The sequence below is a fragment of the Arachis ipaensis genome, chromosome B3 (genome assembly GCF_059453495.1).
Source record: "Arachis ipaensis isolate K30076 ecotype BB chromosome B3, ASM5945349v1, whole genome shotgun sequence".
Lineage (NCBI taxonomy): Eukaryota > Viridiplantae > Streptophyta > Magnoliopsida > Fabales > Fabaceae > Arachis > Arachis ipaensis.
In genome coordinates this window covers 31678243-31750092 of record NC_142438.1, presented here as the reverse complement: position 1 = coordinate 31750092, position 71850 = coordinate 31678243, and the positions used below count along the sequence as shown (strand labels likewise).

General features: G+C 32.0%; 6 protein-coding genes across 13 annotated transcripts; 4 read left to right on the top strand and 2 right to left on the bottom strand.

Annotated features, from left to right (window-relative positions):
* Positions 1-6168: 6168 nt before the first annotated feature.
* Positions 6169-9412, bottom strand: LOC107634366 (protein trichome birefringence-like 42). 2 transcript variants are annotated; one of them, XM_016337883.3, is made up of 5 exons: positions 9002-9412; positions 8630-8804; positions 8367-8545; positions 8114-8272; positions 6169-6564 (listed from the first exon to the last, which is right to left on the bottom strand). In XM_016337883.3, exons 1-5 carry the CDS (start codon positions 9340-9342, stop codon positions 6297-6299), a joined length of 1122 nt encoding a protein of 373 aa, XP_016193369.2. In that variant the 5' UTR covers positions 9343-9412; the 3' UTR covers positions 6169-6296. The 2 variants fall into 2 exon arrangements, with proteins under 2 accessions (XP_016193369.2, XP_016193370.1); XM_016337884.3 differs by having other exon boundaries at positions 8630-8817; positions 9002-9202.
* Positions 9413-28431: 19019 nt separating this feature from the next.
* On the bottom strand, positions 28432-35131 carry LOC107630252 (cytochrome C oxidase biogenesis Cmc1-like protein). 4 transcript variants are annotated; one of them, XM_021118625.2, is made up of 4 exons: positions 34379-35131; positions 31446-31491; positions 30154-30232; positions 28432-28770 (listed from the first exon to the last, which is right to left on the bottom strand). In XM_021118625.2, the coding sequence occupies exon 1, from the start codon at positions 35049-35051 to the stop codon at positions 34791-34793; it is 261 nt and encodes an 86-aa protein (XP_020974284.1). In that variant the 5' UTR covers positions 35052-35131; the 3' UTR covers positions 28432-28770; positions 30154-30232; positions 31446-31491; positions 34379-34790. The 4 variants fall into 4 exon arrangements, with proteins under 4 accessions (XP_020974284.1, XP_016188836.1, XP_088366304.1 ...); XM_016333350.3 differs by lacking the exon at positions 31446-31491; XM_088510178.1 differs by lacking the exon at positions 31446-31491 and having other exon boundaries at positions 30158-30232.
* Positions 35132-35575: 444 nt separating this feature from the next.
* Positions 35576-43105, top strand: LOC148570214 (putative uridine nucleosidase 2). The gene is made up of 7 exons (XM_088510177.1): positions 35576-35854; positions 35951-36059; positions 36149-36245; positions 37414-37500; positions 37600-37735; positions 38834-39201; positions 42059-43105. The coding sequence occupies exons 3-6, from the start codon at positions 36179-36181 to the stop codon at positions 38847-38849; spliced, it is 306 nt and encodes a 101-aa protein (XP_088366303.1). The 5' UTR covers positions 35576-35854; positions 35951-36059; positions 36149-36178; the 3' UTR covers positions 38850-39201; positions 42059-43105.
* Positions 42374-43207, top strand: LOC107632925 (protein FAR1-RELATED SEQUENCE 5-like). Its single transcript, XM_016336567.1, has one exon. It carries the CDS (start codon positions 42374-42376, stop codon positions 43205-43207), a length of 834 nt encoding a protein of 277 aa, XP_016192053.1.
* Positions 43208-43219: 12 nt separating this feature from the next.
* On the top strand, positions 43220-45469 carry LOC148570213 (uncharacterized). The gene is made up of 7 exons (XM_088506906.1): positions 43220-43524; positions 43629-43735; positions 43834-43921; positions 44019-44107; positions 44247-44313; positions 44421-44558; positions 45326-45469. Exons 1-7 carry the CDS (start codon positions 43273-43275, stop codon positions 45467-45469), a joined length of 885 nt encoding a protein of 294 aa, XP_088363032.1. The 5' UTR covers positions 43220-43272.
* A 1717-nt stretch (positions 45470-47186) lies between these two features.
* On the top strand, positions 47187-52700 carry LOC107630254 (cullin-like protein 3). 4 transcript variants are annotated; one of them, XM_088510206.1, is made up of 9 exons: positions 47187-47589; positions 49133-49193; positions 49272-49338; positions 49810-49935; positions 50096-50963; positions 51053-51201; positions 51296-51361; positions 52163-52366; positions 52446-52700. In XM_088510206.1, exons 6-9 carry the CDS (start codon positions 51118-51120, stop codon positions 52533-52535), a joined length of 444 nt encoding a protein of 147 aa, XP_088366332.1. In that variant the 5' UTR covers positions 47187-47589; positions 49133-49193; positions 49272-49338; positions 49810-49935; positions 50096-50963; positions 51053-51117; the 3' UTR covers positions 52536-52700. The 4 variants fall into 4 exon arrangements, with proteins under 4 accessions (XP_088366332.1, XP_088366333.1, XP_088366331.1 ...); XM_088510207.1 differs by having other exon boundaries at positions 49262-49338; XM_088510205.1 differs by having other exon boundaries at positions 49253-49338.
* Positions 52701-71850: the final 19150 nt, after the last annotated feature.

Genomic DNA, 71850 nt, shown 5'->3' with positions numbered 1-71850 from the left:
AATATTAGTTATTGTTATATATATATATGAAAAATGTGACTTATGTATGCATTGTTTGGATTAAAAGAATTTGTAGGAAAATAAAATGTTAGAGAAGAAAATAGATGAAAAAATTAATTTTTTATTATTTGGATCAAGAAAAAAATTGAATGAAAAACATAAAATCTATGTGGAGCTCATATAAATTTTTTCTCTTTAAAATTGCAAAAAAATTTATGCAGAAGTGCAAACATGGGTTAAAATACAAAGTTACCATTTGAATTATAATTTATATATAATATATAAAAACATTAATATAATTTTACTTTATTATAATTTTTTCTCTTCTTACTTTTTCCTTCCATCCAAGCAAAAGAAATTTTTTCTCTATTTTCTTTCCATTTATTTTTTCTTCATCTAAACACACACACAAAAATATACTTTTCTTTTCATTTTGCTTCCTCTCATTTTCTTTCTTTCTATTTTCTTTCCTCTTATTTTTTTATCTTATATTCAAACAATAATTTAGTATTTATCTATTTATCTTCTATTAATATTGTTATAACAAGGATACATGTGACTGTATAAAAATGATATAATCTAAACTTTGATTATCTGAGAATTTATTTAATGATATAATCTAAGAGGTAATTAAATAAGAACTTGCAATGACGGAGAAAGAACGGGAGCATTTTTTTTAAATAGGAGTGAGGGATGGGAAGGGGGCTTCACACGCTCCTCTGTGTACTCATTACCATATCTAACTAGCAACGGAGATTCAATTTGAGTCAATTTAAGAGGGGACGTGTGGACTTCATCTGCATTGAGCCTTTAAGGTAATGAACCTAAGTCGAATTTGGGGCCCTAACAATAGATTTTAGTTGATCTTACTTGCATTGAGGTCTTACTAGACCTAAATATATCTTGGATTAATATTTTGAGTCATTGTTATAGCAAATACTATACTATTTAATATTATAACACTTAGTATATGTAAAAGTTGAATATATTTACAAAATATTTTTTAATTCAAATTAAAAAATTAATTATCTCTTTTTTAGTTTTAAATATTATTTTTTAATGTAACAAAAAAGTAAAAATAACAATAATAACTCACATAATTTATTGAACAATTTTTTCATCTTAATATTTAATAAATTAACATACAAAATATTATTTAACATACAAAATAAGTAACTTAAGTCATCATCTAGGACAATAAATATAATAGTGTAAATATTTATTTATTTATTTATTAGTAGTAAAAAATATGTAAATAGTATAAAGTGATATTTTTTTAGTATAAAAGCAATAATAAAAGTTATTAATTAAGTTAATTATCTAATTAAAAAATTATAAAAAATTATTTAAATAATAATAACAAATAAGATCACTATTTTTACATATTACAAAGTTTATGAAAAAAATTTTGGATAATAAATCAATCCTCAATAGATTATACATTAATTCTGTCAAAAAATAAATAATTAATACATTGGATATTATTATTTATGTACTAATATAATATATTATCGATTATTAAGTTTATAATTAATTTTAATCTAATTTTTGGTAATTAAAATTTAAATGATTAAATTTATTAAATGCTAAATATTTTACATCTAACCAATTTATTTTTTTATTGAAATTAAAAAAAATGAGTCATTAATCAATTCTAAATTTAAATTTAAATTTGAGTAAGAAAATAAAAAATATTTTAAATTTTATCTCACTAACCAGAATTATTTCAAGATAAAAAATTATTTGGCACATCATATATATATATATATTGTGGGATAGTATGATCATTTGTTATTTTTTAATGGTAAATATTGTCAAATAAAATGGTGTAAGAAATTAGAAGAAAATGTATTTATAAATTTAGGAAATATTAATTTATTTTTCAATAGAATAAATTATATATTGAATAACAAAAGTTATTATTGGTTTCTCTTCACACTAACTAATACTTAACAATGGTGTTTCGATACACCATGTTATCAAGAAATATTAATCGATCTAATAACTTTTCTAATGACATAAGTTTATAAATTTGAAAATTTAAAAATCATTTCATAAAATGTGAAGTTTTAACAAGTAACAATGTTGATCATATTGTTTTGACTTCAAGAATGAATACGATACCAACAAATAAAATTGTTCTAAGTAAATTTTAACAAAGACAAAAGTCTATAAGTATTGCTATTAATGAAAAATTAATCTATTTTAAAGACAAATACAATTTTTTTTACGGATTTTTTAACTCGACAAGTCGAGGATTAATCCACCACATATTGATGCTCTATTTATTTAGGGTGAAATTCGAACTCCAAATACTTGCTTAAGCACACAAATGAGATAACCATTCAACTAATTCAAATTAATTAAAATAAATATTAATTATTTTTAATATTTTTAAATTATAAAATATTTATAATAATAATAATTACTATATATATTTTTTATTTAAATTTTAATAAAAAATTTTATATAATTTTATATATTATCCCGTGCAGGACACGAAACATACACTAATATATAACTAGTAATGAAAAATCTGATTCAATACAATAAATAATTGAGTACCTTTCAATAATTCATCTCCACAGTTCCTTAATTATTCTCATAGTAGCATTAGATGCATCCGGAAATAATTGAGTACCTTTTAATAATTAGATTCAATAATTAAGTACCTCTCAATAAATCAACATTACTGTTCTAATATTGTGTGCTAATAATTATATATTATTAAAAATTTACGAAGTAGAAACATTTTTTTGAGTTGTCGTATATTAGATATATCTTTTACACGATACTTATCTGACATTCATTCAATATACGTATTTAATTGGGTTAATAAAAAAAATATAAAATATTTTTCTAGACACGCTTAAACATATCTAAATATCATTAAGTATTAACTGTATCTAATCTTATTTTTAACTTATATTCTTGAAATGAATTTAGAAATAATGTATATTATAATTTATTAATGTAAAAAATTATTTTAAATACTTTATATAATTAAAAAAATATTAAAAATAGTTAAAACATATCATTTTTATTTTAATATGAATAAAATATTAAAATATTATTACAATTTATTTAAAAATATTTTATATTTTATATATATGTCATATCTTCGTGTCTTATAAAAAATTTAAATTTTAGTGTTCGCATGTTTCATGTCGTGTCGTATTCGTGTTTGCGTTAGTATCCATATTTTATCGTTAAAAACTTTAATTAAATTGTAATTCATAAAATTTAAGTGATAAAAAATATTGTTTATTTTTATCATATGACAATAATATTAGTTCCATTTTATAATTCAATTAATTATAAATAAATATTTCAATTAATTTTTTTATATCTTCTTATCACAAAATAGTAAGTGTTTTATTACTATAAGAAAAAAATTAAAACATGATTTTGTTAAACATTTCTAGATTTCTATTGTTATGTATGTATTTATTATTATATTTATTTAAACTTGTTCATCATAACTGTAAACAACTTTAAATTGTAAATTATCATTTGTATTTTCATTTTATTATTTGAATTTTAAGTTTATTATTATAATTTTATATATTTACTTGATTATTATCGGTTCAATCATGAATGAGTTCTACTAATAACTCACCATTGAATTATTATTCCAATGACCTTACAACTTAACATGATCAATCCAGTATTGATAATTATGCAACTTGCAACAGCATCCAAAAAACACTTAATTCTATGACTTCATTAAGGTATTAACCTATTAACTTTTTAATCACAAAAACAAAACAAAAAATGATTTTAATTATTAATAATGTCAAATATTTTATACGATTTTCTAATCATATTTGTTATGTTAGATAATCATTTATACTACTAATATAAAAAATAATTATTTTTATTAATTTGACCGTTAGAAATATAACTATTTTTATTTTATCTCTTTTTATTAATTTAATCTTTTTAGTCTCTCACAAACGCTATACAAAAAAGAAGTTACATCATTTTTTCTGTTTTTCTCTCTTTTTATCATCATCTTTCATGGGTTGTACAAAAAATTAAATAAATTTAAAAGAGATTCTTATTACACCCATGTACTACACATTAAGTCACTTACACATACTATATAGATACACATAATTAACATAGTTCTATATTTTTTTATGAGAATTTGAATGCGATGCAGCTCTATGTGAAGCAAACAAAGTTACCATTTGACCCAGACTTTGGCTGCATTCTTTGTATTTTTTTGTTTTGGACACGAACCTTTCTTTTTCTATCTTCTGAACCTTTTACTTTTTTATGTGTATTAAAACAGGACTTTTTTTTTGTTACTAAAAATAGGACTTTTCGTTAGTATTGAAGCGGGGTTATTTACCAAAAAGGAGAACCGTATGGATTTTCTTACCAAAAATTATAAACAGGCTACTAGTATTAGATTTCGGCCCAAAAATGATTATTTGAATATTTTTATTTTTCAATAAAAGCCAATGTTGTCAAAGAAAGTCGAAGAATAAAAGAGGGCTAATGCTGACCCGTATCTCCAGGCGCTAGTGTGTCTGATTTCTTTTGTTTTACTTTTTGTTTGGGCCTCTGGCCCCTCATATAATCCAAAAAAAAAAAAAAGGAAACCCTATTGACAGCTCTAGATGGAAATCCGAAGATCAATGAATAGGAAGACTAGCCAAAATAATCAAATTCTATAATTTGTCTAAACTCGTGCAGCTTAAATAAATTTAAATTGTAAACCTAATTTGTAAATCCATATGAGATTTCTTACAAGAACGGATCTAGGAATTTAGTGGAGGAGGGATCAAATTAAATATTATATAATTAAATATAATATTATATATTTAGAAATATATATAATCATGATTAATATTTTTTTAAATTAAAAAATACTAATAAGTGTTTATTATTGTGAGACAAAAAAATATTATTTTTATAAAATATTATGTAAAAAAAATAATTAGTTATATGTTGATAATTTCGTATATAATATTTATATTTATTTTAATTAAATTAGGTCATTTGACAGTTGAGTTATTTTTTGAATTTTTGAATTGACATCAAGTAAAGAGTGCGGAAATAATTAAATTAGTCGAAAAATAGGGTATTAAGTATAACTGTCATTTGACATAGAAAATTAGAAAGTCTATAAATAGGTCTTAGGTTAACATTGTAAGGGAGTTCAATTCTTTTGAAAAACATTTAGAAACCCAAAATACTCTCACCCCCTTGACATTACAGAGTAAAAATTGAGAATCTTTAAGTAATTTCTCTCAACTCAAATACTTGTAATTTGCTTTCTTCTAGCTTTTATTAATAAAATTTCTCTATTTGTATGTGTTCTTCTCTTTTTTATGTTTATATTTCTTTCTTCATCTTCTCTTTAATTTCTTATTTGTTTTAATTTCTTCAATTTATTTTGCCTCCGACACCTTTCATTTCTTTGTTTATTTGTTACTTTCATTCTTTATAATTTTTATTGACGTTACAATTGCGACATTGAGATACCCACATTTTTTTTAAACATTAACAAAATTTGAGTAAAACAAGTAGGTGGAACCTTGTCAATAGATTGTAGTTTGTCAAAAAAGAAAAATCAGGAATTTTGAACTTGCACGTCGTTACGTAGTGAAAAGATTGTATTTCCAGAGACTAAGAAATTAGCGTCAATTGACATGTCAAATACATTTACGACATCTTCTACTTCTAATGATGAGACTAGAGGAAATAAGTTCGAAAATTCTCCTGTGATTTCAAACCCAGAATCTATTTTGCCGTCAATGAGGCATAATGACGTTGATCATGTACATCCAAAATTAAATATAACTCACATAAATACTGTGGGTGGCCACCTTATGATTTGCCCCGAAGTATGTATTTTTACATAATAGATTAGTTTTTAGTGTCTATATAATATAGTTGTATATTAAACTCCCAAGAAAATAACATTAAAACTTGCACTATCATGTAATGAAAAGAATAAAGACAAACAGAGAGGCTTTTAAGTCCCTCCTAATGAATTCATATTTTTAAAATTTGATTCATATGATTTTCTAATTAAATAGCTTGGACAAAAAAAAAAAGCAATTATAATATGAACAACGAATTATCTTGTAAAAAATTTGTGAAGATAGGAGAATGTCCTAATGTATAGAATAATATAAAATTAGTCACCACATACATGAACAGAATAAATCCAATATTTAAATCATATTTAGTGTGACCTGTTTATGAATAAACTTTTTACAAGGAACATAATTCAAGGAGAAAGAAATGTAAAACTAAATGCAAAAGAAAATTGTATAATATTAATTTTGAATAAGAGTAGCATATAATAATTCGTTCCAAGTATCAGGAACACCAGCTAGACACCAGTGACTGCAATCCACGTAGGAAGTGCCTCTACCTGAGTATATAGAAGGATGACCATCTATTCTTAGTTGTGTGAGCAAAGTGATGTCAAGCAAATCAACAGGATTTGTCATGTTACTCAATATGCTCTTGGCTATGTCCAAACCAGGATGAGGTGCTTCAAGCTCTTCCTCTGGTTCAGTTTGTTCAACACAATTCACTCCCCTTCAAAATGTAATGGAAAAATAAATATTTGAATAATAAATTTTAAAATTAAAAATTGAGAATAAAATATCATGTGTTTTATGATTAATTATATACTTAATTTGAAGTTATAGCACTAGAATCTCCATTTCAACACAAATTTCATATTCATGCAAAGTGGGTCTACATTATATTGTTAGATAAAAAGTACGAGTAAATATATTTTTTTATTAAAATTTTTTCATTAGTTTTTTGTACAAATCACCTTAACTAGAAACATATGTATGTTACTCTTAAAAATAGAAATATTTAAGCAAATTAAAGTAGAATTAAATTAGGCATACTTTAATTTAGTTATTTGTGAATTCTATTTACCTCACTAATTCACTATTATTTTAGTCAACTAGTTTCTTTATCATATTCATAATAAGATACAACATATATATGTCTCTATATAGTTAATAGGTGTCTATATTTAAGGAATAATGGAACACATATAGAGACCTAACAGCTTAATTGGTTAACTTTACACAATGCTAGCTAGTAGGTGTGTGTATTTAGCGAATAATGGAACACACATAGAGACCTAACAACTTAATTGGTTAACTTTATACAATGCTGATATAATAATCAAGTGATTGATTTCTAAACAAAAGTGTATTGTAATTTTCCATATCTGATAATTAAAGTGACGAAACCTAGCTATTTTATATATAAATAGATAATAACTAATTTAATGATTAATTTTTTGTACACGTGTAATATTTTTATTACACATTCTATTATTATTCTTTGCTTAAATTTTTATACAATTGTAGTTGCTCCGCTGTTGAAGCAAAGATATCTGAAAAGAAGGCGCATTGATAGAACATAACAGTAAGGAATTACATGTATGACCGACTCATTTGTACAAAAAATATTAGTTGTTTATCAATGACGTGTATATATGCCATTGAAAGAACAAGATATTTACAGGCTCCTGCACATGTAATATTATACACGGATATATGTTAGTTGGGAAAGAAAAAAGTTATGTGGAAAACTAGTGTGACTTAAGCATGACAGACTTACCGGTGAGAGTATTACAAAAATTGTAGTACCAAAAAATAATCGACATAATACTCAAAAACATTTCTATTAGATAAACCTACATCTTACGCTATTTAAAAGTTATTCATACTCTCTATTTTTTCTTAGAGATCTCTCAATAGTTTAATTATTAACTACTTTCTGTTTCAAACTAACTAGTTTAATAAAAACTAACCAAAACTCCTCACTATTTATAGATGTGAGCTTTTAAATCATTCCAAATATATTACTGTGCATTTGGAATTAAGAATAATAAATATTTCTTCAAAACAAGTTACTGTTCAAATATTGCATAGTAATTTTTATATGTATCATTTAGCGTTTTCTTTTTCTTTACAATTTTCAACATGTACATAATAACCCAATAACCGTGTATAAATTAACATGTTTCACTTCCTCTCTTCCATATCAAACTTTTGTTTAACCACTATTTTCAGGATACCTCACAATTTTAACTTAAGTTATTAAGTTGTAAACTTACCCAGAATGGGAAGCAGCAATTCCTTGGAACAAAACTTTAATCTTTGATTGATCAATGTTAGAATCGATCCAGTTAGCCCATGTGGTTAATCCAATTTTGTAAGCCTCTATGTAATCCATGCCTTCGATTATCTTGTCACCAACTTGAACATAAGCCCATCTGTTAAACACATTGAACACTCACGTATCTTTTATAAGAAAATATCATGCAATGTATATCTGCATTAAAGAAAAAGAGGTTCAAAGTATAATACTTATTAGATTGTCCAATATGAGTCCACCAATGATAGGTATTGAAAATCAAGACATCTACGTCTTTCCAAAGGAACCCAGTTTCAATGGAATCTAGTTTTATAATCCTTCCTTTTTCTTTATCACGAACCACATCCACAAGAAAGCCATTTTTCAACCACATTATGGATGCTTCATATTCCTATGACCCAAAATAATAGAATAATGTTAATTTTGCTTAAAAAGTAGTAAATTTGAAACCAATAGAAGAATTGAAAAAGATTACCGGAAATAAGAAGGCAAAAAGATTCTTTCTTTGTGTAGTTATAGTGTAATTTGATTCTGGAACTGCAATGTGAAGCAAACAAGTCAGTGACTGCCACATGTTGTTGCTTATGGAGTCTCCGACAAACATTATCTTCTTTCCTCTATTTCTCTCCAAAAATTTCTGACCGTCAAACCTACCAACCGACACTGTTTGTGAAGATTGCAAAGTAGAAAATTAAGAAAAATAAAAAAACTTCTATAAAATTTGAGGGGCTAAATAATTTCAAGGCCACAAATGATTCGCAGAAAAATTAATATGATAATCAAAACAAAGTAAAATTTGTAAATCACAAACATATATAAATTGAAATATAAAGGCAAGAAACAATACCTTGGAAGGTTACAACCAAAGGGTTTCCATTTGTACTTGAGGTATCCATGATCAGGCCTGCCATTTCTTAGGCAATCAAAACCCTTTACTATAAATGGGCAATCGGTTGATGCATTATAGAGAGGATAATCGAAGTCATCAATAATCCAATTTCCAACTGAAGCATCACACCCTCCTTCTTGATTTGGTTTCTTCTCATCAAAAGCATTTCCACACGCTTGATACAATAAAGGTGTTATTACCCATAGAATTACAAAGGCCTCTACGAAAGGAGATAACAAAAAATTGTAAGTCATTTTGAAAATTTTCATAATGTTTTGTATACCATGAATATTTGACATTTGTATAGATGAGAGTAGCTTTAGAGAGCACAAAAGACTAGCTTGAAAAAATTAATTATGGAACATTAAAAACATAACCTTTTGTTGAAACAAAAATGTCATTTATTCTATTGATCTATTTAACGATCCTTTATATATAGATTTGGAAAGTATTTTCAAAAATGTTTTTTTTATATTCAAGATTATTTAATATGATTATATTAAAAAAGATAGTTAATGTTCAAGATTGCATCATCATACATTCTAATTCATATTATTTTTTTTATTTTTTTATTATCATGATCATCCTCGTTTAACCAAAAGTATATTGAAAATACACTTAACCCAATATAGATTTTAAAATTATATACTTAGTTTAAATAAACTTTCAATTTGATCCTTAAAAATTAGTATTTGCTTTTGTTTTGTTCCCAATCTAGTTTCTTTTCTTTTTATGGTTTTGGTCCAAAATTATATCAACACACATTATTCTAATCCTTATGGATAGCCAACTTTCATTTTCTAACATTAAAATTATCTATTTTTTTCTTTTAAACACAACTTCAATTTAGCCCCTGAATATTCATGACCATATTCCATCTATTTGTTCTCTATCCAACAAACACTACCATAATACTACCTGTTGGTAGGGCTGGAAGTGAGTTAAGCCAGCTCATGAGCCAGCTCGAGCTCGACTCGTTAACAGTTCAATAAGCTAAGCTCGTGAGCTGGTGAGCCAAGCTTGAGCCTGGAATTGAGCTCATAAATTAAATGAGACGAGCTTGAGCTTGGATAAGCTCAACTCATTAACTCGTGAGCTGGCTCGATTATATATATATATATTATAACAATCTTAATTATTTAATATTTATATTTATTTTTTACATATAATTTTAATATAGGACATAAATAAAAAATTTATAATTTATTGATAGATAAACAATATATAAAATTGATCTTTTCAAATATTTTTTAAAATATATAAGTTATAATTTATTGATATAGAATTATAGATTAGGTATTTATGTTTCTCTTATTTGAGCCAGCTCGTGAGCTCGAGCCAGCTCGTGAGTTTTTGGTGAGCCGAGCTTGAGCTTAAGAAATAAGCTCGATTGTTAATAAGTCGAGTCGTGAGCCAAGCTCAATTTTCGTGAGCCAAACTTGAACTTGGTCTAGCTCGACTCAGCTCGACTCACTTCCAGCCCTACCTGTTGGTAGATCCCCAATCTCAAGTGGGACCCACACATATTAAAACAAAAAAAAAAAGAAAATAAAAAAAAGTGGCGTATAAGCCACTGAGGGAGAGAGAAGAGAGGCTTTCTCTCTCATTTACAAAACAAAAGAAAAAAAAAGGGAACAATGCGGCGTCGAAGAGGAGAAGAATTTGGGGGAAAAGGGCATGCCAACCTTGATCATATTGACTTGGTAAATTTGCTCCATTTCTTATGAAATTTTAGTATGTTATTTCTGGTGTAGAGATGAACATTAAGTGATAACTTGCTAGTTGTATTGCCTTCTCTTTTACCTAATTTGAGATACCCACTTTGTGGAGGATTTATGTTGATTCCACCAGTTTTGGTGATGTATTTTGTTGATTGTTGAGATGCCCTAGTGCCACTAAAAAGACTGTTTGTGTACACATTATTCTGATAGTGGAAGATTTTACTAGACTAGGTCCCATGGGTTTTTTGTTCCTCTTTTGGGGATTTTCCCACGTTAAAATTCTGGTGTCTGATTATTTAATTTCTGCTATTATATTTGCTGCTTGGAGTATCTTTGGCATTGCCTATTTAATCACACAGGTTGTGGAAAAAATATTTTTGATGCTTCCGCTGTTAGACAGGTTCTTGTTTGAACCTGTGTTGAGTTTTTTCCAACAAAGTGGTATCAGAGCTTTGGTTTTGTTTCTGTGCTGATTAAATGGAGAAAAATACTCATAGACCGAATATCGTCAAATTGAATTCTCAAAATTACTCGATTTGGAAGATCCTCATGGAAGATATGTTGTATAGTAAAGACTTGTATGATCCTGTGGAGGGGGATAAATCCAAAGGTACTAAATCCGATGCTGAATGGAAGAAGCTGAATCGGAAGACAGTTGCTTTGATTAGGCAATGGCTTGATCTTAGCGTGTATCCACATGTTGACACCAAAACGAATGTCGAGAAGATGTAGAATAAATTGAAGGAGTTATATGAGAGGAAGAATGTGCAAAACAAAGCATTCTTGGTCAAGAAGCTTGTCAATATGAGTATGTTGAAGGTAAATCAATGATGGAGCACTTGAGCATTTTTTAAGAGACGGTGAACCAACTGACAAATAATGAGATCACTTTGAATGATGAGTTGCAAGCTTTGCTGTTGTTGAGCTCTTTGCCTGATAGTTGGGAAGTTCTGGTTGTGACCAGGGACGGATCCAAAAATATTATTTTGGAGGGGCCAATAACATATATAATATTAAAAAATTATACAAAAAATTATATAATGTAAAATGTATTACAAAAAATATCGATAGAGAATATATTTTAAAGTAAAAAAAATATGTATATACTTTTTATTAATGAAGTGGTCGATTTTTCGTATCATAAATTTATCGATAATAGAATGTGTCAAATTTTTCAATAATTTTCTTTTCAATATAATTAAAAGACAATTAGCAGGAATTAACCTTTCATTTTGTTTATGAGTTATTCTTCACAATATTCATCGCTGAAAAAGATCTCTCAGTTGTAATAGTTGAAACAGAGAGAATTAATACCAAATGAATCAAAAAAATCCACTTTATGGGATTTGAAAAATTTTATTTAATTAAAAAATATTAGTAATAATATCTTTTCATATTTTTTTAATATTGTTACTTACTTTTTTAGATATTAGAAATCATTAATATTTAGGTTAGGCTAGACTTTTATTTATATTAGACTAAATACTAAATAAATTTTTTAAAAAAATTAAATCATATTTAATAACTTATGACTATTAATCTTTTTGCACTCGCCCCCCCGCGCGCGCGCGCGCGCGCGCGCGCGCATATGTCCGTCCCTGGTTGTGACACTGACTAACTCAGCTCCAAAAGGAAAGTTGACGTTAGCAATGGTTAAAGAGAGCATGTTGAATGAAGAAGCCAGAAGAAAAGAGCGAGGTTTGACTAATGCCTCATCCCAATCAGAAGCACTTGTTTCAGAGTCATGGGGGAGAAGTCAAAGTAGAAAACCTCACAGTTCTGACAGGTTAGAGAGTCGAAGCAAGTCAAGAGGAAAGTACAAACCAAGAAAAGAGTTCATTTGTCACTATTGTGGGAAGCCGGGGCATATCAAGATGTATTGTAGGTTCTTGAAAAGGAAACAATCAAGGGGAAGAAACGAAGAAAAAGATAAAGATAGTGATAAAGAGACTGCTGCTATTGTTATGAAGATGTTCTTATCACATATGATGAAAATTATGTGAATCTTGTCTGCGATGATTTCACTTGGATTATGGACTCTGGTGCCTCATGTCATGTCACTCCGAGGCATGAATTTTTCACTTCTTATACTACTGGAAATTTTAGCAAGATCAAATTGGGAGATAAAGGAGTGTGTGATATCATTGGTATGGGTGATTTGTGGCTTGAAACCAACATGGGATGCAAGTTGCAGTTGAAGAATGTTAGGCATGCGCCAGATATGCGGTTCAATCTCATTTCAGTGAAGGCATTGGATCAAGATGGATATTGCACTTCCTTTGGTAGTGAAAAATGTAAGATTACCAAAGGGACTCTCATTGTTGCTAGAGAAGACAATAGTCTTACTACTCTCTACCGGTTGCAAGTAAAGTTGTGCAAAGAAGATGTGAATGTAGCTGATGATTCCTCTTCTGATTTATGGCATATACGTCTTGGTCACTTGAGCGAGAAAGGACTAAGCGTCTTAGCCAAGAAACACTCACTTCCCGTGAAAAGTACAACTTTAAATACTTGTACTCATTGTTTTGTTAAAAATCATGCTAGAGTATCATTTCATAATTCTGGACCTCATAGGAGATCACATGTTCTAGATTTAGTTCACACTGATGTTTGCACTATGGATGCTAAGACACTAGGTGGTGCATCATATTTTGTTACTTTTATTGATGATTATTCTTGAAAAGTGTGGGCTTTTGTTTTGAAATCTAAAGACCAGGTGCTCGGAATCTTCAAACACTTTCATGCAAGTGTTGAAAGAGAAACAGGAAGGAAATTGAAATGTGTTCGAGCATATAATGGTAGTGAATATAGGGTCCGTTTGAAGAATATTGTAAAGGACATGGGATCAAGTTTGAGAAGACGGTTCCTAAGACTCCTCAACATAATGGAGTTGCAGAGAGAATGAATCGCACTATCAATGATAGAGTCAGGTGTATGCTCTCTCATGCAAAGTTGCCTAAATCTTTTTGGGGTGAAGCTATGAGGATCGCAGTAGATTTGATCAACCTTTCTCCTTCAGTTCCACTAAATAGTGATGTTCCAGAAAAAGTTTGGAGAGGGAAAGATATCTCCTATAGTCACTTGAGAGTGTTCGGCTGCAGAGCTTTTGTTCACATTCCAAGAGATGAAAGGTCTAAACTTGATGGGAAGTCAAAGCAGTGTATTTTCATGGGTTATGGTCACGAAGACTTTGGTTACAGATTATGGGATTCGGTGAGCAAGAAGATAATTAGAAGCCGAGATGTGATTTTTCTTGAAGACCAAACTATTGAAGATCTTGAGAAGACAGATAAGCCAACAATAACTGTTAGACGTTCTGTTGATGATGAACCTGGTCCTTCCACTAGACCTCTTGTTGATGGGGAGATGTACAAGTTGATAATGATGGTGATGATTTGCATGATGAACCTACACCTCAACCTGAGGTGCCAGATATTGAAGTTCCACCTGAACCACTAGTTGAGCCTGAATTGAGAAGATCTACTAGGGAGCGCCATCCTTCTCAAAAATATTCTCCTCATGAGTATGTGATGAGCACTGAGACTGGGGAGCCAGAGAGCTACCAGGAAGCTATGTCTGATGAGCATAAGGAAGATTGGTTGAAGGCCATGCACAAAGAAATGAAATCCTTGCATGAGAATCATACTTTTGAATTGGTGAAGTTGTCGAAGGGTAAGAGAGCATTCAAGAATAAACGGGTGTTCAAATTGAAAGCGGATGAAAATGTCTCACGGCCAAGGTACAAAGCTCGATTGGTTGTGAAAGGCTTTGAGCAAAAGAAAGGTATTGATTTTGAGGAGATTTTCTCTCCAGTTGTGAAGATGTCCTCTATTCGAGTTGTGCTTGGGTTGGCGGCTAGCTTGAATTTAGAGGTTGAGCAGATTGATGTGAAGACTGCATTCCTTCACGGTGACATAGATAAAGAAATTTACATGGAGCAACCAGAGAGTTTCGAGGTTAAAGGAAAGGAGCACCTTGTATGCAAGTTGAAGAAGAGCTTATATGGGTTGAAGCAAACTCCAAGGCAGTGGTACACAAAGTTTGATTCCTTCATGGAAGGTCATGGGTATAGTAAGACTTCTTCTGATCATTGTGTGTATGTTAAGAAATTCTCTGATGGTGATTTTATAATTCTCTTGCTTTATGTTGATGACATGTTTATTGTTGGTCATGACACTAAGAAGATTGAAAGTCTTAAGAAAGACTTGAACAAATCCTTTGCTATGAAGGATTTGGGTCCTGCAAAGAAAATCCTTGGCATGAGTATCACTCGTGACAGGAAGAATAGGAAACTGTGGTTGTCACAGCAGAAGTATATTGAGAAGGTTTTAGAGAGGTTTAGCATGAGTAATTCCAAACCTGTTAGTACTCCACTTGCTAGTCATTTCAAGCTGAGTTCGCAGCAATGTCCTACAAGTGAGAAAGAGAAAGCAGAAATGAAGAAGATTCCATATGCATCTGCAGTTGGCAGTTTGATGTATGCTATGGTTTGCACCAGGCTGGATATTGCTCATGCCGTTGGAGTTGTTAGTCGATTTCTCTCTAATCCTGGCAAGGAACACTAGCAAGCAGTGAAGTGGATTCTCAGATACCTTAATGGTACTTCCAGAGTTTGTTTATGCTTTGGGAGTGGCCAACCTGTATTAGATGGTTACACAGATGCGGATATGGCTGGGGATCTTGATTCAAGAAAGTCTACTTCTGGTTATATGATGAATTTTGCAGGGGGAGCTGTGTCGTGGCAATCTCGACTTCAGAAATGTGTTGCTTTGTCTACTACAGAGGCAGAATACATTGCTGTTGTTGAAGCTTCTAAGGAACTCTTGTGGATGAAGAAATTTCTAAAAGAGTTAGGCATCAATCAAGAGAAGTTTGTGTTATTTTGTGACAGTCAGAGTGCTATCCATCTCAGTAAGAATCTGACGTTTCATTCCCGATCGAAGCACATAGAGGTGAGGTATCATTGGATACGTCAAGAGCTTGAGATGAAGTCATATGCACTTGAGAAGATCCATACTGATGATAATGGTTCAGATATGATGACTAAGAGTTTACCTGCAATGAAGTTTGATTCCTGCAAAGAAAAGGCGGGCTTGGTGAAGCAGCCTATCCCCACTTGAGTTGGTGAGGGGGAGATTTGTTGGTGGGTCTCCAACCTCAAGTAGGACCCACACATATTAAAACAAAAAATAAAAAAATAAAAAGAAAGTAGCGTATAAGCCACGGAGGGAGAGAGAACGAGAGGCTTGCTCTCTCATTTACAAAACAAAAGAAAAAAAAGGGAACAGTGCGGCGTCGAAGAGGAGAAGAATTTGGGGGAAAAGGGCATGCCAACCTTGATCACATTGACTTGGTAAATTTGCTCAATTTCTTATGAAATTTTAGTATGTTATTCTTGGTGTAGAGATGAACATTAGGATATAAATTGCTAGTTGTATTGTCTTCTCTTTTGCCTAATTTGAGATACCTACTTTGTGGAGGGTTTATGTTGATTCCACCAGTTTTGGTGATGTATTTTGTTGATTGTTGAGATGTCCTAGTGCCACTAAGAAGACTGTTTGTGTACCCATTATTCTGATGGTGGAAGATTTTACTGGATTAGGTCCCGTGGGTTTTTTGTTCCTCTTTTGAGAGTTTTTCCACGTTAAAATTTTGGTGTCTGATTATTTAATTTCTGTCATTATATTTGCTGCTTGGAGTATCTTTGGCATTGCCTATTTAATCGCACAGATTGTGAGAAAATTATTTTTAGTGCTTCCGCTGTTAGACAGGTTATTGTTTGAACCTGTGTTAGTTTTTCCCAACACTACCAACGATGATGCCACACCACCCCACCACTACTATAATAGGAACAACTTAGGCAGTCTAATAATGGTCATACGTGATTTGAGAAACTCACTCAAAGAGTTCACATATGAGCAAGTTAGTAGGTGTTCATAAAACAAATAATTAGAAGTCATTCTCTTTATTTCCAACTTTTTTCGCCTTTCTCTTATGTTTTCCTTCCTTTATCCTTCTTTCTTAGGTTTGGGAATGGGGTGTTTGTATGGCTTTGTGTTTGTTTGTGTATGTTTGTGAGTGAGAGAAAAAGTGAAATGTGATAAGGTAAAGCAGTGAGTATGGTGTATTTAGAGAGTGTAATATTGAGACGCCTCATTTAACTGTAAAAGTGGATACTATAAGAACCTGATTTTTCGTAATATAATTTTTTGGATTTTTTACGATTGGAATTCGTCATATCCGATAATTACGGTGGTTCGCCTTGATATGATGAGACGGGACCATATAAAATATATAAAAAAATTCTCTAATAAAATATTATTTTCCGTATAAAACGAAATAGTACTCTTGAATGATTACATTTGATTAACAGGTCCAAATTCATCATGTAAAAAATTTTTACTCGTATTTCTTTATTAGTTTAACTTTACCAAAATATTCTAGAGATGTTTTAGAGCTGAAATAATATATGATACTAATATTACTCATATTAGTATAATAATCTATTTTATCTAATACAGTAAAAACAAATAATTAAATAATTACTATTTTTAATAATTATCCTCCAAGAATTAATCTTAACCACATATTTTTTTATTCATATATTCATTTTTTTTTCATTTATTATTCACCACAAGTTAATTCACCATGTAATGAATTAACTTGGATGTAAGTAGGGCTGGCAATTCATACCCTATCCGCGGATATTCAACCCGATCCAACTCGTTAGGGTAGGGTAGACTACCCGACCCGTTGCGGGTAGGGTAGACTACCCGACCCGTTGCGGGTAGGATAGGGTACGGTCCGAGTATGTCTGCGGGTAAGGTCCGGGTATGTCTGCGGGTAAGGTAGGGTACGAATTTAGGGTGTATCCTACCTTATCCTACCCGCACCTCATATATATCATATATTTTATAAAAAAAAATTAGGTATATAATGAAGGAAATAAGAGTTAAACTCACAATCTCCCTTATGTAATGACTTATAATAAGTGAACAATCACTAAAATTAGTTAGTTAATTTAGTAATTTAGAGCATTAGCTTTTTATTTTTTATGTTATTAATATGTATAAAATTTGAAATGATTGAATTTTATATTTACTTTGAAAAAAATTGATATTTCTGCGGATAGGATAGAGTAGGGTATAGTTTAGAATTTTAAGGTGCGGATAAGGTTAGGGTTGAGAGATTCTCAACTCGCGGATAGGGTAGATAGAATTTTAATAAAATTTTTAACCCGCAAGTAAGGTTAGGGTAGGCTCCAAACCCTACCCTACCCTATTTATTACCAGTCCTAGATGTAAGCATGATTAAATCACCAAATTATATGATATAACACTCAAGCTCATCTATATCTTTCCAATTTCAGCCACCTCCTCATCTTTTTAATCTCACATATTGAATTAATAAGCTTGGTCATCAAGCAAGAAAAAGTGAGATAATGAGACGTGGTGAATTTACCTAAAGATAAGCATGATTAAGTCATTATATTACATCACATGAACACTAATCTCTCACTCTCCTTCTCCCAAACTTCAGCCACTCTATCATCATCTCATTCCATCATATGCTAAAATTACGAGTCTTAATTATCAAGAAAGAAAGTGAGATAAGATCAAAAAAAGAAAAAGGGGAGAGAAATTAAATTCATATCCTTATCACTCTAAGAAAACTAACATGCTATACCTCTCCCTCTTTACTCATTATGATTGTTTGGCATGAATTTTGGATGGTTAAGTATGTTGATGATGGTAGACGAATGTATGAGAAGTATTTGCGGATAGTTTATAATTTTATAAAAATTAAAAATCATGTAAATAACTCTTAAAGTGATGATTACTAAAGTTAGTTATGTACAAAAAAATAAAAGATTGTAAGAAAAGACCTTAAAGAGACTTGAAAGTATCATAAAATCATAAGTGATGAATATGGAATATTAAAAAATCATAAAGTGATGATTAATAAGGTTAATTAAGTAAAAAATTTAATGATTGGAAGAAAAGTAGTTAAAAAAGGTTAAAAGAAGCATAAACACAAGTTTTAAATCTGAAAGATGTATGATATACGAAATACGGTTAAGATGTAAGTTAGAAAAAAAAGTGAGCGAAAAGAGTAAATAACAAAAGATTAGGCTTAAAAATATGAATATAGAAGACTTAAGGCCAAAAATATAATTATATAAAAGATTTGGGTCAAGAGTATTATTAAAATAAAATTTCAGACATAAATAATAATTTTAGTAAAGTTTAGTAATAAAGGTATAAATATAATAAAATAATAAGATAAGGATCAAAGATTAGGAATAAAATGGTAATTTAGGCTAAAAGATTAAAATAGTCATTAAAAAAAGATTGAGGATAAAATAGTAATTTGGGAGTTATAAGAGACAAATTGGTCATTTTGGTAAAAAATAGGATTAAAATAAATAATTATGTAACTTAGGGATAAAATAGTCATTTTTGGTAAAAAGAAAATATCAAAATGAGTAATTATGAAATCTAAGAGTAAAGTGATATTTTGATAAAATATGAGGCTAAAATAGTAAAAGTAGAAACACTAATGAAAAAATAATTATTTTAAAAAAAAAAGTATGAGGTTAATAAAGTAAAATTAAAAAGTAAAGAATAAAATGATCATATTGTAGAATATTAAGGATAAAAAGATAATTATGAAAAAAAGAGAATATAAAAGCCTTTTAAAAAAAAGATTAAAAGACAAAATAGTAATTAAGATAAAAGACTAAGGGTAAAGATGTAAGAGAATAAAGACATAAATATCATTATGTGAAAAGAAAGATGCTAAAAAAGTAAATTAAAAGATACAAGGCTATAACGATAATTATATAAAAAAATGAGTAAATAAGTGATTTTGAAAGTTTAATAACTTAAAAGTCACAAAATAAGATATTATGGCTAAAAAGATAAGATAAAAGATTAAATGACATAATTATTATTTTAAATAAAATGGAGGTTAAAACAGAAATTTTAAAATAAACCATAGGATGAAAATTTTTTTGAGAGACCGAAAATAAAAGGACCCTTCACTAATAGAGAAAAATTGATAATTGCAAAATGTTTAAGAGCTTTAACAACACAAGGGGTCATTAACTAGATATTTGCCTAGTGTACTGACTATATACTGGTTTCTGTTTGATTCCACCCACGGAAGTTTGTTTGAAGGCGAGGATACCTATCGACTGCTATATATTGTTTCTCATTGTGCGTATATTACGGCGTCAAGCTCTACGATGATTGCCTGTTGTCTTGGACTGGTGGTATTTTAACCACACGATACATATGTACAAACTGACGCAATTGGAAAGCTATATTTGGGATTAGTTCCTAGGTAATATCAGGATACGGGTTGTAAACCGATACGTAAACTCATAGCCTGCTTAGGACAGACATATATCATACTGTTTGTGTAAGACTTTATATTTTTTAAAATTTAATTATAAGTTATTTGAGGTTTTGAACTTTGTTTTATAAATGATAAGAAAAATATTTTTGAATAAAAATCCGAACGCTTATCTTAAAGGTTTTGGTCCCGGGTGGGGCAAAATGGGTTAAAAATTGAACCAGGCCTTCAATTGGGCCCAAGGCCCAAGCCCATGACCATATAAACCTCATTCACTCCAAAACACTCTCATTTCACAAAGGGAGGGAGTGAGGCACGAAGAAAAGATGAGAGGAAAGGGAAATCCTTGTCACTATTCATACCAACCTTTAAATTCACTTTTCTCCCAAACTGTAGCTCCGATTGACGACCTGTTTGCAGCTATGCGTTCGTCTTGACTTCCTCTTTGTTGTTTAATTCCTGTTCTCAACCCATGACCAATATGAGCTCGAAGTTTCCTTCGTAACTCGTGGAACTTCTTCGCAATGGTTCCGTTCCATGCCTCATTTCAAAGGGAATCCTTTATCAAAGAATAACTCTGGTTATCAAATGATTGAACAACCGGGAGTAATTTACTTATGATACTTAGTTGACATTCATAAAAAGTATCTAATGAATTATGAGTTTAATACATCCTGTTTAGCATAAAGTCTATCTAATTATTGTAGGGAAGCTTAACCTTGAGTTCTAGCAGGATTTTGACCCATGAACACGTGGTACAAGATGATATGGAGTAGCTTGGGTACTTGGTTTGTTTCGGTGCGTATTAGACGCTTGGATTGATTGTGAAGTTCTTAGTGGAGGCGTGGTTTCGATCGAAAAGGAAATTCAAGGATTGGGAACCGTCGTCAACAAGGTAGGGTTTTTCTTAAAACTATTTTATTACTAAGGATTGTTATAAATCGATATCGATATGAAAATTACATTTTTGGTGATTATGTGAGTCTCATGAATTGGTATGTATGATTGTTGATGTGCTTGAATGATGAATTAGTGTGAATGTTGTGTTTGATGATGGTTGAGAATGTATGTTTGATTAGTAAATGAATGTTGTGATTTTGATTACCTCGTGATGAGCTACGAAATTGAGTTGAACAAGGTTTGATATGAGAGTTTGGGCCTAAGGCCGTATTCGTGTAAGTCTTGGTAACCTTGGCAAAAATCGATTGTGTTGTGATGTGTATATGAGTGAATTGTATCTCTTGGTATATTTATGATATTGGGTTGTGAGGAGTTTGGAAAACTTGAAATTATTATGATGATCAAGCATTATTAAAAATAGGGGTAAGTATTGTTTTGGTCCCTAACGTTGATGCTGAAAATCGAAACCGTCCCTCATCTAATTTTCGATATAAAATCGTCCTTAATGTTTTTTTCGTATTAAAATCGTCATTTTTAATAAAATTTTTTGTTTTATTCCTAACTACCCCTATTTCTATTTTAATAATAAAAATTAAAAAATTAAAAAAAAAAGAAAACGCGTAAAAATGCGTTGGGGGAGGGGTGGGGGAAGAAAAGGGTATACGAAGAGGGAGGGGAGGGAAGAGGGGGAGGGGGGAAGGGGGGAGGGGGACGTCGCCGGGGAGCCTCTGTCGTCGCCGCCGCCTCCTCCAGAACTCTGATGATGATGACGATGAAGGGGGAAGGGAAGCCGCCGTCCCGCCGCCGCCTTGCCGCCCTCCGGCACCGCACCACACCACCGCACCACTTCTTCTTCTTCTTCTTCTTCTTCTTCTTCTTCTTCTTCTTCTTCTTCTTTTCTTCTTCTTCTTCTTCTTCTTCTTCTTCTTCTTCTTCTTCTTCTTCTACTCTCCTCGCCGCCGCCACATGAGGAACCACCGTCCGCCGCTGTCTCTGCCTTCTGCATCTGCTTCTTTGTGCTTTGAATTTCTGAGGAACCACCATCTGCTTCTTTGTTGATTTGTTGTTTTATGTTTCTGCTTGTGTTAAATTTATGCTTGAATTTGTTGATTTTCTGTTTCTGTTTCTCTGTGTGGAGGTGGAGGTGGAAGTGGAGGGGGAAGGGAAGACGGGGGGAAGGGGGGGAGAGGACGCGGGGTCGGAGTGGGGGTGAGGGGAAGGGGAAGGGAAGACGCACGGGGTGGGGGTGGGGGGAAGGGGAAGGGAAGACGCACGGGGTGGGGGTGGGGGGAAGGGGAGACGGGGAGGGGGAGGGGACGCAGGGTGGGGGTGGGGTGAGGGGAAGGGAAGACGTGCGGGGTGGGGGTGGGGGGGAAGGGAGGCGGGGAGGGGAGGGGACGTCGGGTGGGGGTGGGGGTGGGGGTGGGGGAAGGGGAGGCGGGGAGGGGGAGGGGGAAGAGGAAAGGGGGGAGGGGGATGGCGGCGGAGTTGGTGGTGGTGTTGGTGGTGGTCGTGGTGTTGGTGGTGGTGTTGGTGGAGGTTGTGGCGGTGGTATTGGTGTTGGTGGTGGTGGTGGAGGAGGTAATTGTGTTGGTAGTGGTGAGGGCATTTTTGTCCAAAAAAAAGAAAAAGGACGATTTTAATACGAAAAAAAACGTTAAGGACGATTTTAAATCGAAAATTAGAGGAGGGACGAATTCGATTCTGGCGCTAAATTTTAGGGACCAAAACCATACTTACCCCTAAAAAAATATTAATTAGAAAAATTGTTAATTTAATATTTGCTTCAAATTTTTTGGTTAATTGGTTTGTTAGTGTGTAGGAAATTAAAACAAACTTCCTATTTGGGTTAGAAGGCAATATAAACCCAATATGATGAAAGTGTGATCAGCCTTTGTGCAAATTATTCCATGCAATATGGCTGAATTATTTTAATGTATAGCAAAAGTTAATTGGTTCAAGATACATGGGCACAACCCAAAACAACTTTCTTCTTGATCCACCAAAACCTTGGACCGAATTGAAAGGGAAGTGGTTTGGTTACTCACTTTCCTTTGATGGTGGAATTCAAATTTTAATTAAATTGAATCTAATTTGATTAAATGCTCACATAGGTACCGAAATTCACATTTCAATTTAATTAAATTATGCATTGAATGTTTTGTTTCTTTTCTCTCTCCTCTCTCTTTACATTCGGTCACATCCATCAGAAGAAGAAGAAAAGAATACAAGTTATTAGAGAAAAATTTAACAGTGACCTATGGAAGAAGAAAAGGCTAGGATGAAGAGAGCCAGTGAAGAAGGAAGATCTGAAGCATGGTGTGGCTAGATCTTTGCCATTGAAGGCAAGATTTTCAAGAGGAGCTTCAAGATCTTCCATACCAAAGATAGGAAAGATCCATCTCAGACAGAGAAGAAGATCTTAGTGGGTAAAGCTCATCTCCATTTTTGTTATTCCAAGATAGAAGGTAACTACTGGAGCTACGTAGAGGAAGAAGCAAATATGGAAAGGAAGGAGCTGTCAAGGATCAGAGATTCATCTAGGGTCAAAGTTCTTTCTTGGAGCTAAAGTCAAGATCAAGGGCTCAGATTGAAGAAGCTTGATGAGAAGGGATGAGAGAGGTACATGCATGTTGATTTGTGGTTTTCCCTCTCTCTTCTCTCTGTTCGAACCAAAACTGCTTGTGTGTTGGAGAAGATGTTGCTGGCTTGGTTGAACCGGTTTAAACCTTGGAAGCTTCCTCTTCTATAATAAGGGTGAACGGCCAAGGGTTGAGACAAGGAGAGAAAGCACAGAGTTCTCATAGCTACTATAAGCCAACAGAGTTCTTCTCCTTTAATGGGTTTTATTTTGTTTTCTTTTCTTTAGTTTTGTCTGTCTGAGTCTCACAGTAAAAGGCAAACAGAGTGAGGTTTGTAAAAAAAAGCCAGTGAGAGAAAAAAGGCTGTGAGCAAAATAAAAAAAAAAAACCATAGATGTCTAAGAGTTCATTTGTACATCTGTATGTTGTGTTTCATGATCCTGTGGGGATTCCCTTGCAAGTTGGGTTAGCACTTTGCGGTTAAAAGTTTGGTAGGTGTCCAAGTCAAGTTCAGATTTGGGGATAGAATCTGGATTTGTCCCAGATAGGAATGGGTAGTTCCTAGGGAAGAATTGGTGTATGTAATCTGATGATTATAGTGAAATTCCGTAACAGTTGTGATGGAGACTGGATGTAGGCTGCATTGCACTTAACAGCTGAACCAGGATACTTTTGGGTGTGATTCTCTCTTTCTCTTCTACTCTTATTCTGTTTCTGTTGCGAAGGAGACAAAAATGAAAAATATCTCCTAACCAGTTACGAGACAAAAAGAAAATGTCTCCTGACTTGTTATGAGACAAAAGCAGAAATATCTCCTAAAGTTTCTTAGAAAAAGCAGCAATTAATACTCAGCAAAGAGGGGCTAAGATTCAACACCCCCCTTCTCTTAGCCACTGATTACCATCAGGTTGCTTGTGAAACTTATTGAGAATAAACGTTAATGAATGAAATGGTGTTAGTGTTCTATATATGATTTGGGTGTTGGTATTGAAATGGAGAGAAGGGTTTTGGTTTTCAAAAAGGAAAGGAATTGAGAAGTGGTCAAAATGGCTTTATGCGGAATTTTTGGTAAAAAGTGATTTTTGACCAACTTCGACGGGACATAACTTGGTGCTTGTAGCTTTAATTTGATTGAACTTTATTTTAAATTAAAACTAGTGGAAATATCTTTAAAACCATCTAAGAATAGAAGAAAACAGAATTTTATTGAAGAAGTTATGAACGTTTGAGGATTTGGGTTTAAAATTGAATTCTGCAGAAGTTACAGAAAACTGGGGTCATGCGTACGCACGACCCATGCGTACGCATGAAGTGCATTCCAGAATTGAATTTTTTTGTATGCATCACCGCGTGTATGCACAAAAGTAAAATCGTGTGTACGTATGAGGCATGCGTACGCACGAGGCATGTGTACGCACGACTGTCCTGTTTTTCAGAAAATGCTAATTTTGGCTGTTTAGCCTTCCCAACAACATTGTAAACCCCTGTAATCACTAAATTAATTCTGATAACTCATTTTTAAGCTCTGGATATAGTGTGACAAAGTATAAATAAATAAAATTGAATTATTCCTGGATAAACGCTTGGTTAAATCGGATGACATTGTTGCAGGGATAGTGGTTCATCCCACCCGCGGTGAGGACGGTGGTATTATCCTGCTCACAAGAGAATGGAATTAATAAACTGACAGAGAATTGGAGTTAATGAGTCTAAGCTTGAGAAATTGAACAAAGGGTTATGATTAATGAATCTAATGGTTATGAAATTGATTTAAAGACATTAATGTTGACTGATTGTGGTCTAAATGACTGTGATTGATAAGGACAGAGGTTTATCCAGCTTGCGTATTGATGTGGCACTGCCTCCAGGGAAAGATGGTAGAACACTCCCTCAAAATTATTCCTCCTGGGATGTGGTTGCGGTATGGGAGTGGGGAAGGTGGTAGGGAACTCTCCCTCGAAATGTTTTTCCCACATCATCTTTTGATTGTTGGTTGGGAGTGAAAAAAGTGGTAGGGCACTCTCTCTCAGAATGTTTTCTCCTACATCCTCTTTTGATTGTTGGTTAGGAGTGAAGAAGGTAGTAGGGCACTCTCCCTCCGAATATTTTTCCCATATCCTCTTTTAATTGTGTATGCTAAAAGTGAAGAAGGTGATAGGGCACTCTCTCTCGAAATATTTCTCCCATGTCTCTCTCTGGTTGCAAGGTGGTAGGACACTATCCCATGAAATTTTACGAGATCCAGGGAAAGATGGTAAGGCACTCCCTCAAAATATTTTTTCCTGAGTATACCTCCAGGAGAAGGTGGTAGGACACTCTCCCACAGAATTATTCCTCCTGGGATGCGCGACAGAGAGACTGATCCGGGAGATGCCAACCAGATTTGTGTCGGGTTTGGCAGAATAACCGACACGTGAGCTCATGGCCAGTAGGACAGTCATGCATCATATTGCATTTGTTTGCATTTTCTTGGGTCTGCATAATTACTTGGCTTGCCTAATTGACATCCTGTTAATTGCTAATTGTACTACTTGTCATGTTTGCTCTCTATGTGTGATTGTTTGACTGTCTGTGTGATTGTGACTCATGGTTTGGATTATGGTGATTTGAGTGTGATCGATTATATGCTTGGGTTGGAGGCCATGATTCGATTATGTTTTGGGTTGGAGGCCGTGACTATTTAGGCCGGAGGCCGAAAGCCGAAATTGGGTAATCTATATGCTTGGTAAGTTGGTGGAAATTTTGATATGCGCTTTGACTTGTGATGATTTGGGTGTTGATTGATTTTGCTTGGGACGGAGGCCGTGATTGATTTATGTTTGAAGTTTAGTAGAGTATGAAAAATCAAACTAGTTCGGCATAAGACTTAATGAACATATGCTTGGTACAGGAGGTCATTCATACAGTTTAGGTAACATTTAAGATTTTATATGAAAAATATGAATTTGGATTTAGGGTGATTAACTATTGGCTTTCGAAAAAGGTTCATAAGACGAGTAATAATCACTGCAGTTAAAATCCATTCTTTTCCTTACACGTATCCTTTTATGACAATTCTAAACTTTCTGGTGAGACCGTGTGGTTAGGTTCTCACCCCCTATAGACTTCTCTTTTCAGGAAACAGACGTGGAAGTTTATGAAAAGATTTTCTACGCTTTTGGTTGCGCTTTATGTTTGTATTATCATAGATGTCTTTTCCCTCGCCTTGTTATTGAGATTTATATTTTTGTAAAGAGGGATAGGAGTTGTGATTGTAATGATGATTAATGTTTGTAAGTTACTTGTATTAAAGGATCTTTGTATGTATATATGTGTATAATTGAGAAGTGTTGTGATTGGTATTGTATGTTTTCATGTTTGTAGAACGAAGGGAAAAGTATTTTTCGATTTTCAAAAGAAAACAGCGATATGGTTTCGAGTTAAAGGCTCATACTTTATTATTATATATGTATATGGAAGTCGTTATAATATCCACGTTATCAGAGTAGCGCAGCCGGAAGCATAACATTTTGGTAGTGAGGATGTTACAGTTTATTACATTTTCTCTGTATTTGTATTTTCTGCATATTCTCTGTAATTGTGTTTTATGCTTTATCTCTATTTTCTGTACTCTGTGCTTGTTTACTATTCTGCTACTTGGTTACTGTGATAGATTGTAGCCTAGATACAAGAGACTGAATCTAGGATATGCTTTTATTATTATTAAACTATGTGTGTGATATTGAACTAAGAAAACATGATGATGCTGATGATGATGAAAAAAAAAAGAGAAGATATCAAACGCAGAAAAGAAGGAGGAGAAAAAAAAAAACAGAAAAAAGATTCGAATGAGAGAAGGAAAAAAGAAGAAACGCATGTACGATAAATGTAACTTGATTAGATTTGGTTTAAAAATTATTTGACTACCTAACATTTCTAAATTTTAATCACAATGATTTAGATTGTCATTTAACACGATAATTTGCAAATGTTGATGGATATAAATATCTGACAATTGCACTAAAATTTTAAGATCTTTTATCCGTCTGAAACAACAAAATTTTAATCTTAATACTTAGTTAAAGAATAATGACCTTCGTCCTTAATCCTAACCTTCGAACACATTTGTTGGGTTTAACATTTCATAATAATAAAAAAAAATGAAAAATACATGCTTTTGTAATTATCATTATAGATTTTTTATTTTATCAAAAGCAATAAAATTAGGAATTACTCATATAGGAGATTATAATGTAGAGATTATTTTTTAAAAAACTTTTTACCTTTTTCTACTAAAAGGATTAATCTTTTATCATTTCCTTTTTCTAAAAATAGTATTGCAAAGCAATTAAATTGTTTGAAATTTGAAAAGATAAGGAACTAATTTTTATCCTTTTATGTTATTAAAGACTAATTTGTCAACATTTCTTTATTAAGTATTAATTTATTTGAAAAATTGTTAGAAATCAGTTGAAGTATTACTAATCAATTATTATACTATATATTAATTTGCTGTCAATATAAAAGAAATTCAATTGATATCAAGGTAATATTATTTTCGGCAATTATTTCTAAAATTTTAAAACAAATTTAAATAATGCTTTAATTTTGTTTCTAAGTAAACTATACTATAAGATTATCAAGATGACAAGCTTATTGGGTTCCCGGAATGTTCTATTTTGGAGATGGGACATTATTTTCCTATAGTATTTAATCTTGCAGCGAGTGGATCCCTTCTCTCTTAAATATCTTATGCACCTTCGATCAATGTATTTTAAGTTTTACAGTGAATTTCTAAAATATCTTCTGTCGACCAAACATTCAAAAAAAGAAAAAACAAACAAGCATGGAAGACAAAATAGATGGATGACCCAATGAGCAAGCTACATCAGTTTGCCATGGTGGGGTACATTTTCACTTTGCTAACGGATCTAGCAGCTAGTTTCTATTGGTTTAATTTGATTCTTTTTTTGCAGTGAAGTAACGCTCAACTAAAATTCAGAGTTTTGATATTTATCCAGTTCACCATGAGATACAGTTAGTTAGCGCCACCAAGGCAGGGAAGAATGGTGAGGCTTATGGTCTGGCGCTAAACGCCGTGAGAGGGGCGTTTAGCGCCACAATACCAGAGACAATTTCCTTGCTTTCCTTCTTTATGAATTCTGCCCGATCTTCACCCAAATGCTACCTGAAATCAACAAAAAGCCACAATAATTAGCATCCACTAGGGTATAATTCACCTAAATCCTCTAGAAAATCAACAAATCACCATACAAATCATTTAGAAAAGACACTTATGATGCTTATGCATCACTTAGCTTTGGGAATGAATCCTCTCATTTTTTCTCCACTTGAGAGAATAAAGTGTGATATCTCTCACCATTAATTTTATAAATAGAACTAAGAAAAAACATGAAAAAGAAAATATTCAAGGATTAAAAATTACATTTTACTCCCTCAATTAAAAAAAATTGAGAAAATTCATTCCTTATTTATTTCCAACAATAAGAGGCCAGACGATCATTATTTTTAAAAATTTAAGAAATACAAAGATCTCGGGCAACACTTTTTTTTTGGACTCCTAGCCGAAGTACGAGGAATTTAACACTTTTGGGTTTTGTAATAAACAATCTAATCTAACTCTCGAAGTGTGTATCTTTTTTGGTTGTCCACGGTATTCCCCAACCTGACAGGTCAAAAATTAATTCGTTACGGATCTGCCACTGGCCAATGAATTGCTGCATGCACAAAGCAGGATTCAAATCCATAACACTTGTTTAAGCAAACAAATGAACTGACCACTCAACTAACTCAAATTGATTCTCGAAGTGTGTATTACATGTTTTGTTATCAAGAAATATGAACCGAATGCTTTTCAAGCTTGGTTTTATTAGTCAAGATGAAGTTCAAGATATTTATGCAGAAATAATTGAGTCTTTGTATTCATTAACACTAATTAATTCCATACCCTCAAGAATTTATGAATGTCTACCTGATAGGAACCATCTGCTTTTCTGCACCTACCCCTCCAATGATAAACTATTATAAAAAACTTATTATTATTATTATTATTTTTCATATAAAAACTTTAAGAAAAAAATTATAATGATAAAAAATATAATTACAAAATTAATAGAAATGATAAAAAAAAAAGACACAAAATACACTAATTCGGTATCGCTAGACATAATGTCTATGTCTATATCTCAACTACCAAACATGGTTTTGTTTCTGTGTCTCTGTATCTCTATCTCAGTATCCACTACTTGTAAACAAATGCAACCTATATATGTTTGGGTGCACAGTGCAATTTTGGGCTCAGTACATCAGAGATACAACACAAGATACAAAACCTGTAGTCATTCATATATTACACAAATTCATCGTGGACTAATACAGTAAGAAGAGGTAGTTTTATTCACCCCATGCCATATATATATATATCAAATAGAGTTCAGAAAAGGGAGAACAAAATTAAAAGGCCCTGTGATATATAGAAAGCAAACCTAAAAATCTCGTTATGCCCAAGTCTTAAAATTATTAGCTTCTTTGGATAGTAAGCATTCACTACCTACGTATTTCAGCTGAAAAATCGCACCATGAAAGTGACCCCAAAAATTCGAAATAATCATCTAGGCTTTGAGCGAGACCTAGAAAAACACACACAGTTAATAGGCAACATGTAGTTTATGATGATGCCAGATTACAATTATTAGCATGCAGCATAAAAATTAGATAATAATTATTAAGGTAAAGTATTATTTTGGTCCCCAACGTTTGAGTCAAATCCTAATTTAGTCTTCAACGTTTCAAACATCCTATTTCAGTCCGAAAAACTTTCAAACGTCCTATTTCAGTCCCAAAAAAATTTTAGGCGGGTTCAATGTTGTCCCACCATTAAATTTGACACAAACAATTCATATATTGAAGAGCCAATAACATTCAATTTCAATATGTAAGTAAAATCGATATACCAATGATCACTAATATAAAAGTTTTTCCTTTAATTTTGAAACGTTGATTATTGAGTGTTAGGATTTGGAGTTTTGTACCAAAAGAAAATTGAGAAGTGTAACAAAAATGTTTTAATTATGTTTTTCTAACACATGGAAGAATATATGACTTAACTAGTAACGTTATTAACGTCCACATCACTCACTCCGTTAACTATTAGTGTCAAATTTAACGGTAGGACGACTTAAACCTGTTTGAAACTTTTTTGAAACAAAAATAGGACGTTTGAAACTTTAAGGACCAAATTAGGATTAGACCCAAATATTGGAGACCAAAATAGTACTTTATCTTAATTATTATATATTCCTTCTTAACATTCCAAAAATATTCTCTACTTCCTAAGAGTTAAAACCTACTCCATGGCCTAATCCCTTTTTAGTTTATCCGGGAATATTTGCATATATAGGAAGAAGCAAAGATACATTTTCCTTTTTGGATTAAAGAGACATGAAAAACTATACTCATAATTACAAAACTATTCTACACAATAAGACTCGGGAAATTATTTAGACAATTCTATAATTAAAATTTGGATTTAACAGGGTTTAAACCACTGATTCGATTTAATGTGCTAAAAATTTAAACTTTTCAAATCGAAAATTCACTGATAATATTTGAACTTGAAAAATTATATGGAATGCGAAAATATAATTATTTTTTGGGAAAAAAGTTTATGTGGCACAAGTAATTGTACATATTTAGATCAGCTCCGTACCACAAACGGAAAAAGTAAAACGAAAAAAAGGACCAAAAAATTATTGAATAAAACCATAACACATGCCTTTAAAATTTGGCCCCTAAAATAGGGCGTGAAAGGAGAAAAACACCCCTCACCCACTTAAATGTTACCTGTGGCCGCTCACTCTTTCTTTCTTCATTTTTCTTATTCCCTTCCCTGGGAAACCAGAGTTACAAGAGTGAGAGAGAAAGAAGAGGAAATCCCAAAGCATTATCACTCCTTCAATTTCTGGTCATTTCAAAACTCCAATAAAAAATCTGTTTTGATCAAAGTGTTCTTCTCACTTCTCTCTATGCAAACATATGTTTTATCAGTAAGAACTCAAGAAAATTCCCCCTCTTCTTATTTTCACAGTATTTTCGTGTTAGGATTCTCCCAAAATTAAGATTTGTTATTTTGGTTCTTGCAACTTTGATTTGAATTTTAGGAGCCCTTTGCCTTAGGTTTTTGCAGTACAAAGGTGAAAAGAGTTTTCTCTCCCTATTCCCCTCCATTTTTTTCAAAACCCTATCTTAGGGTTTAGTAAATAGGTTTTATTTTGATTATTAGAGAGTGGATTAAGCTAGATAGTAACCCTACGAGGACAAGGAGAGCATTATTTAAGGTACGGGTTGGTTATTGGATAAATAATGTTAGGTTGAACTCTAAGTTAGGCTTTTTTTTCTCTTTAGTTTTACACCAAGGGTTTCAAATGCAATTTATCAAGAAACTGAGGAAAACAAATTGCTTTTGTTTTTGTGCTGACCATCTCCAGGTCATGTTAGCCACATGTCTTGCCATGTTCCACGTGTGTTTAGCTATGACCAACAAGTTCCTGTGCTGAAAAATCATATTTTGGTTCGGACACAAACAAATTCATGAACATAGTTTGTATCAATTTAACCATGCCTCAGTGTTGAACATCCAGACACAATTAAATTGGTATGTTTATGCTTCCTATATGTATAATGGTGAAATATGTACACATAAATGCATCCAAATGTTCATATTTTGAAGTTCTTCATAGTAACATTATAAGAGAATATACACCCAAAAGAGAAAAATGCTCAGTCTTTTTCTTTATTCTAAACTTTGAAAATATAATCATGGGAAGACAATGTTAGTAATGCCAAGCTGGAAATTCAACTGCAACACAGGTTTAGTTCGTCAGGGCACAACAGATTAGCATCATCAACTAACCAAGCACCACCACAAGAGTGTTACTAGGTTCCTCCCAACAAGTCATCACATAGTACCCTGGCAAAGGCCAAAGCTATTGATGACACTACCCTCTTACTAGGGCCAAATGTAAAATTATTTATCAACACCCTAACTATATTAGTATGCACTGCAGTCATTCAAGGCTTAAGATTAGATATACCACATATTGATCTTCAAACTAGAAGTTATCTTGAAAATATGAAAGATAGAGAGAAGATTAGAGTAGCTATCTTTATCATTTTCCAAAAATCAAAATGGTATCATCAACAAATTGCATGAGAAGTTGAGAACCACAATCCTTTCAAGTCCCACTATGACACCTTTAACAAGCCCCCTCCTCTCTCCGCTCTAGAAATAAATCAACTAAGAACATCCACCACTAAATTGATTAAAAAGGGGGAGAGGATCATCTTACCTCAAACCCCTCTCACCACAAAACCATATCTTTGGTTCACCATTAATTATAATGAGAAAGTACTTGTAAAAGGTAACCTAAAATCCAATTTTCCATTTAAAGCTAAACCCTTTTAACACTTCATCCAATAAACCCCAGTTGACCTTATCGTAGGCTCTCTCAAAGTCTAATTTGAAAACTAGACTTTCTTTCACTTGTTTTCTCATATCAGACACCACAATCAAAGTTACATCGAGGATTTGCCTAACAGCTACAAAAGCACTTTGATTTCCGAGATGGTGCCTCCTAAAACATCACTCAAGCTGATCAAAAGGACCTTTGTCTTTATCTTATACAGACTAGACACAAGGCTCAACGGTCGAAAATCTTGAACTCTAACAGGCCTATCTTTCATAGTAATCAATGTGACTAAAATAAGATTAATCTTAACAAACAATCTTTCCTTCCTATGAAATTCATCAAACACCTTCAAAAGATCATCTTTAATGATATCCCAACACCCTTGAATAAAGGTTGCAGTAAAACCGTCTAGAACAGGAGTTTTGTATTTGTCCATACTCCAAATAGCATGCCTAATTTCCTCTTCCTCAAAAGGTCATTGCACAAAAGTTTCCTTTACAAGATGGATGGGGGACAAATCTAAACCTTCAGAAAAAGGTCTAGAAAGATTATCTACTGAATATGGGTCCTCCAAAGAATCAGAAACAGAATTGCTATCTCTCACTATCCATGCCCAAAATCTAATTCCTATATTAGCTTCTCTTCTTTCCCCTGTTGCTATCTTGTAACAGAAGTGAATGCCTTTCACTACTTTGCCTCATAATATCCAAGATGTTGTCTAAAGCCATGATCAATATCTCACGTACTTTTGCATTGTTCTATTGCAATCTTTATTTGAAGAATACACAGTTTCTTGCCATTAAATTGAGTCAAAAGCAAGTTAAGTTTCTTTGAAAATATTCACCTCTTGTTGTTTCACTAGTGTCTTTGGCAAGAAAGGAATGAGATAATTTTCAAGGGGACTTCTGATTTTGTGTTGTTCTCTTTAGATGGTCTTTTGAGACGTGTTAGACGTACAAAGAAATTAGCAAGTCTTTCACATAACTCAATCTCATAAGTCATAACACCTAATTTTCTCATTCTTTTTTCTTGTGAGGATATTATATCTCTCCATGTACTCTTACCTTTCTCCTCAATAAATCCCTCTAACCAACTAAAAATTAAACAACACATGATAAACTATTAATAAAGACTAACATTTTTTTAGTTTTCTTAGAAGTTCCCACCTCTGGTTTGTTCGAATTTCAGTTGAAGATAAGAGACAACAACAGTGAAAAAATGGAAATAAGAACAAGGAAAAGCCAAGTATTCATGACAAAGAAACCAAGCACCCAAACATTGAAAGGAAAATTCAAAAGGACGAATTACCTTGGAATTCATTTGTACAACATGAGACTCACATTCTTGATCTTGCAGAAGGCAATATCCTGCAACAGAGAAGCAGCACCAAATTCGGCATTCTGCAGAGTTCGGGCAATGAATTTGGGCCATCATCATTCAGTACGCATTGTATTAGAGAAAGAGAGAAATATTAGGGTTTCAAAAAGCAGGAGGATAAAATTGGGAATGAGTTAAAGGGAACTGGGGAAGAACATTTTCCTGACAAAAAAATTGGCAGCAGAGGGTTAGTTACATGGAATCAGCAGACTTTCATAGAATTTGGATTCATGATATTTCAAAGGGGAAACAACGGTAAGGTATGTATATAATTCAGAATAAGAAACATTCAACAGAGTGTTAGGGATGTTTGGCAGTTTGGGGGCGGAAGAGTTACAACAAACTATTGCTGATGAGAAGAGAGGCAAAGCGAGAGAGAAAGCTGAGCCTGTTGGCACTGGGAGCGCTTGAGAGCGGTGCCAGCGCTGGAGCAGAGGGTGCGCACCGCCTCGGATTCATGAGGGCATGAGAGAAAAACAAGGCAGTTGGCCAAGGCGTGGTTAAGGTGACGGCAAGCTGAGTCGCGGCTAGGACCTGCCGGGATTCGACGGTGGCATTCCAATAGCGCCCGCTGCAGCCGCTCGCATGAGCCTTCGCTTGTCATGTTTATGCTTCTTGTTACTTGTTAGAGATCACAATTCACAACCAAGCTATAAGATTAGCACTGATTTGATCATCAGGTTCCCCAACATCATAAATCATAATGAATTCTGTTTCTGTATATATATATATAATTGTCAAATTTTTTTTCCAAGATATCTTTTTTTATTTATAATTCATAAAAAATAGTTTTTCTATTTTTAATTTTTAAAAATAAGAAAATAAGCAATATGTCATCTCAATTAACTCGTATTTTATTATTTTTATACCTATTTATTAAGGTGAGTTCTATCCAACTCTCTCTAAATCAACATGTAAATTACTCCTTGTGACGTGGCATGTTTTAATTGGATGTTTAGTTTTAGTTTGAGTTAATTTAACTCAATAAGAGTTAATATCTTAACTAAAGTAGAGTAATTTTGTAATTAAATATTTTTATAAGAGGGATGAATATATAATTTCTATAAATATTAAAAAGTAAAGTTATATTTTTATCATTGTTCATAAACTCAATTCACCTCAGCCCCATTCCTCTCTGAAATTGAAAGAAAAAATCAACTCAACTCTACCCACTCATTGACCCAGCCTCGCCGCCGACAGCCACGCCAACCATCGCAGCCACCTCAATCCCACAGTCCCGTTGCATGTACAAGCATCGCGTGTGGAAGCTTTGCGCCGTCGCAGGAGCTTGAAGTCGTCTCCTCTGTTCGAGAGCGCTCTGTCTATGTTTACCGTGCCTCCGTCACCGTCACCGTAACTGTCACTGTCAAGAACTTCTTCGTGCTTCGCTCGCCGCCTGACATCTCTGTTCGTTCTGTCTTCATCCATTGGCTGAAACCTTCCCTCGCCGTACATATCATGCCGTACAATACCTCATTTGTTGACTAGAGTCTTCTTTTGTAGGCCATACAGCTTGATCCAGAATTTGCCAAGAACATTGGGCAGATTGTTATACTTGGTGGTGCATGCTTTCGCAATAAATAGCAATGTGAATCCAGCCGCCAAAGCCAATGTGGGTTGTGATGAAATAAATAAATAACTACATCTGTGTATGGGTCATTTCTCTCTTTGTCTCACTCCTTTAGTTGGGTTTGATTCCAGATATTTGGTGATCTAGATGCTGCAGATGTTATGTTCACAAGTGGAGCGGATATACTAACAGTGGAGATAAATGTTACCCACCAAGTTGTATTGACTGGTACACGCTCTGTCAAAGTTTTTTTCACTTAATTTTTTCTTAAAATTTTTAACAATTAATTCATCGGTTCTATCTTTATGGAAAATTTTCTTGTTGGGTCAAGGGTTTACCACTAGACCAGAAGCTATGGTTGTTAGTAGGATACAACTTTATTTTCTTATACTTTCTCAAATCATATGTAGCATGAGGAGGTGCTAAACCTATTTTAACATTTATATTTTAGATAAAAGTAAGTACAGAAAATCAACTTTTAATTAGTTAAAATTAGGCAAGTTTTTTATTATAAAATTACTTTCTTAACTTTCACTTTTTGAAAAGTATAGAGTTTAGGATTTAGAATTAGAATTTATAATAAAAGGGTAATTTTAGAAAAATTGTCTAATATTGGCTAAAAAATAGTTGATTTCTAAGTTGAATTCTTTAGATTTTAGTTGGTGAGTTTTCTATAACAGAGGTTTCAGTTCAACTGAACTCAGAGGTCTACCCAACTGAACTAATATTCAAGACTTTCTTTGATGAATGAAAAGTTGCTGATGTGTTACTAAATATTTCAATTATTTACTATCTACCCCACAAGAACTAGAAGCCGTCTTTATTCTAATGAAGCATCGCATTGGTATGTTACAATGAATCTGTCTTTGACATTTATTTCTCATATCTTGTTCTGTAGTATGCTTAATTTTATAAGTATTAAGGTTAGACAGATATTCTGTGTTGTATTTTGTTAGAACTGAACCCTAAAGAGTTGGGAGAGGATTTGAAGAAACTTGGAATTTGAATGGTTACATGGTTCTGTATCAATATTCTCACAGAACAACAATGGGGCAAACTATAAGATACAAGCGTACATAAAGTACAAAAATAAATTTGATACTTCTCTTTCACCCTCCCATTCTTTTGTGAATTCTACTTGAGCCTTCTGTTGCCCCATTCCCACTCTCTTTTTTCATCAATGCATACAAGGTTAGAGATGTATTCCATTGGCAGGAAAAGATACTAGTACTTAGATTGGAGGAGTCAGAGTTCACAAAACTGCTAAAACTTAGATAACACTATTTTAATTTCATAAAACTGCATGGCTTTTAGCTGCTATTAATTGTGGCACACATCATTTATCTTCTTTCTCATCCGTTCTGGCCTAATCTCATGCTCTAAACTTGATGACTAGGTTCTGATCGAGAAAAGTTGGCAAGTTCAAATGGAAAATTCGCTCAGTACTTGACCAAAATTCTCGATCTGTATTTCTCGTATCCTCGTGAGGCCTACAACACCGACGATCTGTCTTCAAAGTGCATTCAAGAATTGGGAGAGACCTAATAATCTGAAATACTAATTGCAATTATTTTCTGTGCAGGGGTTTACCTTCATGACTCCACAGCATTTTCTGCAGCTGTTGATCCTACTCTTGTAACCTGCATGGAGGGTAGTGTTAGAGTTCAAACCAGTGGTATTACACGGGGTCTTACAATACTGTACAACAAACATAAAAGGTACTGTTATGCTGGCTTGAAATTTATCTTCATTTATTTGCAGTTTGATAAAAAAGAAGTCTTGGAGCAATGGTTGAGTTATCTTTGTATGACCTTAAGGTCACGAGATTAAGTCGTATAATTAGTCATGGATGCATTTATTAGGTTAGAATGTATACATTACATCCTTTAGGAATTGTGCTTGTGCACGTGGGTTTTTTTTTTTTTTTTTTGCAATTTAATGTAGTATATATGAATTCGTTCCTTGATATAGAGTAAACTTTTTCCAGAAATGCAAAGAATAAGATTTGGTAAGAGTTTGGACTGTATTAGACATAAGAATGCCATACTCTTCTCGTTACTAGCTAATGTTATGGAGACCTAATAATCATCTTGCATGTTAGAGGATGAGATCTTGAAAACTGCAATTATAGTATCTCTTTTCTGAATCTTGGGCACAGATATTATAGTACACATTTTCAACTAGACAGCCTATTATATTCAGGCAGTGAGGATATTATATGGAGTACAGACTATGACATTATTTTGACTTTTTCATTCCTCTGATTTATTGTATTTAATGTAGTTTTACTTATGCTCTTACTGACAAAAGAAATGCTATTAAAGATAAAGAAAGGTAAGGGGAACCTGGGACATGGATACGTCTTAAATTGATACTCTGTTGTCTCTTATTTGAATGGTGTAGAACATAGATTTATTGAGGACTCCATCGAATTGTTTATGCTAGGAAAGAACAAAGGAGGGAACTGAAGTCTAATTTATATAGGCTTGGATGAAATAAATGCACATAATTATTGGATATTCTAAATAACAGTTTATTATTGGTTAGCGATGTATTATGGGATTATGTAGTTACTTGTAGTGACCGAACTAAATGCTATACATGTTGAATCTGGATATGATTTAATGCTAATTATTATGGATGTTTAGTTTTAGTTTGAATTAATTTAACCCAATAAGAGTTAATATCTTAACTAAAGTAGGACAATTTTGTAATTAAATATTTTTATAAGAGGAATGAATATATAATTTCTGTAAACATTAAAAAAGTAAAGTTATATTTTTTTTATCATTTTGCATAAACTCGATGCACCTCAGCCCCATTCCTGTGTGAAATTGAAAGAAAAATGCAAATCAAGCTCTACCCACCCATTGACCTAGCCCCGCCACCCGCAGCCCGCAGCCACGCCAACCACCGCAGCCACCTCAACCCCGCAGCCCCGTCGCATGTACAGGAATCGCGTGTGGAAGCTTGGGGCCGTCACAGGAGCTTGAAGTCGTCTCCTCTGTTCGAGAGCGCTCTCTCTATGTTCACCGTGCCTCCGTCACCGTCACCGTAACTGTCACTGTCAAGAACTTCTTCGTGCTTCCCTCGCCGCCTGACATCTCTGTTCGTTTTGTCTTCATCCATTAGCTGGAACCTTCCCTCGCCGCTTACATCTCCGTTCGTTCTGTTCGCGCTTCAGGTAGGTTTTCTCTTTTTCTTCATTGTGTTGTATTCATTTATTTGTGTATTCTAGCCTGAGTTTTACGCTGTTGATTCTTGTGATTACTGATTCTGAAATTTTAAAGTTGTTCATGATTTTTGGTTCTGAATATGTTATCTTCTGTGATTAGGAAATAGGAATAATTTGTTTTGGTTAATTACTTAATTTTGCTTATAATTTTTGTTAGCTGGATTTTGAATTTTGTTTGCTGTGACTTGGAATCATTTTGTAGTATTTATTTATGTTTTCTAGCCTGAGTTTTGTGTTGTTCATTCTTTGCTTTATGTCCTCTAATTTTGTTCTGAATTGAGTTAATTGGAATTGAAGTAGGTAATTGGAAGAAGAGTAGCTTTAATTTTGATCAGAAACACCTTGGATGTTGTTGTGTTATTTTTCCGAACCTTTCATCTTGTTATAGTTGCTGATGTTGTGTTGTTGTTGGTGTTTTGTTTTGTTTTTTTTAATTTATCTTCTTGCAATTAATTAGTGATAGAAAGAGTAAGCGTGGTGTACCAAATATTTAAAGATGGGATTATGGAGAGCATTTGTCAGGGAGTGGCTGAATAGAAAAAATAAAAGTAGGTAAGTAACGGTTGCTTTGTTGAATTAGGACCCTGCCCAAGTAGATAGAATTTGACTTCGAAACAGTGAAATTAATATAATCCACTTATAGTAATTATATGCCAAGGACTTGGGATGATCTCCTCTGTTTGCTTGTGTTCTTCTGGGAATCATTATATATTTTTATTAGTATTTTAAATTCAAAGGAAAGGATATAATCATGTAGATAAGTGAAGGTGTCATTTGTTTACTCAAATAATTACTCTAATCTGATGCAGAGATGGGTAAGATTGAAAAAAAAAACTTGCATGGATGTGGATTATGCAGTTTATTTGCATATGGCTATGTATACTAAAAGTATAAATATGTAATGATTTTGTTTTATATATATATATTTGGATCTGGATATGGACGAGCCTGATTGGAAATATGAGATTATAAAAATGTGTTATGTATGTTATTTAAAGGTATAGAGACTCAAACCCAAAGTTGACCCTTTTTCTTTTTGAATGAGAATTTAACTTTTCGTTTAGAAAAAAATTAGTGTGACTTTTCCACAGAATAGGTAATATTCAAGATGGTATTTCTTTATTTGTCATGCTAGATTATGTTTAATTTGTTTATAACTATTAGTAGTTTTTGGTTCCATGTCTCTGTTCATTTAGTTTTTTATCATTGATCACTTGAGTAGTTAAAGTGGATGTGCTTTTCTCTTTATATCAGATTTACAATTTTTTTTTTAATGGTTTCTATTGTATTAATAAGCTACTAGACCAACTTGATTAAATTTGGTTAATAAAATAACGAGTATGTTTTGCCACAAGGATTTTTCTCTATTTTGTCAATTCATATATTATTTATATCAGATGATATTATGTCTCCTATATGGGAAAATATATAGCTTGCCCTTCAAAATATATAGCTTTATAAGACTAATGACTAGGCTCATTAGTTATGGAAATTTGCTTATCTATTTAGAACGAGGATCTCAACAAATACAGGACTTGAATTGATAATTTCAATGTTTCCCCGGGTGCATTCAGTTATCAATTGAAGGTATATGATTGTGTAGGTAGAATGGTGGATTGTCCAATGTCATTCTAAATACAATTTTAGTGTGGAACAGTAGAGAATCAGGGTGGATGTCTAGATCCTTTCCTCCATTCAAAAGTTTCATCAAATTTGGGTCTTGCCATCTTTATACACCCAAACAGAACTTTTGAAAAATGAATGTAACGGTGGCATTTTGTCCTTATTGAATATAAGTTAGTTTGGTAAATGAGAAAGTGATTTCTACCAGATTGAAGAAATCATACTGCCCATTTATTTTTATTTTATCCTCATTGATTATTTACATTTATATATTTTTCTTATGTAATTTATCACTATATCTCAATTTAACCACAGTAGACATATACTAAAATTAGCCACTAATATAAACTACACATTAAAATAATTATTACTTCTGCAATTAGGTTTTTGTTAGATATTTTTCTTTGCTTTATGCCTTTTAATTTTGTTCTGACCTGAGTTAATTGGAATTAAAATAGGTAATTAGAACAAGAGTAGCTTTAATTTCGATCAAAAACACCTTGGATGTTGTTGTCTTATTTTTCTTAACCTTTCATCTTGTTATGGTTGCTGATGTTGTGTTGTTGTTGGTGTTGTATTTTATTTTTTTAATTTATCTTCTTGCAATATCCCTGTTTGCTGGTGGTCTTCTGTTACACAGAATGCCCCTTTCACTTTCACCTTCATATGGAAGAGGATGCTTACTACTTTAGCTTTGGTGTATAATCTCCTAAAAGTATTTGCTTAATCTGAATTATTTCTATTTTATTTAATTGTGCTGCTTACTTTCTAAACTAATTTTCACTTTGCTTGTTTCCTTCGAAAGAAGTGAGATAGAAGTCATGAAGTAGAGAAGGCCTTAACAAATTGTATGATATTAATTATGTATATCTATTGAATGATTATGAAGCAAATAAAAAAGGGTAGTAGCCATCCAGAAATAAAAAGAAGCTGAATGCTTTTTCTTGTGCATGCCCTCATGATTCCTGAACATTAGATTAAATTGCATCCAACTCAGTTTTGTCTTCCTTTATACACCTCGTTTGGATCAATTTCTGATATTTATTATCTATATTGTTTCTATAAACATAACGTGCGTGACATTGTTCTCGTCAGGTGCAAGTATTACTACCACATATTTTCATTGCTACATACATTTCATTCAATTTATCTTTGGTGAGAATGTCATTTCTACTTTGTGTAGACCATGACAAATGAAAAGGACGAAAGAATCAGGGACCACCGACCCCTAACTCAAAGTTGTTGCGGGGTGAGAATTCGTGCAAGACTAGATAGAAAAATTCAGAAATGGAAGGTTGTTTCGTTCTACGAAGAGCACTCTCATGGATTAGTTGATCCGCTGGACGTTAGCATGATGCCTGAGTATCGCACATTCAGTGTCTCAGATAAAGCTTAGGCGAAGAATTTGCACAACATAGGCATCAGGACCTGTCACATCTTGGGATACTTGGCTGCTCAAAAAGGTGGATATGCAAACTTGTCATTCAACAAAAAAGATATGTACAACCTCATTACTCAACATAGGAAGGAAAAGGTGAAGGGTGGTGATGCAAATGCTGCAATAAGCTACCTGAGAGGTAAAGCTGGGAACGATTCTTATTTCTTTGGAAAGTACACATTAAGTAATGAGAATCGATTAGAAAATTTGTTCTGGGCTGATGAGACTAGCTGTATTGATTATGAGTGCTTTGGGGATGTCTTGACATTTGATTCGACTTACAATAGGAACGTCTACAATAAACCACTTGTGATATTTTCTGGTAGCAATCATCATGGGCAGACCGTCATATTTGGATGTTGTCTTCTTGTTAATGAGGATATTTGTTCATACAAGTGGCTCTTGGAAACTTTTTTGGAAACAATGGGGAGTAAACACCCTACGGCAGTTGTCACCGACGGAGATCTTTCAATGAGAGAAGCCATTAAAAAGGTTTTTCCTTGTGCAACACATCAACTATGTGCATGGCACTTACATAGGAATGCATGCGAGAAAGTTAAGAACAGTGGATTTCTGAATGACTTCAAGAAATTGATTTATGCTAATGTGAGTGTTGAAGAGTTTCAAGTCATGTGGGGAGACATGGTGGCGAGGTATAACTTATCAAGCAACTCTTGGGTCGACCAAACTTATGAGTTGAGGAATTTATGGGCTCTTGCATATTTGAGGGGCCAATTTTTTGTGCAAATCAGGACAACATCCCAGTGTGAAGGGATTAACTCTCTAATAAAAACATATGTGAGAAAGAAAGATACCCTTCTTGAATTCATCAATAACATGGAGATCGTTGTTAGCCATTACAGGAACAATGAAAGAGTTGCAGAGAAAATTTAGCTATTAATAATACGACGAATATTAATAATTCAAAAACTAATAATAAAGTTAACATAGATAAAATAATGAGCAAATTCATTCGATCCCAAGAATGTCAAAAAACAGTTGTACAACCCACCCGACACAAATTCTCCCCTAGCAACAATTCTGATAACCACACAAACGACGTTACTCTCAAGGAGCTCTTCAAACCAAATGTCTCCCCACGAAGATCATCTGAATTAGATTGGAATTCAAATACGGGAATATATATTGGTAAAAAGGGTACCTCATCATTTGTGATGCCGCGGCGTTCATGTGGCCCAAAAATTTCACAGGTATGTGTATAAAAACATGAATTTGTATTCTGATGACTCTGTTTAGTATTACTATTTTTAATTTTATTGTTTAATTACACATGATGATGGCTTCGTGTTTGCAGTGGATGCCCATTAGTTTTAGACCACCGGAGGACATGATTCTAACGACGGATGAACTTGCTTGTGCCGCTTATATTTTTTGCCCGGATTTAAAGTTTCAAGTTAATCGGTAAATCCTTATAACACTATTCGATTTGATGCAAGTCTAATTTATACTTTCGTAACAACAATTTCCTGAACTAAATATTTGCATGTGTATTCGTAAAGGGATGAAGTACTGGTGTCAACTCGTACCGCATATGCAAATAGAGAAAGTTTAGCCACGTTAATTCCAGGAGAACAAGTCATCCAAGATGTAAATATCTATTTTTTATTATTTAACATTAAAAAAGTACAAAATGTTAATGTTATGTATCGTAAAATTAAAAGTATACAAATGTATTTGTTTGTAGGTTATAGATTCCCTTACTTGCATTCTCACACAAGAGTATAAAATCTTAACAAATTGCCATCTGTATGATCTTTGCCAACAACCTTTTCGGTAAGTTTCAGTACAAAAATACCCCAAAAAAATATGTATTTGATATTTTGTTTGGATTAAGTTTCAAGCAGCATATGAATAATTTGATGTATTATTTTTTATGACAATATAATCAACAACTAGCACTTACATGGTCCAGACCACCCAATCAACTAAGGGAACAATATGCAGATAACTACATGTACAAGATTGAGTATTTGTCAAGGGTAAGTCCTTTAATTTTTAGTAAATAATATATGATTTATTTAATCCAAATTGTATGTTTATCTTAATATCATAGATTTACAATCCTCCTTATTTTGTAAATAAGTAGATTTTTGTCCCCATCAACGACCTCAATGAGCATTGGTTCCTGATGATCGAAGACATGAAAAAAGAAAAGATCTTTGTGCTTGATTCTTGTAAAATACCAGACAGAAACTATGGTAGGCTATTATCAGTTGAAACCATGGTAAGTGGTCCAGTTTGATTTTGTTAAAAGTAAAATTAGTTCTTCAACTTTTATTCTCTATTAATTTTGAATGTTTTGTATATAACGAAAAAAACACGACATCGTTTGAAATTACGATTTGAATTTGTATTTTAAGATCATTGCTACATTCGGTTTGTAAGTGATTTAGTAGTTTGTTTAATTTGAAATTAAGGTTCATTTGTTAACACTAATATCGAATTAATAATTTTTAAATTTTTTATAATCTATCCATTTTAGACAAGTAATAAAAATTAACCCGTTACATTGCTTGCACTACACAGTATCCAACTATATTTTATGTCACACAGGCTATATTCATCGAATGAATGTTAGAACACAAATCTTTCTACAATTCTAGTGAAATCACTGTACCTCGGATTTCTAAATTTCGTATCGTGGAACCGTCTGACCTGCCACAACAAAGGAAAGGCTCGTAAGTAATATTAGTTTAAATTTTTTTTACCGTCATGTCTATTGAGTTTGTTATGTACGAATCATGTGTTCGGTTAAACTGATGAAGTAGTACAATCACACATTTAACTAAACAGTAATGACTGCGGTATCTGGGTTGCTCAATGGATGAAAGAGTGCGGGTGGACTGATGATTTTGGCATCACGGTAACTAACTTTATTCATTTTCTAAATTATTTATTATTATTATTAGGAAAAAATGTAATATGTATCTAAGTGTGTATATATATATATATATATAATTCTAATTGCTTCGTACTTTTTAAAATTATTAGGTCTATGACAGTGATGGGATGAGGCTAGCAATCGACTTGGTTAGCAAAGAATTCAATATGAAGAACTCAAAAGTTATGGATAAGACACATGCATATATGAAAGATATACTACAAAAACAGTCACGACTGCAAAAGGATATATAGTTTTTTTTTTCTATCGCATTTTATATTTGTCGAGACACATCATATTTTGTTATGCATTTTTTAGCTTAAGTGATTCTTTTATTATAGGATATTTTGTTGCTCTAATCGAACCTATTGTTGAGTCATTTGATGTTTATTTCTGTGCTTAATAAAAGAGCTAATATCATTTAACTTTAATTTTTAGCTTTCAAGATAAATCCAAAGATATAACTTTTATGCATTACATAATTTAAAAGATACTTATTATATAGCTATCTAATAATATTCTGAACTTAAAGTAACTGTTGTTTCTGGATAGTAATCAAATGACGATCATGCTAATAAGAAGATTCACATTCGATTATGAAAATCAATCTTATTCTGAAGATATGATATCATTTTTTCTAAAAATGTAAAACCAAGCAATAAAGTATAATTTAATTAATGTGTATATTGAAATAAATGTTAATTGTATATAGTAGCAGCCACACATGGAATTGCAATGGCTGCATTTTGTCTCAATGTACTATATTACATTGCGACTTAAATATATAATTTTTTAGTTAAAAAACTTGCATTTATGTGCTATTTTTTATTAACTTAGTTCGAAATAATAAATTTTGATATTGTTTTATAGGATTACTGACATCAAATTTTGATAATTTGGCCAAAAATTATAAATGCTTTGTGTCTTAATTTTTCCAGCTAACCTTCAACAACTCATAAAAGTTAACATCATAGGTGGTTGTAGATTATAGTGATAGACAAGGGTAAAAGTTGCGATGATAATACGTGATGATAATTCATAACGATTGAGTGAAGAGAATGTAGCAGGAGAAGAAAAAAAAAATAAGAAAGAAGGCCAATATAATTTAATAGTCAATAATAGGTATGTGTATAGAGATTAGTATATAGTAAGAGAAAGAATATTGTTTAACATGGTGAAGGAATATTACAAAAATATAAATTAATGTTTTAAAAAAAAAATAAAGATAATTTAAAAAATTAAATATAAAATTTAAAAAATATTTTTCACCAATTGATATTATGTATGAATATAAAGAGTATTTTGAATATGAATTTTTATCTCTACTTCAAATTAGATACTATTAAAAATAGATAAGTAAAGTTAATAACGTTTATAAATAGTTAATTGTTTATAATGTTTATAAATCTTTAATTGAATTTTGTTATACATAATAACAACATAATAAATTTGTTTAATATCTTATTTAATTTAAATTTATAAATTTTATACAATATAAATTAAAAAACTTTTATACATTTTTTTGAACGTTTTTTATTTTTAATGTTTAAATTATTATATCCAATTTATAAGATTAAAATTAAAATTAGAAAAATTAATCTTTTAAAAAGCTACTAAATATATTAAACCGCTAATATAATATTTAAGCAGGTCAGTACACTAGACTTGAGTAGTGTTCCATTCAATTTAAAATCATTGTACATTATAAAAAATATTTTATTTTACCGCTATTATTTAACATGACTTTTTATAAAATACTGCAATATTGATAAGAGAAGTCCTTTTTTCCTTTTCATTTTTCGAAATTCAGTTTACATAATTTTCTATTTTTAGTCTACAGGAATTTTATAAATCCCTTTAAAAAATTTTTAATCTTGGGAAAATAGCCGTTCCTTTCAATTTTTTCCAAAATTTGGCGCAAAATGAAAACCTAAACCCGCCCAAACCAAAACATTCTTCTCAATCCTTCCCTAAATCCATTGTTTATGCTTCTCACCAGAATCTCTGTTTTGCTGAGCTTTTGTTCCCTAAATCCATCGTCTATCCTTCTCTAAACCCATCTTCTCGTCAGAAACTCTGTTCGTTGGCTGCTGCTGCTCTTGCTTGTTGTTCGCCTGTTGCCACACTTCCGACCTTCTTCCTTTGTCTTTATTTATCCTTGACCACTGAGCCACGACCCACCACACCCCTCGTTAACTTCCACTGCTTCCTCTGCGTCAACCCTCCTTGCACAGCCACTGCCAGCGTCATTCTGGCAACTTCTATCGCGCTACCGCATTCATCCCCTCTGCTCATTGCAACTGCTAGCTGCTCCAATTCTGAGTTCAACTAGCATCTCCCTCTCCCTATAACTCATTTTGTCAATTCACACCAGGTTTCATTTTCTTTTTTCTGATCTTGTAGTTGATGAAGTTTCTATGTTTCTATGTTAAATTTTGATTTTGTTGTTCGGATTTAGTTTGCATTTAATTGAATCTGAATTTTTAGGTTTAGCTTAGTTTGAATTAGGATTTTCAAATTAGAATTAACTTTAGTTAGTGAACTTTGAACATGTTGTTTTAGTTCTTGAGTTTGGTATTGTTGATGATTTGGATGATAATTCTTGATTGATTTTGGACTGTTGTACTCAAAATTGAAGAATTTGTACATTTGATATGTATACTCCCTAATTCACAATATGTGCCCTGATCTGATTAAATACACAATATGTGCCCTGATATGATTATGTGCGAGTGTAACTGCTTTCCCAGAGCCTGTGAGGCTAAATTTGCAGAGGCTTTTAAGATACTGGCATAGGTAGCTGCATCTGCAGTCTTTTCATCTCTTTGCATCTCAATGAATAGCTTTATACCTTCTTCAAGGTGTCCCTTATGAACATTATCCAAGATCAAGGCTGTCCAAGGAACTGAACTTTGAAGAGCCAAATTTGCAAAAATCCTATTTGCTTCCCCGAATTTGTCACATTTAGCATACATGTCAACCAAAGAATTAACTTGGGCAAACTTTATTTGAATATTCCCTAATTCTCTCTTAGTTACTCATATTGGGTTTTTTTACTTTTTCTTATTAGCTTGTGTTCTTTTTTTTTTAATATTAATGCCTTTAATATTGTATAAGTTAAGGACTTAATGAGTTACTTTGGCCTCATAGCTTGTGGATTGATTTTTTCAGGATTTGTCTTATCCTTTCCATTAATAGGCATGCTTTGTAAAGTGTTAGTGAACTTTGAATATGTTTTTTTAGTTCTTGAGTTTGGTATTATTGATGATTTGTAAATAATTCTTGATTGATTTTGGTTTGATGTGCTTAAAATTAAAGAATTCGTGCATTTGATTTGCTTGGATTGTGATAATTATTGTTTAATAAATTCATGCACGCCAAGTGTTCAGTGATATGACTCTATAACACTTTAGATTCTAAATTGCATGTTTGCTTGTGTATTATTGTTGTTTTGGATTCTAAATTGATATGCCTCTATAACATTTTCACAGTGGCTCTGTTCTCCAATTGCTCTTCAAGTTAGTGATTTTGGTTGTCTCTTCCTTCAATTATGGTCGCTATTCACTTCTCCATTTGTATCACTGCTATTGTTTGCTTTCACTTGATGTTCATTACTTCGTTGATCGCTGTTCGCTGTTGCTGTTCACGGCTTTGGATTTATCAATCAAGGAAAATAATCGTTGTTTTCTTTGGTATATGCTATGTTAATTAGATTGTTATAGTTCTTTAACCATGTTTTGATGTGTATTTTTACCATTCAACTAATAAAATAGTGTGGTTTGGAATATTGAACTAGAGCAGTGTTATGTTCTTCATGAATCAGAGAAGGGTCTTTCATCCTAATAATCAGGCTACGTATATAGCTTTTGGCTAATGGTAAAGGGTTTGATCTAATGATATGCATTTTTTTCTCGCAGGGATCGATAATTTGCATGTCTTATTTAGCTATGATTCCAAACTTGATATCTTTCAAGCAAGGTAATCGGTGAAGAATTTTGTTCTTATTTTTTTATTTTTAATTTTAATGCCTTTAATAGTGTATGTAGCAAAATTCAGGCCACTCATTTGTTATTGCTACTGCCATGGGAGTTGTGTTCGTTGGTGATACTCTGTATATTGGAAGGTACCATTTGTTCAATTTTGACATGAAAAAACAAGTATACTAATGCATATGAATCAGGAAATTGCTTTGTCATTTTTTTTTGTATGAATAATTCTTAGGTCTTATTGATGGAAAAATAAAAAGTGGAAAAATAGGTTTGGAAGAGATTTATCTCATAGCAAGTTGTAGCTCAAATCAAATTAGTTGAAATCGAGTAGACTCCTACACCGAACTAAAAAAGAATCAATAAATTGTGCATGAAAACATACATGGTTCAATGCTGGTATTTTTCTAATTAATTTGCATACTTAGCCTTTTGAAACTATATTGTGAATTTCTTAAAAATGTTCTTGTGAATTTTCATACTCATGCCGTACTTGGCCTTCATGGTTCAAACTAGTGGTTTATTGTTTTAATTTTTTAATTTGTGGAGTCTACATGTAAATCCATATAAATTGAAGTATAATGTCATTTTATTCTTTATTTGACAAGTTTATGATGAAAAAGGAAAAGAACTTTGGATGGAGCATTCTTTCAATTGGATTCTTTTTTGGTTTTATCCATGGCAAAATCTGGAATGAATTGTAGATGTTCCTTCACAGCATAGCATGATCTTGGGTATGTATTCCAACTCTATTGCTAATTACAACTTGTTTTTTGATAAATAAGTTTCTAATATGTTTTGGCCAGTGTATGTAATGACCTTTAAATCTTAAATTAGCTTTTGATAATTACAACTCTTAAATTAATGACTTTCTATTCTAATATTTTTGAGCAGGAACTCTTATATGGTGGAAGATTTTGGAAATCCAGAAAAGCAGGGGCGAGCCATATATGGAGGAAGCACGATGGGGAAGAACCAATATCTTCAAGAACGTGCCGCCGCAGGAAGAAACAGAGATTGGAGAAGTGGCTCTCGGATAAGTGGATCGGCATGGAATTTACTGCACGTCAGGCACCTGGTAGTAGGAAAAGTCAACTTATTTCTTCTTGTTCTTCCTCCATATGCATGCTGTTTCTATTATGAGTAATGAATTCTAAAGTGGAGTTAACACTAATGGGCTTCAGTTTACAAACGATAGAGTTATTTTCTTTTTGCTTATTGCTTCAAGTATTATTCTTTTTTGTTGGGTTTTGTTTTGCTGTTTAGGTTTCACACAAATACCAACAAGTTACGGTTTAAAATGTTGTTGTAAGTGATTCTCTAATTCACGGGTAAAAACATGTAAGAAAGGTTTGAAGATGAACCGGCGCTGGAGCGAGCCAAGTAAGCCCTTCAGTTGCTCAGAGAAGCACAAGCATCTCCTTGGAGGGAAACCCTAGTTTCCTCCACCGCGATCGCCGCCGCTGGGCTTCTGATTGTCACCGTCAGTCATGCCAGAGATATTTGTCTATTCGTCCTACTCCATGCCCACACCTCAATCTCGAGTCTCGAGCTTCATCGCAGTAGTTTTGGAGTCGTTGCGGCCTATAACCACTCATCTTGCTCAGTCGGTCTTTTCCCGCTGTCCCTCGTCGTGGTCATCTTCTGCCGTGCTTGTCACGAGAAGGTAACAGTTGCTCTGCCCACTAAATCATTAGTAGTCCCACAGAAGAATGGATCGTGCAGAAAATTACTACCCTGGTTCCCGAGTTTGAAGAACAAGGTCTGTTCATTCTGACTTCAAATCTTTCCTTTCTTCCTATACAAGTTGTTCTGTATTCAAATGCAGTGCTATAAATTTGATATGTCTAGATGATCCTGAAACACTTCTTGGGCCTTTGGCTAACAAATTCAAGCCTACAGTAATCAGTTCTTGGATGGAGAAAAGGAAGGCATTACTAACAGAAAATGCAGACAAAATGAAACGATTGCTTGATAATTTGCAGAGGAAACTTGATGAGGTTTGCTTAAAGGGCACAAACACAATGTTTGTGGTCTTTTTATACATACAGTTTTACTATCTTAATTGTTCTTTCCGTGTTTCCCTGGTGGCAGTCCTTCTTAAACATGCAGCTCTATGAAATAGCCTTGGAACTGTTTGAACATGATCAATCAACTTCTGTAAGTTCTGTTATGTTTCTTAGAATTTTAATTTTTCGGTTTTCACTGTTGAAATGTGCAAATTGACATGTAAATGATGGCATGTTGTCTTACATAGGCATTTACTAAGGTATTTTTACATGTAAATTGAAATGTGCAAATTGACATGTTAGGTATGTATGCTTCCCCCCCCCCCCCCCAAAGCTTTATCAGATTTTGTTTGAAGCTACTAGATTCACAAACATACTGTCAATAACACTGGTAATGTATTAAATATCAGATTGGTAGATCAACTGAAAATTACCGAAAATATTAATAAACAAGTTCTTTTCATTTAGAAGGAAAATTCTAATTTAAGTCCTGAGGAACAAATTTCCAATCAGGGGAAAATATTTATCAGAGTTGGCCTACCATTAACTTTTGTTATTGAGTACCAGTAATTAACATCCCAAGTTTCTGCTGAGACTGACCCTGTGTTCCCTTCTGCCAAAAGTTGTGTCATTACTTTATATCCAGGTAACTTTGGTTGTGTCATTTGTATCTCCTATCCAGATCCCCCTGGATTCAATGAAGTTGGGATATCTTGTTTCCAGGATGGGGTTAGTGTCAATGTCTTCATGACTTATTTGACACTGATAATGTCTTTATGACATTGTTTGATTTATTGACATGCTCATTTTTATTAATTACATGTTTATATGATGGTAAAAGCTGATGCTAGGGAAGCAGTGATCACACTTGTAAGAAAGATCATCCTTTTTTATACTCTTGCGGTGCCAATGACGGTTGGAATAAGCAGTATTTCTTTTGCTTTTGCGACAGATTAACAAAGAACGAGAGGGTGGACAGATTGACAGATTCCTATTGAAAAACATTGTAGATATATTTGTTGAGGTTGGTCTCGGGAAGTTGGATCATTACGAGCAGGATTTTGAGATACAAATGCTAGATGATACAACCAATTACTACAAAAGCAAGGGCACAATATGGATTAAGGTTGACTCCTTTCAAGAATATCTGTCGAAGGCAAGTGCATCAAGAATTTGCCTCTAGATTTTGTGTTCTATTGGTTGACCAGCTCTAATTAGTGTGTGTGTGTGTGTAGGCTCTGGAATGCTTGAGAAAGGAGAAGAATAGAGTATCTCATTATTTGCACTCTAGCACTTGGCAAAAATTGTATAAGGTCATCTTTTGACTTATTCTTGATTACATGGATTTACCTGATGTTAACTGTTATATCTTTTGGTTCATCAACTGCATCTACAATCACATACTGCATGATAATGATGTAAAACTAGGGTACTGTGCCAGTTAAACCTTATTTTGATGATTAAATTAAATATTAATGTTATTTTAATTAGATTCTGTTGTTTGTGAATTAACATGTTATCATATATACTTGAATAAATTTGGGATATACCTTTGGATGATAACTTTGTAACTGACAAATAACAGCTAAGTTTTAATACTCATGGAGCAAAGTTCCCATGTTGCTAGTTTTCTGTTTTAAGATGTTGAGTGTCATTGCGAATCGGTCTCCAGTTACAAAAATGTGGGGGATGTGAGTATTCCCCAAAATAAAATTCAACCCAACCTAACTATATATTAGTATTGTACCCAATTTTAATTAGTTCGGATATCGGAATTAAAATCATGAAACTCAATTATCCAATTATCTAATATATTTTATTAAAAAAATATTTATATAACTTTTACTAATCCTAATCTCACTTTAGTTTTCATTTATTTTTTTATTTTTTTCCTTTTATTTTTCAATTTGTCTCATAAATTTAAGGGTAAAGTATATTTTTTGTCCTTAAAGTTTGACAAAAGTTTCAAAAATACTCCTAAGTTTTATTTTGTTTTAATTTTGTCCAAAAAATTTTCGATTTGCATCAAATATACCTTTGACGGCTAATTTTTTAAAAAATTTAAGACTAATTTAACAATAATTTCATAAAATCAACCTTTCAACACAAACAAATCAAGCATAATTTTCATGTATTATTGTTAAATTGGTCTTATATTTTTTGAAAATTTAGCCGTCGAGGGTATATTTGATGCAAATCGAAAACTTTTGGGACAAAATTGAAGCAAAATAAAACTTAGGAGTATTTTTGAAACTTTTGACAAACTTCAAGGACAAAAAATATACTTTACCCTATATTTAATTTTAATCGGGTATTGGACCCAATCCAACCCATATTTCATCAGTTTGGCTTAGTTTGGTTTCAATTACAAAAGCACATTAACCCAATCCAACTCGAACCTATGAAATTTAATCGATTTGTTTCTCAAATTCACCCAAACCCAACCTGGCCTGATTACACCCATAGGAGCCAAGCAATGACGTGCAAACATTTTTCTTAATGAACGTATTTATATCCCCCTACGGCTCTACATATATATATGGGTTATCTGGATTGGTGTTTTCGGTTGAACCACAACTTGACATGTGTCAATCGTTGAACCTACATCTTCATGTAAAACCAATTGAAGCCATTTTTGAGTGACTTGCCACCTCAAACCTCACAAGAAACAAGAAAATTCAATTTACCAAAAGACTTAACATTGTCTCTTCCAATCAAAACTCTACTATGTCTATGTGCTTCATATTATGAAAAATACAACATCAGTGTTATGCTTGTGCCTTCTAAGACGAAAAGAGCCTAGAAAACAAATAACCATGGCAACCCTGCACTGTATCTAGCAGAGGTGCAACTTGGCATGCATCGTCAACGTTGCGATTCTTCCATTTCTCTAGTATACCTTCGGCATTAGGAGCAAGTTGATGCTGCAAAACTGCAGCACCAAGAGGACCTATCAAATTCAACCTTGTAGCAGCAGAAATAACATCCCTCGTTGTGATGTACATATAAGCTCTTTGAGAATCAGTACTATCTAATCCTAATGTGCCACATATAAGTCCAAATATAGGAGCATGGTGAAAAGATACAGTACCTGACCCCAAATAATATTAGTAAATACATCTACTTATCTACTTAATATATTATAATTGAATTTTTCCCCAACTTATAATGGTGAGGTGTCACTTTTTCATTAATCCATTTTCCCTCCAAAATGATTACACTATTCGCTCTTCTAAATTTATTTTAGAAAAATATTTTTAATTAATATAATTATATTATAATTAGTATTTAATGAATGATATATAATTATACTAATTTAAGAAACTGTCTTTATTATAATTATATCAAATCAATATGATATGATATGATATGATAATAATATGCTAATGGCATGAATTATTCTAATCAGAATAAAATTCTTTTCAATGCACAGATTATTCAGTTATTTTGTACTTATAAGTCTTTATAATAATAATAATAATCTACTTAATCTATTAAAATTAAATTTTATTTCTAACTAATGAAAATGAGATGTCATTTCTTGATGAGTTTTTTTTCTCCAAAATAAAAATATTATTCTTTAATATATTTACATTTATTATTTATCAATTTCTTTTATTTTTATTTCTCACATTTGTTAAAGATTTTTTAATTATTATTATTTAATTTACTTATTTTAGATATTAATTATTAATAAGTCTTCACAATTAATTTTCAACTATTAGTATTATTAGTATATTAGTATTTTTTTAGAAATATTGGAAGTGAGATGTCAATTTCTTATGAACTTTTTTCTTTTCAAAATAAAAGCGCTACTTTCAATATATTTATATTTACTATATTCTCAATCTATTTTAAGAAAATATCTTTTTTATAATTATATAAAAATTAATATTTAATACATTATTATACTAATTGTTAATCATTAAATATTTTTAATCATTATAATTATTATATTAATTTATATAATTCTAATTCTCCATTATTATGCAAGTTGATATACACGTTGATACAAGTTGGTACTAATTATTATATTAATTGTATAATACTAATTGTCGATCATTAAAATTTTTAATTATTATTTTTTAATTATTATTTTTAATCAAGAATAATTAATAACAAATTGATACATACATTAATGGTGATAAATTGATATTGATATTAATTAATTAATTAATTAATTAATTAATAATAATAACAATAATAATAATAATAGAAAAGATCTAAACAGCACATGCACATGTTATATTTTAAAAAAGCAAAACATATTTTTAAAAAGATTAAGATATCAATAATTAAAAATAAAAAAATAAACATAATTCTATAATTCTAATTGCCATAAATATAATACTAACGTTGATAGTGGTAAATTGATATTGATATCAATAATTAATTTCTATAGTTATTTTTGTACTACTAATTACCATAAATATGATACTAACGTTAATAGTGGTAAGTTGATATTGATATCAATAATTAATTTCTATAATTATTTTTGTCCTACTAACCTAAGTTATATATAGTGTTTCTTTTGCGATTTGTGAGTCTAAATCTAACAGGGAAAGCAATCTTTTTTTCTAATTTGTTATTCTTCTTTAATTGAGCAATTGTTTCCAAGGAGTTTTGTAGGTCAAGTTCAAGTCTCATTCCCTCCACGCTTTCTACATTTGTCCGAAAATATTCGAAGCGGAGCATCTAATAAGATTGAATTTTCTCAATTTAGGTTCAATTTTGAAAAATTCGTTCAAATTTGAAGATGCAGTTTCAAAGATTGGTACTATATTGAAAATTTCTTCTCTTAAACTTTTGTATTAAAATAATTTTATAACATACTGTAATTTTTTCAGAAACTACTGGCCTTCTGGTGCATCAATGCAATGTCATTGAGGAAAATAAAGGTCAATTTAGTTTGACAATTTTAACAAAAAAATGGTCTGAATTTGTATGGATTATTCTAAATATTCGATCTTATGATGTTATTTCAATTGGTTGTCATTACTAGAATGACTCTAATCTATACGTATCTAAGGATTAGAATAGTTTAAATATTATTTAAATAATTTAGTTCTAATATTAGTATTTGATTAAATTAATTTTAGAGAAATTTAAATTGTTGCCTCAATTTATATATTATGACTATTCTTTTTGGATATGTTATTTTTTAATTTTTTTAATATGAAATTTCTTTCTTTTTTCGATTTTTAAGTTTATTTTTTTTCTTGGATATATGCATCACTTTTTTTATTTTTTGTATTTCAGATTAGGAATGCAATTATTAAGAGAAATGTAATTCATCAATATACTAAAGTGATTAAAAATTTAATTATATTGTGTGGACATAAGATTGATTAATTAAGATTAAAGCATAAAAAAAGAAAAAGAGTCACAATATGTGATTTTGCTTTTCTTGCTCATATATGAAAATATGCGAAAGAAAAGAAAAATTAAAACATCACCATTTAAAATAAAAATAGTTAATCATCATGCGTATGAAAGGGGATTGAGAAATATGCATGGATAGAAAAAATAAAAAATTATTGCACGGTTGTAGAATAAAAAATAATCATATATATAAGGAAATAATCATAACAAAAAAAATTAATATACGTGATTTAAATATTTTTATGTACAATTAATATATATGTATACATAAATAAAATATTTAGAATTATTTAACAAAATTAATATATACGTATATATAAATAAAGAAATTACTATAAAAAAATTACTATAATTTATGAAGATTACACATACGATGACATTAATAATAAAGAATAAAAAAACTTATCAACTGATTGTAGGTTCAAAAAAAATTATGATAAAAAAATAACTAATATATGCGATTTAAATATATCTACATACAATTAATATATAAGTATAAGCTAAATAAGAAAATATTTAGAATTATTTAATAAAATAAATATATTCTGAAAATAAAAAAATTATTAACTAAACAATTAATATATACATATAAATAAATAAGAAAATTATTATTTATGAAGATTATTATGTGTATGATGGTATTAATGAAAAAACGAAACATTGAATGATTGTAGGCTCAAAATAAAATATTCATAATCAGAAAATCAAAAATAATTAGTATAGGTGACTTAATATATATGTATACTTAAATAATAAAAAATTTAAAATTATTGAAACAAAAAAAATAAATTTATCCTATCAATAAAAAACTATTGACTAAACGATTAATACATACCGGCAGCATAAATTAAAAAAATCTTTAAATAAAAAAGAAATAGTACGTTTTTTATTTTGGGAATAAAACGTAAATAATTATAATATAATGATTTATTTAATTATCAATATTTATAATTATTATTTTAATCATAAATTTAGAAAAAAAATTAACAAAAACGATTAATGATTATATTAGAGTTGTTACACTTAACATCAGATTAAGAAAAAATAAACGCATAACATATTACTTTTTTATTAATCAAATTATTATAATTCAAAGTAATTTTAATAAAATAATTTAAAATTATAATTTCAACCTTATCACATGCATAGTACAAGTTATTGAACAATTTATTATCATGTGCATGGCACGAGTTATTAAATAATTTCTCATATGTTTTTTTTCTCCAAAATAAATACACTATTTTTACCTATAATTATTATTCTTTATCATTTCTTTTATTTAAACACTATTATTATTTATTAATTATTTTTTATTTTTCACATTTATTAAAAATTCCTTTTCAATATTTTAAGTATTAATTATTGTTATTTAATTAACTTATTTTTGGTATTTAATTATTAAAATTTTAGGTATTAATTATACTCTAATTACGATATTAAGACTTTGGATATGAGGTCAATTTAATTTTGGTAATACCGAAAACATATATATATATGATATTTTAAGTATTAATTATTGTTATTTATTAACTTATTTTAGTCATTTAATTATTAAAATATTAGATATTAATTATACCCTGTTTACAGTGTTAAGATTTTAGAGATAATCCCAATTTAATTTTGGGTAACGTTGGGAGCAAATATTTATATGATATTAAGTTAGGAGAGTAGATTTTAATTTTATATAAAATAATATAATAGATATAGTGTATAAATAAATTTACTTAACAAATATAATTATTCATAGAGTGATATTTTACTATGATAATACATCTTTTTGTTTCTGTTCTCTCTCTTTATAATATATATATATATATTTATATCCACTAGAAATTTCTCTATTTTGAAATGTATCGAAACCCTGTATAGTAAAAAAAAGTGGTATGCTATATTTCCAGGATTGGATTTCATATTCGAATAAACATCGTAATCGTAAGAAAGTAGGCTTTTTAACGACGGGTCTAGCAAACGAAAAATTTGGATAGGATCCAACCAATGGATCAATGGGATCTCCCCCTTTCAAAATCGGACGTGAAAGTTTCCTTTCATCTGGCTTAAATAATTAAGTCCAAAATAAAGAATAATGAATTTCTGCGTTCCAATTCTATAAAATGGAGAATCAAATAATCTAAAAATTTTTACTCTTTACTCAAGTTATCACTAAAGAAAAACCCCCAACAACTTTTCATTGTTGATGAACTCCTTTTCTCAATTATCGCAGAAAAGAGGTATAAAATTTTTGAGTAGTCTACTCTCCTCGAATGGAGAATCTCCTTCATTTTTAATTGAAATTAAAAGAGTATCCCTAAATTCATAAGAGATTTGCTTGTCTATCTTATATATAATTTCATGTGATCTTTTAGGCCCAGACTTAACCTCGATGGTTATGCCACGATGTCCTTATTATATAAGCCTATATGCGATAGATAAACTTCGAAAACCATGATACTTTTGCTTATTTGAACACAAATTCCGTTCTTTAGAAAAGAAATGGAATAATGGAATTATAGTCCCACAAAAGGTCCTTTTTTACGAGGTAAAGCTTATATTTCTTTGTTACTAAACCATAGATCTATTCCCCTTTTCAATTAAATGGGAAATATTCCCTATACCCAAAATTCTGAGTTTCATGTTACTCACTTCCAGAGACACGTCAGATCTGGGACATCCCAAATCAATTGATTGGAATGACAGTTTATTGTTCAAAATCTGTACAATAAAAATTTTGATCAAATCACACATCGCAGTAAACTAGACCTTCTAATTCTTTAAGAGGTTTATCCAAAAGATTCGCGATATAACTAGGAAGAAGTTTCAAATACCACACATAGGTTACTGGGCATGCGAGTTTTATATAGCCCATTTGATATCTACGTATCCGAGAATCAACAAATTCTACCCCACATTGTTCGCAAAATTTTTGGTTGTCTTTTTTTTTTCTCTCCGATCACTCGATAATTTCCACAAGCACAAATTCCACTTTTTACAGGTCCAAAAATTCTTTCGCAAAATAATCCATCTTTTTCAGGCTTATTAGTTTTGTAATGAAAAGTATAGGGCTTTGTTACCTCCCCAACTATCTCTCCATTAGGTAAGATTTTTTTTGCCCAAGCAATTATTTGTTGAGGAGAGACCGATCCAATTCGGAGTTATTGATGTTTATATTGATCAATCATAGAGTAAAAATGATGATTCCATCCAATTAAGCTTCCTTCCTATGAATCCTGAAGTTCTTCTCAGATACAAGGAAATGATTCAATTCCATAGCTAAAGATCGTAGTTCTCGAACGAGTAATCGAAAGGATTCTGGAGCGTTTGCGGGTTTTGGTATTGTTCGTCCAATGATCGTAGTTGTGAGTACTATTTGACGAGCTTTAATATGATCAGATTTATAAGTAAGCATCTCTTGCAAAATATGAGCAACACCAAATCCCTCGAGAGCCCAAACCTCCATCTCACCTACGCGCTGTCCTCCTTGTTTAGCCCTTCCTCTAAGGGGTTGTTGCGTAACAAGTGCATAATGCCCACAAGAACGTCCGTGTATTTTATCATCAACTTGATGAATTAATTTCAAGATATAAGGCTTTCCTATTATAACAGGCTGTTCAAAAGGATTCCCTGTTCTTCCATCAAATATTCTGCTTTTGCTATATATATATATATATATATATATATATATATATATATATATATCCCCTTTTAACTCATTATTTTTCTGTCACATGACATATTCATAATTATTATATTTCAAATTTAGAATTTTCTTGATCTAATATTACATGTAGAAATGACAAGCAAAAAAGAAGGAGAAAAAACATAAAAACATTTCAAACATAATTACCGCTAATCCTTTTTTCTTTAGTTTTAAAATATATTATTTATTTTATTTATTTAAAGTAATAACTAAATTTATTATAACTGTAATACAATTATCTTTAAACTATTAGTATTATTAGTATATTTTTTAAAATATTGACATATTATTAATATATATAATAAGTAATAGTGAATTTTCTCTCACATATTTATCATTTAAAAAATTTATAATTTTGACATAGTCTTTATTCTATTTTTTTTCTTTTTCATATCTAATGGGTATACTGTCTACTATCCTATCAATAGTATCACCTATAGTAAATTATACGAAGAAAAAGTATGGAAAATAAATACCATAATTATAAGGCTATAGAAAGTACCATCCAAGTTTGACAAGAACAAGATGGCTTACATAGAAATAGTTTTTTTACTAAATTAGTTGATTCTTTTACTAAATTTTTTCAAGTAATGCTAAGTTCAATTTATAAATAGAGTTTAATTTTGATATACTGACAGTGTAAAATATTTTACACAGTCGTGCAATCACATCCGTTCTTTTGGATGACCATTCACGCATTCAATGTAAAAAGTAGTTATTTTTACTGATGTGTCATTATATAATTGGATGCATGTGTAAAACTACTTTACATTGCCAGTGCATCAAAATTAAATTTTTAAAAATATTTGTAATTCGTATTTTAAGTTAATTTTATAAGTAAGTCATTTCACAAGTCAAAGACAATTCTTTTTAATAGCTTTGTAGAAGCTAATAGCTTTTATATTGAATTTATTTTGTAGTACGATAAAATTTATTGTTCAATCAAGAACTATTTGACAAAAATGTTTGAGAATGAATTGGTATAAAGGAAGTCTATGTCTTCTCAAATTTTGAGATTGAAGAATCAAGTGGAATTTAATTTCTTATATTATTCACTCATTTGTTCTTAATTTGGTACTTTCAATTTAATATTTTTTGTTCAATTAGATGTTATTGGACTCTTGAGTGGATAAGAAAAACTTATATCATGGTAAAAAAATAAGGAGAAGTGACCAGTACATTGTAATTGATCTTCATCATTTACAGTACGTATGTAAAATTTTAATATTTTAATGTGAATATTTTTTGGTAATAATGACGTGTTGTAGTGTAAAATCTTTTTTTTCTTTATATATTTCTACTTATTTCTCTTAATTCTCGCTTTCATTTAGAAAGGAGAAAAAAATAAGATGCACACTGTGATATCAATTTACAATCTAATTAATTGATTATCTATGTGATCACTAAACAACCGAATACATAATTATTCTCTAATTTACAAAAATTAACAAAGACATTGGTAAGCATATTGGTTTAGCATTTATTTATATATTTTATTTATTTATATTATATTTGTAATCATATTATATCTATTTTTATCAATATATGTTTTTTAAAAAATATCGTTAGTGTTAGCACATGGTGTATTAAATAAATAGAATGATAGAAACACGTAACTATTTTCTTTTCAGTCAAGATTCAGAAAAATATTGTAATGTAGACTTGTAATATCAGTATATTAATAGTGAAGTGGAGAAAAAAATGTAATATCATATCAATTTTTTTAAAATCATAATTGTAATTTATGATTGAAATCATAATTTAAATATTTTAAATGGGATAATTTTATTTAAAGAATTCATAATTCAAACATAATTCTTATACACTTACTACAAGAAAACAAGCTTTTTGCTACGCTTTTAAAGCATGGCGAAAAGTCCTTAAAAGCGTAGCGATAGCTTTTCGCCACGCTTTTTGAGCTACCGGCACGCTTTTGAAAGGGTCACAACTGCAAGGGTGCCGGTTGCTCTATTGCCACGCTTTTCGTGACCTATTGGCACGCTTTTTTCTTGCCACGCTTTTAAAGACCGCCATGCTTTAAAAGCGTGGCCATATGTGTGAACTATTGCTACGCTTTTAAAGTGTGCCAAAAGCAAGATATGGCTACGCTTTTAAAGCGTGCCAATAGCATGTCATATAGCTACGCTTTAAAAGCATGCCAATAGCAAGACATATGGCTACGATTAAAAGCGTGACAATAGGTGTAAGATACAGCTACGCTTTTAAAGCGTGCCAATAGGTGTGAGATACAGCTACGCTTTTAAAGGATGGTTGTTCATGTGCACTGCAACGTATATCGCCACGCTTCCAAAGCGTGGCAACAAGTAGAGATATGGGTACGCTTTAGAAGCGTGCCAATAGGTTCTGAACTGAATTACAGCTCGCTTATAAAGCGTGGCTGTAAAATAGTTCAGTACCTATTGGCACTACTTTTTTTATAAACCTTACAAAATCATAGATAATTTCAAAATTTAAAAGATGACTACTAATTTTAAATCAACAAATCCTTGCTTCATAAACTTGTCACAGAGAAAGTGTTTGATCACATGTTAGTTATACTCTAACAAAATACCAAAAATCAAAGTCTCATCCACTAGCAGTTTCTTAATACATGAGTTCCAACATGGGTTACATTATCTACTTCCTTTACACTTCATTACAAAATATAAAACTTCATGATTACTGATCACCATTGTGAGCGAAACTGTTTTCAGCACTTCCCTGCATAATTTTAAATATTGTTGTGTTAGTGCATCTTATACCAAACCAAAAAATGGAGACATATATTATCAACAAATGAATGTTATAGTTGTACAATAATTGTAACCAGCAAAGGCTTTTCTTTCATTGAAAGCCAGGATACTTTTTTTGTTCTTAAAGTTTTCAAAAAAGGGAAAAAGGGTACTGCTATAGCTAGGAAGCTAACAATCAAACTGCCCCCCCTCCCCTCCTTTTTTTTTCTGCAACAGTCACATGTTTCTCAACAATGGCATGTATCACCCTAACTCCTAATATATTTCACAACCAAATTAGCCATTCTTGTAGCCCTATACTGCACCTGCAGTCACATGCATGCACAATTTATACTAGCAACTGGAAAATCAATATAAATTGCATATGGATCAATTCTATAACCGATCCCCAATAAATAAATCAAGCAAAATGAGATATACCATGAGAGCCATTAATTCCTTCTGGAGTCTGCAAAAATCAAAACAAACAAAAACATTAAAATTCAATTATGGTTTCTTTTCTTTTCCTTTATCCAATTTGATTAGGAAAAAGTGCAAATCTTCAAAGATTTCTCGTGTTTTCCAAAATTGAGATTCAATGCCACACTAGATACAAAACAAAACACTACTAAAAAGTCAACAACTTTGAATTCAGATTCCAATTCAACACCATTAGCACCATTTAGAATCTTTTATCTCACTATCAAATGTCCAAAATCAACAACAACAATAAGTCAACTACTTTAAATGGAAATATATCGAATATCCAAAGATAGTGACTTACATCTTTGGGTGGAATATGAGTTGATTCGGAGGAGCGAGGAGTATTTCTCGGTCTGCTACTTGAGGCATCCAAAGGAGAATTTTGGGCAGCTTGCACTAAGGCTGCTACCTCTTCCTCACTCATTCCAGGGTTGACTTGGTGCACCAATACCTTTAATAAACTACATACACCGTCCATCTTCTTCTCTAATGATTCAACCTTGTTGTTGTATTCAACCTTGACTTGTCGAATCTCCTCATCCTTTTTAAGAGAGCTTTTTGTAATCGAAGCCCCAAAACAACGAACTCGACCTGGTTGGCCCTTTCCTAACACTCCTACAAATGCATCCTTTACTGCTAGTCTCACTAACTGCGAGTCTAGCTTCCTAATTAACTAAGAGACAAAATTTTCCAAGTCTCCAAAATACTTTGAAGGCATTGGACATAAAATAGCGAAGAAAATTAAATTTTAGCAATTCTTAAAGATCCTGAAGTGAGTGCCTCAGGAAAGCACTTAAGTTGTCAACATAACATTAATAACAAATTAAGAGATGTATTTAAATTCGCATGAACCAACCTTAAACACTGTCGTAATCCGTACAACACCAGCACCAAAGTAGTAGCGCAGCAGAAGCAGAATTAGAAAGGTAGCAGCGGCAGCGAATAGCGGTTCGGCAACAGATAATCAGCACCACAGCAACATCAAAGCAATACCACAGGAGCAGCAGAATAAAATAAGTGGTAGTAGTGGTGGATAGATAACTATCAAAAGCCTGTTGGAAAGCATAAAATTAAAATGCTCTTGAGAATTAAATTTTTTTCTTACTTTAAAACATAAAAAAAAAAACCCATAGAAATTTGTAAAATGGGGGAATTTAAAAAGTAGGAATCGAAGAAGTGGCTGGAGAAAACCCCAAAAGGGCAGGTAAACCCTTGGCAACTTTGGAGCATTAGTCTAACTGCTCAGCATGAACTGCTTGAAAATTACATTTGAAATTAAAATAGCATCCATTTACATATATTTAGCACAAATTGTGGGCCATAATCCATTAAAAAAATGCCATATTTATATATATTAATCCAATATATAGCTTGGTCCAGACCTAGGAACTACTATATGAAATATAAATTATATGCACTATAAAAGGAAAAAGGATTATAACCACCCCCCATATATTCAATTCAGCCTCAGCATCCTTCAATTCTATATATATATATATCTCTACTATTTGAAGATATTATTTGTAGCAACCAACCAGCAATTAACAAATTTCTTGATTATTTTTCGCTGTTATATAAACTGTTTTATGAATTACTAGTACTATTTCAATTTTGACTTAAAACTGGCAAGTATGTCTCAACTTTAATTTCTCTGAGATTAAAGTATATCTAGGCTATGATTTTCCAATAATCTAATTTTAGGTCTCCTGATAAGTATACTTTAAATACAATCATTCTCAAGCCATAAGGTGATCATAATAATAATAAACTTCTACCTAAGAATAACTGTATTAATTAAAGATTACTCCGTCAAATACAAACAGCAAAGCATGAAAAATTATGCAACTCTCTTTTTCTGACCACAACAATCACCTTGGAAAGACATGAGCAAGCAACTCAGAATCAGAGCGTTAAACCTGTAGTGCTCTTTCTTCACTTTCTTCTACATTCTGCAGTGTAAAAAAGATTTCCAAGTAGTATTCAGAAAATGCAGAATGAAAAGAATAAGAACTCCACAACCCAAACTATCATATGTAATGTCGGTGGCATATGGATGGCAAGAAACTGTTAAAAATAGTTGAAAGTTTAAGAAACCAAAGTATAAACAAAGCAGTACCATAGGAGCAGCAGAATAAAAGAATTGAAAATAATTTCATACCCTTAGCTTTAGATCCATTTTTATCCATTTCAAACATACAACAACAGATCATATTTATATTTTTGTTAAGAGTTTTCATTCATCAACATTTAAAAAAAAACTAACTATATATATTTTTTATATATTTTATACACTAGCATAACAACAGCTCAATGAAAGCAACAAAAGAAAACTGCTTAGACAGAAGGCAACTAGAATTCAGAATTGTGAACATGCATAAACTAGAGAGGAATATCAAAGAGGCATATCAGAGAGCACTTGGCGTGCATTAATACTGATAATAACAAATAGCATAAACCAAGCGAACCAAATGCACCAATTCACAAAATTCAATTTTAAAAGCACAAACAGTGGCAATCGGAAAGAATTAGTATCCAAATCTAGTAATAATAATCCAATAATTCAAGACAAAGACACCAGTAGCATCAATTCCCAAAGCCTTTACGAAATTCAGAAAACAGGGAAGGAGGAAGAAAAAAGAGGTAATACCATCAGCAGACATAGCAAAAATTAACAAGTTTCTTGGAGTCTTGTGGTGCAAATGGTAGAGCTTTGAAGAAATTGAATTTGTGAGATTGCTCCCTGAATTTGAGAAACAAAAATTTGTTACTATTTATCCAAAGTAAATTACAACATATCAGCATGAAAGTCTTATGCATGGCACATATAATAAATCCTATAGGAAGGAAATAGATTAACCCATGAGATAGAAATAAAAGAAAGATAAGAGAATTCAGAGAAGTGTGTTTATAAGGAAAAAAAATCTTAAACCAAGGATTGAATTTTGGAAGTTAATTTTTACCTTGTAGGTACGGTTTGGAAGACAGTCGCAGGATACAATTGAATCTGCAGTTTGAACAGCACACAATTTCAGGGTAAATCATACAAGAGTATGAAAAATTGCCGTGCATATACAGACGTGAATAAACTAATATTCAGATGTCGAACATAAAATTTGCACCCCAATAATGTAAGATAAGAAATTCTCAGTTGAAGTTCAATCTAGACTAGGAAATATGCAGCTACCTGAATATTTACAATGAGAATAGAAGGAACATCCCCAGGTTTGCTGATAGAAGGAACTCCTAAACAGCACGCAATATTTTCAGTTTTTAGCTGAGACAGAAAGAGGTCTGCTCCAAGGGAATAGAAAGCAGCATTGGTTGGCGCAAATTCTTTCTTCTTGTCCCTGCCAACCAAGTCCAAGCAACAATGAATTCTAGCACTATCAATAATGAAAAATTTTATTTTTGTCATGATATCCTCAATATGAGGGTGATCATAACCCAAAGGTTAATCATTAATCCCCCCCAAAATGGTGTGTATACAAAAACAAGTATTTTGTACCAACCTAAAGCAGTTTTTCCCTCTGACTTTGAATGAACTTGGCTCAATTAAAGACCAAGAACCAAGGCTTTGTTTCTCTTATCCAACAAAATGGAATTGACAAACCTGCTATTGGCTTTAGTTTAGATGCCTTGGGTGAAACTGAAACAAATGAGACCAGAGTGAGAAACAAGAAAAACTACCAAAAAACAAGGGTAGTAAACATCCGAAAACTAAAAGAAAATAAACTTGGAAACTAAATTTTTATGTTCATTTATTTTAACTTCTTGTCTTAATAGCTGGAGAAATAAAAGAAGCTCAATCATTCACAAGAAACACCATTTTCGCACCCATTCTAACTCTTCTACTGACATAAAATAGAAAAATAAACAAAATTAGGAACAAAATAGCTTCCCCTGCATAAATAAAATATAAATCAGCTCTACAACCAACCCTGATTCCAATGCAGAATTTTAAAATCTTTTGGCTGATGGTCTTAAAACAAACTCAAATTTTATGTGTTATTTTCCTTTTCAAATTTCAGATGGTCTTATGTATTGGGTTTGAAACCAGTGCCCTTTCTTTTCCAAATGGTGCATTCCTGCTTCATTTCTACTAAGACTCAGTCAAATAAAGCAAAACACAATGAACACATACGACCATGAACTCATGTTTGGTGCAGAAACCTAAACTTACACACATGAACATAGGACATGATAGCTCAAATGAACCTATAGTAACCATCACAGAAACCAATTTAAAACAACCAAAATGAAGATACAGTGAGCCAGTAGAAAATCATTATTAAGCTGCAGTAATTAATACCCAAATGAGTTAATAAAGTAGAAAAAAATGCTCTTGACTAATAACTCTATATGCGTTCAATTCTTATTTAAAGTGACAGCAAGATAATACATCAAACACACTAAAGTTTTGGCATATAAGTAATGAAAGAATAATGCATCATAGTGAAACTAATATATATGTTTAGCTTTTGATAATGGCAAAAGCTTGGCTCTTGGGGCTGTGACACTAAGCTAGACAAGTTTAAGTAACTAAAATAAGGTAGAATCAAGAGTTAATAAGAGTTAGAAGTCTCTAAAACTCAAAATGATCATTTAGAGTTTGAACCGAATTCGACAGTATTTATTGTAGAAGTCTCTAAAACTCTATATGCGTTCAATTCTTATTTAAAGTGATAGCAAGATAATACATCAAACACACTAAAGTTTTGACATATAAGTAATGAAAGAATAATGCATCATAGTGAAACTAATATATATGTTTAGCTTTTGATAATGGCAAGAGCTTAGCTCTTGGGGCTGTGACATTAAGCTAGACAAGTTTAAGTAACTAAAATAAGGTAGAATCAAGAGTTAATAAGAGTTAGAAGTCTCTAAAACTCAAAATGATCATTTAGAGTTTGAACCGAATTCGACAGTATTTATTGTAGAAGTCTCTAAAACTCAAAATGATCAACAGGATGCACTCTTTCTCTCATAAAATGAAGCTACAACTTCAAAACATTCACCATATACATGTTTAGCTTTCAAGCTTCCCTTTCCTTTTCTGAAACTGAGATCATTTCCAAAAGGTGAAATTGCAAAGAGGAAGTTAAATGCAGTTAGATAGAAAAATAAAGTGATCAGAAGCATCATCTAATTGCCATAAGAGGGAAATATTACTACACTTGAAGCATTACACAAACATAAAACAGGGTAAATGAAACAAAATGGAGATACTTATTTACGCACCTAGGTTCTTGTCAAGGGTCTTGGTAAACTAGTTCAAAGCTGGTGGAGCCTTCAACCTCTGCTTGAGGATCCTCTTCTTCCTCTGCTCCTCTGATCCCGAACTGCTTAGGATGGTTCTCGACTAACGGGTTCCTCACATTCTCCTGAAGAAATGCATGAGAATCAAAACAATGAACAATAAAAAAAATACTGAAAACTTAGAGTCATCCTCATGAATCTGACTGCAGAAAAATAAAAGGAGGAGAAACCTACAGCCTTATTCAAAGCTGGAAATAGTGCTTTTCTACCTCGTCAGATGTTAGGGCTTCGACGTTCTTCACGGAAGCGAAGAAGCAGGACGCGAGCGGCAGCGCGGATGGGAGGGCTTCGTCGTTCTTCACGGAAGCGAAGAACCAGGAAGCGGGCGGCAGCGCGGAAAGGAGGGCTTCGTCGTTCTTCAGGGAGGCGAAGAACCAGGAAGCAAGCGGCAGCGCGGAAGGGAGGGCTCCATCGTTCTTCACGAAAGCGAAGAAGCAGGAAGTGAGCGGCAGCGCGGAAGGGAGGGCGTCGTCGTTCTTCGTTGGAGTGTTGTCATCGCGGTGAGGGCAGGGGTTAGGGCTTTTGAAAAAGGGTTAAGGCGAAAAAATTGAAGACTGGTTAGCTAGGGCTTTCGGAGGGGGAAGCGGTGAGGCACAAAGAAGGAGGAGATTGGTGGTTGCAATTGCCATTGGGGCTTTCGAAGGAGGAGTTAGGGCAGAAGGAGTTAGCTTTTTTTCTCTAAGTGTTAGAATCACGAAGGAGTTAGGAGCGTTTTTGTTAATTTGAGCTTCTTTAATTTTTTTCTGAGGGAACCTTTTGGCCACGCTTTTGAAGCATGCCAAAAGGCTTGTAGGAAACGGCTACGCTTTTAAAACGCCACAATAACAAATTTCTGTTGCTACGCTTTAAAAGCGTGCCGAAATCTCTCTATGGCTACGCTTTATAAGCGTGGCAGAAAAAAATGTGGTTAAATCTCACATCAACTGCCACCCTCATAAAAGCGTGGCCATAGAGAGATTTCGGCACGCTTTTAAAGCATAGCAAAAAAAAGCGTGGCAAAATCTCTATTCAAACGCCACCCACACATAAGCGTGGCCATAGCCTACTTTTGGCCACGCTTTTAAAGCGTAGCAAAAAAAAAGCGTGGCCATGGGCCTTTTTTCTTGTAGTGACTTAATAATTACATTTTAGTTAATACACTTAATATCATATTTAAAAAAGAATGAACAATACACATCATATTACTTATTTATTAATTAAATTATTATAATTTAAATTAATTTTAATAGAATAATTTAAAATTATAATTTTAATCTTATCACGTACATGGCACGGGTTATTACACTTGTATATAAATTATTATTGAGCTAATTATATTAATACTAGAAGTCTTCTATTTATACATCTTTATTTTATATTTAGTATATCTTTTATTTATTTTATAACACGTTATCAGCACGAGACTCTGATCAAATTTTAGGAAGACTCAAAAAATGGCAAGGATATATAATGAAGATGTATGCCTTGTGGATAGTGCAAGTTTGCACACCATTCTCAAAAGTGATATATATTTTACCCATCTTGTGCCAAAAGAGGAATATGTTAATACTATTATTGGCTTAGGCAATGTGATAGAAGGCTCCGGAAGAGCTATAATTTTGTTTCCTGGAGGAACAAAATTTATAATAAATAATGCACTATTATCTATCAAGTCCCTGAGGAACTTGTTGAGTTTCAAAGATATTCGCCGAAATGGATATCATATTGAGACTATGAATGAGGGAAGTCATGAGTACTTATGTATCACAACTCATGATTTAAATAAAAAGGTTATACTAGAAAAGTTATCCTCACTTTTATCTGGGTTATATTATACCAAGATTAGTGCAATTAAATCACATGCCACTGTAAACCAGAAGTTTACTAGCCCAAATGAATTCATAACTTGGCATGACCGATTGGGTCATCCGGGAACAACCATGATGCGGAGAATTATTGAAAACTCCCATGGTCATTCACTAAAGAACCAGAAGATTCTTAAATCTAGTGAATTTTGTTGTGCTGCATGTTCTCAGGGAAAGTTAATTTTAAGGCCATCACCAGTAAAAATTGGATTTGAGTCCCCTGAATTCCTAGAAAGGATTCAAGGCGATATATGTGGACCTATTCATCCACTATGTGGATCTTTTAGATATTTTATGGTCCTGATAGACGCATCTTCGAGATGGTCACATGTGTGCTTATTATCTTCTCGCAATCTGGCGTTTGTGAGATTACTGGCTCAAATTATTCGATTAAAAGCATAATTTCCAGAAAATCCAATCAAAGCAATTCGTCTTGATAATGCTGGTGAATTTACTTCCCAATCTTTTTATGCTTATTGTATAGCTAATGGAATAAGTGTTGAACATCCAGTAGCTTATGTTCACACACAAAATGGGTTAGCAGAATCACTTATTAAGCAGCTCCAATTAATTGCTAGACCCTTACTTATGAGAACAAATCTCCCAACCTCGGTTTGGGGGCATACTATTTTACATGCCGCAGCACTTATTCGTTTGAGGCCAACGAGTTACCATCAGTTCTCTCCTATGCAATTAGCTTTTGGCCAGCAGCCAAATGTTTCCCATTTAAGAATATTCGGATGTGCGATATATGTTCCCATTGCACCACCTAATCGCACCAAAATGGGACCCCAGAGAAAATTGGGGATATATGTTGGATATGATTCTCCCTCTATAGTGAGGTATCTTGAGATACAAACTGGAGATGTATTTAAAGCCCGGTTTGCGGATTGTCATTTTGATGAATCAAAGTTTCCAATATTAGGGGGAGAGAATAAGCTTCCTAAAAAGGAACTTAATTGGAATGCATCATCCTTGATGCATTTAGATCCTCGATTAGGGCAATGTGAACTAGAAGTTCAAAAGATTATACATTTGCAAAGAATAGCAAATGAATTGCCTAATGCATTTTTCGATACAAAGAGGATAACCAAATCTTATATACCAGCGGAAAATACCCCAATTCGAATTGATGTCCCAGTAGGACAAGTAGCCACCGAAGCAAATACACGCCAGAAGCGTGGCAGGC

Bases quoted from the DNA above. Each gene is read 5' to 3' on its own strand.
- LOC107634366 (XM_016337883.3), bottom strand. From the start codon at position 9,342: ATGTCAAATATTCATGGTATACAAAACATTATGAAAATTTTCAAAATG. The intron at 8,546-8,629 runs GTAATCTTTTTC...TTTGGGTCATAG, and splicing joins TTTTTGCCTTCTTATTTCCG to GAATATGAAGCATCCATAAT. The intron at 6,565-8,113 runs GTAAGTTTACAA...TACATTTTGAAG, and splicing joins ATTGCTGCTTCCCATTCTGG to GGGAGTGAATTGTGTTGAAC.
- LOC107630252 (XM_021118625.2), bottom strand. From the start codon at position 35,051: ATGACAAGCGAAGGCTCATGCGAGCGGCTGCAGCGGGCGCTATTGGAA.
- LOC148570214 (XM_088510177.1), top strand. From the start codon at position 36,179: ATGTTCACAAGTGGAGCGGATATACTAACAGTGGAGATAAATGTTACC. The intron at 36,246-37,413 runs GTACACGCTCTG...CTTGATGACTAG, and splicing joins CCACCAAGTTGTATTGACTG to GTTCTGATCGAGAAAAGTTG. The intron at 37,501-37,599 runs GTGAGGCCTACA...TTTTCTGTGCAG, and splicing joins TCTGTATTTCTCGTATCCTC to GGGTTTACCTTCATGACTCC.
- LOC107632925 (XM_016336567.1), top strand. From the start codon at position 42,374: ATGTACAACCTCATTACTCAACATAGGAAGGAAAAGGTGAAGGGTGGT.
- LOC148570213 (XM_088506906.1), top strand. From the start codon at position 43,273: ATGAGCAAATTCATTCGATCCCAAGAATGTCAAAAAACAGTTGTACAA. The intron at 43,922-44,018 runs GTAAATATCTAT...ATTTGTTTGTAG, and splicing joins GAGAACAAGTCATCCAAGAT to GTTATAGATTCCCTTACTTG. The intron at 44,314-44,420 runs GTAAGTCCTTTA...GTAAATAAGTAG, and splicing joins AGATTGAGTATTTGTCAAGG to ATTTTTGTCCCCATCAACGA.
- LOC107630254 (XM_088510206.1), top strand. From the start codon at position 51,118: ATGGAGAAAAGGAAGGCATTACTAACAGAAAATGCAGACAAAATGAAA. The intron at 51,362-52,162 runs GTAAGTTCTGTT...CTTTTGCGACAG, and splicing joins AACATGATCAATCAACTTCT to ATTAACAAAGAACGAGAGGG. The intron at 52,367-52,445 runs GCAAGTGCATCA...GTGTGTGTGTAG, and splicing joins TTCAAGAATATCTGTCGAAG to GCTCTGGAATGCTTGAGAAA.